This window comes from Equus quagga, chromosome 14 (assembly GCF_021613505.1).
Source record: "Equus quagga isolate Etosha38 chromosome 14, UCLA_HA_Equagga_1.0, whole genome shotgun sequence".
NCBI classification, from domain to species: Eukaryota; Metazoa; Chordata; class Mammalia; order Perissodactyla; family Equidae; genus Equus; species Equus quagga.
The window spans coordinates 90450827-90522915 of NC_060280.1; the positions used below are offsets into that span (position 1 = coordinate 90450827).

The 72089-nt window shown below is 38.4% G+C and overlaps 1 protein-coding gene and 1 pseudogene across 3 annotated transcripts; one reads left to right on the forward strand and one right to left on the reverse strand.

The window, feature by feature from the left end:
- Nucleotides 1-10473: 10473 nt before the first annotated feature.
- LOC124252590 (olfactory receptor 7D4-like) lies at nucleotides 10474-28143 on the reverse strand (annotated as a pseudogene).
- A 103-nt stretch (nucleotides 28144-28246) lies between these two features.
- LOC124252593 (zinc finger protein 266-like) lies at nucleotides 28247-44776 on the forward strand. 3 transcript variants are annotated; one of them, XM_046686262.1, is made up of 7 exons: nucleotides 28247-28337; nucleotides 28612-28711; nucleotides 38569-38656; nucleotides 39260-39386; nucleotides 39992-40075; nucleotides 40594-40679; nucleotides 41159-44776. In XM_046686262.1, exons 3-7 carry the CDS (start codon nucleotides 38624-38626, stop codon nucleotides 42509-42511), a joined length of 1683 nt encoding a protein of 560 aa, XP_046542218.1. In that variant the 5' UTR covers nucleotides 28247-28337; nucleotides 28612-28711; nucleotides 38569-38623; the 3' UTR covers nucleotides 42512-44776. The 3 variants fall into 3 exon arrangements, with proteins under 3 accessions (XP_046542218.1, XP_046542219.1, XP_046542220.1); XM_046686263.1 differs by having other exon boundaries at nucleotides 28292-28337; nucleotides 28579-28711; XM_046686264.1 differs by lacking the exons at nucleotides 28247-28337; nucleotides 28612-28711; nucleotides 38569-38656 and having other exon boundaries at nucleotides 39293-39386; nucleotides 39955-40075.
- The last annotated feature ends 27313 nt before the right edge of the window (nucleotides 44777-72089 follow it).

The window sequence follows — 72089 nt, forward strand, 5'->3', positions numbered from 1 at the left end:
AGTGGTTAGTGAATAAATGATTGGACACAGGAAATCCAACAGCAATCTACAATTTATGAGAAAGAGTAGAGAAGAGGTGGAGACTCTCCGAAAAATAACTCTTATCAGAGAAAGCCTCTAGATTCATAAAAGAGACAGAAAGAAAAATAACAAGAGCTGGGAAGGACTGGGTTAAACAGAAACTAAAGTCCTTCAAAGTACAGAGACTTCATCACAGTAAACTAAATAAATATGGGACTGTCCCAGTCTTGATACTCTAGAGGTAAAACCCAGTACAGACTTTCTCTCCTCTTTTCCTTCTTACTCCACCAGCCCTCACTGGTATACTTTGACCCTTTCTGACTGATATCACTAAAACTTTCTGTTTTCTGAGGTCTGTCACTGGGAAGCCCAATTGGTTTTGCATTTGACTGGGATCAGAGAATTATGGGTGAGGGTCAAAAGAAACATATTTAAAGTTTCCAGTCTCTAAGGGCTGAATTCTCAGAGCTTCTCATTAAATAAATTGTTGTACTGACTGTCCTCACTCCAAACAATTCAGCTCTCTTGGGGTGCAAAGATAAGAGAATGAAAACTCATCAGCCAATGTTGTATCTGTGTAAGCAACAGTGGGGGAAGAAGCAGCTATTTTTTTTCCACGGAGAAATTCCTCTTTTGGTTTGATAAAAAGTGACACGGTGTCCCCTAAGGAAAGTTTAATTTCTACAGGCATCAAACCTAGGGAAAAACTCTCTGTGATGTTCTTTTCTTGAAGAATCTTTGTTGATTTCAAGTATCACTTGGTATCCACAATGTCATGGAGGCAAAAGATCTTTCTGAAGAAAATCACAGTGGCTCATAGTTTGGGTTTTGTTGAAAGGGCTAATCAAATGAGAACTAAAAAGTATCCCTTGGCATTTGCGAGTAACATGGAAGCTTTTCTTGCTATGAGGGATAGTGCCACTTGTTACTTCTAAATAAAGAGACAGAGGCAGAAATAATCCAAGTACAGTGGGTTGAAGAGTGAATATTGAAGCAACATAGGTAGCACATATAAATCATATATAAAGTCTGTCAGGAAAAGGTAGTACAGAGGTAAAATAATGTTGAAAGGGAGTATAGAGTATGTGAGAGTTAAAAAAAAATAGTGGAAGATATGGGAAGACATTTCATTTTGAAAAGAATGATCATATTTCATGCAGACATTCGGATACACAGAAAGTGCTGACTACATAATTCACAGGATACAGTATACACTAAATCAACGCCGATAATAATGTGCTGTATCTCCAATTTAGAGAATACATGGGTCCAGAAATCAAGGGTTAGAAGTAGAGGTGGCCCCACCTAACATCACTCCCGGGGAGCCACTTGGGGAGTTTGTGCTTCAGGTCTCCACAAATCTGGCCTCTGCAGGTGTGGAGGTCTTGATTCCTAAAAGATAACACTTCCAGAGACATGGCAAAATCCCATTAAACTTCAAGCTGTACTCCTGCCTGCCACTTCAAGTCTCTCATGCCAAGAAGGGTCACCACCCTAGCAGGTATAATTGACCCAGTCATTGATGTCATTGTGTGACCAGGACAATCTGTATGCACCGGTAGTCTGCTCTGCTCCCAGTGGGAGCAGCCCAGGAGCAACCTCAGTGTAAACACAGTTGTAGATGCAGATAGCTATTGGTCACTTATGTTCCCATAGCAAGAGAGCTGAGTGGTGTGACCTTCATTGAGGCAGGTTCCTTCAGCTGAGGGCAATTCTCAAAGACAGTGAGGTCTGAGGAATGTCAGATGGCTGCACTCCCTGCACCTGGAAGAATAAACCCTTAATCTTGAAAGAGGATCTGGGCAATGCAGCACAGCATTCACTAGAGTCCATCCCTTTGGACATGTGGATCAACCTTTTTTTTTTTTTTTTTAATTTAGATATAATTGACATGTAACATTATCTTAGTCCCAGCTGTACAACATAGTGATGCAATATTTGTACATGCTGCGAAATTATTACCACAATAAATCTAGTTAACATTCATCACGTGTTGTTACATTTTTGTTGTTGTTGTTATGAGAACTTCAAGATCTACTCTCTTAGCAACTTTCAAATATACAATACAATATTATTAACTATAGTCACTATTCTGTGCATTTATTTATTTAAGTTTGTACCTTTTGGCCTCCTTCACCCATTTTCCTCCCCCGCTAGCAACCACATCTCTAAGTTGTTTTTGTCTGTTTTTTTGTTTTTAAGGCTGTCTTTACTAGTATGTTAAAGGACAATACAACATGGGTCAATAATGCTTGTCCCAGGAATTTAAATATGCTTTAATTTTAGGAAATTATTTAACTTTAGGAATTATTATTAATTACATTCATTTGTTGCATAAATATGTCAACATAAAAGCTGGCAAGTTCAATAAGAATTGAAATGTATTTGATGACTTTTAACAGCCGTTGCTGCAAATGGTGGGGTGTATGCATGTGTGTCAGGAGGGATACTGGCTCTCAAAGTAGAAAAATAAGGAAATATCTTTCGAACTATAAATACTGTGCATTTTTCAATGAGATAATGCTCTTTTCAAATGGAAGCATTACGAAGTGACAAAGATTATACAAGAATTGCTGCTATAAACCATAGGTATTTAATATTAAAGTAATAATTCAAACAAATGCATTAGATGAAAAAAGAAAGCAGAGTTAAGTATTATAATGTTGAAAACAAATATACCATTATTAGTAGATAAGATTTTGGAGGTGGAAGGCCCTCAGATGTCTGAAGATGCTGCCCTGTGTGGGAGCTTCATCACCCATTTCAACAAATCCTCTAGGGCAGTTGTTTTCAAATTTTAGACATGCATAAGATCCACCTTCATGGATTTTTAAACACTAATGGCTGGGCCTGACCCTGGAGTTTCTGATTTAGTAGAACTGAGATGAACGACAAGAGTTTCCATGTCTAACAAGCTCCCAGGGGACGCTGATGCGATCTAGGCATGCTTTGAGTGACACTTGCTTATGTCCTAGTTATGTTATGTACCGACACTTGTTTAGTACCCTGGTCTAATAAAAGTTTTCCCACCAGTGTATTCATTTCCGCTCCTCCACCTATATCATCTTTTACTAGGATACAATGGCTCTTTCAGATGGTATTATGGAAACCCCTAGTGGCTCTAGCTGTTTTTCCTAAAGAAAGTTTTCCCCAGAAATTACGGAGAGATGCTCCAGGCAGGAAATTTATAACCCATATTCCTGGGAGGCCCAAGATGGTTTACTCTGGGGGCACTGGAACCTTATTTAAAGTTTCCAGGAACTTGAAGGTTGAATTCTCTGACCTCCTCTTTTAATAAATTGTTCTATTTTCTTTCTACTCTTTAAACAATCAAGCACCTTTGCAGTAGATGGGGAATAATAGAAGCGAAATTTTCTGCCACTTCTGTTTCCCTGAAGAAAGCGCTTGAGAGAGGCAAATTTCTTTCTTCCAATTATTCCTTCTTTATCTGGTACATACAACCATTCATAGTCAACAAGATGATTCTGGATATCGAAAATAGTTTCTTTATCTTCCTTCAAAGAAGTCTCCCGGGGCTCCTTCAGATTCTGCCCTAATTCTTTCCTCCCCTTCACAGGATTTAATTTAACAGTTAGGAGTTTCTTCCTGGGGGATGTTTCAATGTTACAAGGAGCCCAGTGTACTTGGCCCTCAGAATCCCATTGTCTCAAAAATGAAATGCATGACAAAGTCTCTGTTTTCAGAAGGAGAATGAAGCCATTAATGACATTGCTACTGAAAATCAAGCATTTTGAAGAGTGGAGATATCCCTTAGAATTTATGGGGACACATGCTTACTGCAGACCTCAGGGAAAGCAAACATGATGGAGGTAGAAGGACTCCAGATGAGTTGGTTGAAGAGAGACTGAACAGAGTGGAAACAGAAGTTACAAGTATAGACCAAATTCTCCACAAGTTTGGAGCAATACCCCAAGGAGAGTATGGGTCTATGAGTGAGTTTCATTTTCATTGAAAGAAATGGGAATGTAGGACATTCCCATGACATTGGAAATTATAATATTGCATACAGACATTGGAATATACAACACAAAGAAAGGATGAGAGACAGCATAATTTCCCACAAAAGTAGGAAGGGATGGGATTCAAAAAGTTCAGGTGGAGGTTTTTAAGAGGCTGGCAGGCATTACTAAAATAATTCTACAAATAATCATTTAATTACAATGATGGCTAATGTTGTGATGCATGGTGTAGTGTCTAATGAGAGAATATATCCAGCGGGACCTTATAACCGAGAACTGAAGGATTATGGGTAGGATTCAACCCAGCACTGAATTGTCTTTCTAACTTCTGACCCTCTCAATAGAAACTTCTCCCTTTCTCTCTACAGTTAATTGATTTATGCTGCCACCTGGTGGGCCGATGATCGCCAGCCCAATACATTTGACCTCTGAGATAATAACACCAATATGGTTGTGGAAATTTATTAAAGAAACCTTAAGTAAATTGGAGTCCAGAAGGCCTTTAAGGGGAACTCTCATCACACCTCGTCAATTACACCAAACAGGAAGAAAGGGAAACTTGCATCTTGGACAGAATGTAAAACTACTTTGCTACCGAATAAAGACTTCCCTCCTCTTCCGCCAGTAACCGCCCAGATAATGAGAAACTGGCAGCTCAGCCAATGAGAAGAGTTGCCACCCTGAACTGTTACTTTACACCAATGAACTTTCATTTAGAACAGCCCCTCCCTACTCTCCCTTTTCCTCTATAAAGGCAGCTCCTCTTCTTCCTTTCCTTATTTGCCTATGTTTTGCCATACCACGCACATTCCAAATTGCAATTCTTTTGGCTATTCCTGAATAAACTCATTTTGAGACAAAATAATAGGCAAATTTACTTTTTAAGTTGACAGGGTGTTGGGTATGCCCCACATCTCAACCTTTTCAAGACGAAACTGATGTTTTATCTTCCCTAAAATGTTGCTTTTACTGTTATTCCCATGTCTTAATAAGTTAATAAGTTAACACCATCAACTCTGGCACCTATGGAAAGTGTTCTACTCAAGTGCTTCTCAATCGGTTTGATTTTGCCCCCTATGGGACAACTGGCAATGTCTGGAGACATTTCTGATTATCACAACTCAGTCCCGGCATTTAGTGGGTAGACGACAGGGATCTGTTTAAAATCTTATAATACACAGTATAACCCCTCATGACAAATAATTATACAGACCACAATGTCAGTGTTGTGGTAGGTTAGAAATCCTGGTAAACACTGTTGAGGACTAATGTTAAAATTTTTAACTAAAAAATCCCAACCATTCTCTATTATTTTATAATGATATAGAAAATATTATTTGAAAGAAATCTCACAATCTTTCTTCATTATTTTTTCCTAATTCTTCTTTTCAATGTGGTTAAATTTATATAACATAAAATGTACAATTTTAAGCATTGTTAAGCCTATAATTCTGTATACTTTGCATTAAGTATATTCACATTGTTGGGGAACCATTGCCACCATCCATCTCTAGCACTTTTTTACTTTCCCCAACTGAAATTCTGTCACCACTAAATACTAACTTCCCACTTCTTCCCTTCCTCCCTTTCTCTACCTATAAAATTGACTACTCTTGGTACCTCATATAAATGAAATTGTAGTATTTGGAATATCTCAATTTTGATATTTCAAACCTCAACTTCTGATGTCCCCTTTCATTGCCAAATTTTCTCCACCCACTGCCCTTCCTGATTCAAAGGAATTCTATTCTTTCAGTTGTTCAGGCTCCAAACCCTGGACTCATTCTTGTTTCTTCTCTTTTTCTTACACCCATATCCTGCATGGCAACAAATCCACTCGGCTCTACCTTCCAAATATAGCCTAACTGACCACTTCTCAACCATTTTGCTACTATCTCCGGTAGGTCCTAGCTACCTATATCTCACCTGGCTTGCTGCAGTCAGCTTCAAGCAGGCTTCCTCACCCCATACAATCCATTCTCAAGCCAGCATATGGAATGATTCTTTAAAATCCTAATCATATCGTGTGTCTGCTCAAAACCCAGAAATGACTCCCCTTGTCACTCTGAGTAAATTAAAACAAAAGTTCTTCAATGGCAGAGAAAGCCTCACATGATCAGACCCTGATACCCATCCACCTCTTCTACTATGCTTCCCCTTACTCTTTCTGCTGAAGCCACATTCCTCCCAGGCTACATCCCACTTCAAGGTCTTTTTACTAACCATACCCTCTGCCTGGGGCGCTCTTTCCCCAGATATGTACTCACCTAAGTCACTCACTATCTTCACAAATGTAACTTTCTCAATGTGCTTTATTAAGACCATCCTTTATAACATGACAACCAGCCTTCTCGGTGCTCCTGATCCTCTTTATCCTTGGGAGTTGGGCCTAAAATATTGACTGACGCATAATAAATACTCAGTAAAAATAGGTTTTATGAATTGAATAAACAAATGTCGTTCTGAAAGGGCTGCCAGTGACACTGTCTTCCGACAACAATTTATTTGTGATAGAAAGAGCACACAATTGTATCAATTAGAATCCTTTTCTGAGATTTTTTTTTGTTTTACACGTGAGCAGCTAAAATAAGTCTTTTTAATTGTGAAGCTATCAGTTGTGAGTTGTCAGAACTGCTGGTTTTTATGTCTCTTTCCATGTGGAGGTAACCAGTCTGAGAAAATAAAGGTGATAATCTGAAAGAAAATCCTCATAGTGTTTGAGCCCCTGTATCCAGTGTACAGCTGAGCCTCTGCTCAGCTAGGATAAGATGAATCAGGAAATTCTCTTCTATCACTTCCAGCAAAGAAGACCTGGCTGCTAGTGCAGACTTATCTTTCTGTGAGCCAGGACAATGAGATGATCATGCCCTATGAAAATCAACAAGGAGTGTCATCACAGACCCTCCACCTTCTCAGCTCAAGGCCTTATCAATCAATTGTTGGCAAATTCTATCTCACACATGTCTCTTGTGGTAGTTTGACCGTAGCCTACCAAAGATGTCCATGTACGAATCTGCAGAACCTGTGACTATATTACCATAGATGCCAAAAGCATTTTGCAGATGTGATTAAATTAAGGATCTTGAGATGGGAAGATTATCCTGAATTGTCTGGGTGTGTTGAGATAATCACAAGCATCATCAGAAGAGAAAATCAGAAGGGTTACAGGGAAATTTGGAGATGCTATACTGTTGACTTTGAAGACAGAGATAGGGGCCATGAGCCAATGAATGAAGGGGGCCTCTAGAATCTGGAAAAGGCAAAGAAACAGATTCTCCTCTAGAGCCTCCAGAAGAAAGCAGCTTTGCTTATACATTTTAGATTTCCGACCTCCAGAATTATAATATAAATTTATTTTGTTTTAGGCCACTAGAATTATGGCAATTTGGTACAGAAGAAATAGGTAACTAATACATCTTTCTTTCAAAACCTACCCATCTTGTTGCTACTGGCTTAGGTCAGGTCCTCATTATTTCTCCCCTGGACTGTTTTCACAGCCTCTTCACTATTCCCTCTTCCTCCAATTTCTCACACTGAGGACAATCATAAAATCCTCATATGATACATATGATTACGGCATGGAACTGGTGATTAATAGCTTTAAATATCTTTAGTATGTCAAATTAGATTTTCAATGGTCTGTCCTCCATCTACATATTTGACCTTATTTCTACTATCTCAGCCATAAGTTCCACATATCTTCCTGATATGCCTCATTCTTGAATGTCTCTTGAATGTCACTGAAACCTATTCTGTAGTTAAATTTTTACTGATTTTTTTTGTTATTCAACATTCAAACATAGCCTCCTATTAGAAGTTTTTCATGAATAGCAAGTGTTGGCCAAGATGTAGGAAAACTGGAACCTTCATGCTTTCATGGTGAGAATGTAAAATGGTGCAGCCACTTTGGAATATAGTTGACAGTTTCTTAAAAAGTTAACTATAGGGGCTGGCCTGGTGGCATATTGGTTAAGTTCACATGCTTCACTTGGGTGGCCTGGGGTTTGCAGTTTTGCATCCCAGGCACAGACCTAGCACTGCTCGTCAAGCCACGCTGTGGTGGCATCCCACATAAAATAGAGGATGATTGGCACAGATGTTAGCTCAGTGACAATCTTCCTCACACAAAAAAAATAAAAATGTTAAGTATAAATTTACCATATAGCCCAGTATTTGCACTCCAAGTCATCTACCCAACAGAAAAGAAAACACGTGTCGACAGAGAGGCACGTGCACAAATGTTCATAGCAGCATTATGCATAATAATCCTAAACTAGCTATATCCAAATGTCCATCAGCTGGTGGCTAGATTAAAAAAATGTGGTATATACATACAATAGCATACTATTCTGCAATTAACAAGAACAAAATATTGATACATACTTCCACATGGATGACCCTCAAAAACATTAGTAAGTAGAAGAAGCCAGATACAAAAGATGACATATTGTATGATTCAATTTATATAAAATATCTAGCAAAGGCAAAATTATAGAGACAGATAGTGATAGATGGCTTTCTAGGGCTGAGGTGGGAGTGGGAATTAACTGAAAATGGACAGAAGGGTAGTTTTGAGATGATAGACATATTGTGATAACGATTGCCTAACGATAAATTTACTAAAATCATTGAATTTACATTATCATGGGTGAATTTCATGTATGTAAATTATACCTCAACAAAAATGTTAAAAAATAAATGCCTAAAGAGCTTTTCCTGGAATTACTCAAGATAAGTTGAAAACTTTTACCTTTGTTTTCCACAGGATCAAATACACAGCAATATTATTATTCTCATCCCTCTGTATTGCAATCATTTGTATCTCTCTGGTCCCCTGCTCACTTTGTACACAGTAGACAATACACACACATTGGATTAAACTTAATAGAATCAAAGTGAATTGAAACCACATCAAATAAGTCTCTAATGAATTGCAAGTTTTGAGTAACTTTGCAGTCCTTACTGTCTCCAATAATTACTTTCTTTTTTTCTCTCAAATTTCCTAAATCCTTTCATAATTTTGTTTTGACACATCACAGTCCTTATCACCTGTGTTAGTTTCCATTCCCACAGAAGCACATGATGGGCCAAGGATTCATGTGCAAGCATTTTATTGGAAGGAGCAATAAATAGTTGGGAGACAGTAGAAGTATACACAGGGAAGAAATTACATCCAATAAAGCTGGCATTGAATCACCTACCTAAGGAAATGAGCAGAGTTTTCATCCTGTGGGAAATTCTGGAAAATGACACAAAGTCCAAACCTCAGAATTGTCCCAGCTAAAGGCTGAAGGGGAATGCATTCCCCAAATCTCTCCCTCAAGGGCCGTCTCTGATGAGGCATCATTTCCTGTCACTTCTGTTTCCACATACTGGGCAAAGTAGGTTCCGGTTCATGCTGGGCATTGGCAGTTATACAATGGAGATGCTGAGAGGATTTCAGGGAACATGGGAGGAATGTTGACAGCAATTTCTACTCCATCCTTCCCTGTAAACTCAATTCTATCAACATTCTTGTCAATAAGTAACTTAAGTTCTCAACACATTCCACATGTGTGTAACTAGGATTCCTAATGGCACTTCCAGAGTGTCCCAGAAAACAGAAAATAAATGACACAAGAAAACAACTCTGTTTCTATTCTATTCATTATTATGTGTTTTAGGATCATAGATGGTATATCTCAAAATTGCAATGATGGGAAATAAAGGGCAAATAAATGAAGGAAATAAGAAAGGAATTAATTAAATAAGGAAAGAAGGATCACAAATAGTGAAGCAACACCTCAGAGTTATTCTAAGTGGTATACTACCATTAATCATCTCAACAAACTAGCTTTCAAATTTACATTCCTACTTTGAAGCTGAAAATCACATCACTGTTCTTATGAAAAACAGGGTAGCAGTCAGTGTCAGCTGGCCAGGTTAGAGTCCAACTCAATGTCAGTCTCGTCTCTTAAAAAGTAGGGTGAATGAGAGAAAATGTCTCAAAGAAATGTTTTCAAGAAGAAATAAAATCATATGTGTGAAGTAATAAGCACTCTCCTGATGTGGTAAGCAATTGTTACTACTGTGTAATTTTAATTCCATTTTTTTTTTAGAAAAATAAGTCCACAACCAAATGAAGGTGAAGAACATCAACATATGAGAGGATAATTTGGGGGAAACCACATCAGCACCTGATATGATAAGTGCTTTAAACTGACAGTTAGAAATCTAAAGAATGACTGCAAGAAAGCTGACCACACACGGAACTTTATGGACAGCATATAAGCAAGAAAAGTCAAAAACCAATTACTGAGGACATTGTTAAAGGGAAACTAACACAAAAGCAAATAAAAGTGAAGTCAGGGGAGTTTTGGGAACTGAAGAAATCAAGCATGTCTTTTAGAGGAGAAAAAGAACCAGGAGATTTAAATTGAAACACTAGCCTTTGGGGCTCAAATGTCCCCTAAGTTCTGAGGCCAGTGACCGATCATGGACAAAAGGCTGCTTGGCAAAAGAACCTTCCCAGGGCCCCTTTCACATCCCTACTCCTTAGGCTGTAGATGAAGGGGTTCAGCATGGGGGTGACCATAGTGTACCTCACTAAGGCAATCAAGCTTCTCTGGAAAGAATGGGTCACAACAGAACTCAGGTAGACCCCCAGGTCTGTCCCATTGTACAAGGAGACTGCAGAGAGGTGAAAACCACAGCTGGGAAGTGCTTTATACTTGCTCTCAGTGGAGGCCATCCTCATTAAGGAGGAGACAATCTGAGAGTAAGAAAACAGAATCTCAGTGATAGGAAACACACCCAGTAGGGTAGTGGCTACATACAAGTAGATGTTATTGATAAGAGTGTCAGAGAGGGCCACTTTGAGAACCTGAGCCACTTTACAGAAGAAATGTGGAATTTCAGTGCCTATACAGGTCAGCTACCTCAGCAGTAGAATATGAAGCAGGGAGACCCAGGAAATGATGAAGCAAGACATCAGAGAACCAAGACGCCACAGAGGTGTGGGTTCATGATGACTGTGTAGTGCAGGGGGTAGCATATAACCGAAAACTGGCCCGAGGCCATCAGAAAATTGTCCAGCCCAAGAAAAGTCATTAAAAAATACACCTGAGTGAAGCTTCCTATGTAGGAGATGTCTTTTCTCTGTGTCTGGATGTTCACTAGCATCTTTGGGACAGTGGTGGAGATGAGGTAGAAGTCAACAAAGGACAGGTTAGAGAAGAACATGGGGGTGTGGAGCTGGGAGTCAGAGCTGCTGGCTAGGATGATGAGCAGGTTCTTGATTACACTGACCAGGTACATGGGCAGGAATAGCTCAAAGATCAGAGGCTGCAGTTCAGGATCTTCTAGGGGACCCAGGAGGAAGAATTCTGACACTTCTGTGTGGTTTCCGGCTTCCATGTAGCTGATGTGTCTTCTGGGGAAGGAGGCAAAAGCAATGTTCAATGAACATCCACCTGGCACCTCAGGTAGTTGGCACCTCTTGATTTCACCTTTAGGTGGACAAACTCCACCCTCTGTTGATTCTTTCCAATGAACCGATTCACTCAGTCAAGTGGTAGCCCATTTTCATCTTAAATGTGTGTGATCATTCAGACTTTCTCTAACTTAGCAGAAACCTCTCTCCCTCTCTTTTCATTTCCTACTCACTGATTCTAATTCTTCTATTTGAACCTATGGACATAAACCAATTTATTCTTTGATACGACTCTTCCAAAATAATTGAAGACAGTTAAGGTCTTTTCTTTGATAATTTCCATACTTCCTTCATTCTAATAATTCTATATAGTGGTTAAGACATGGGTTTTCAACTCAAACAATCTTAATTCTGTGACTTGACACTTCATATTGGTGTGACAGTTAACTCTCATGTGTCTTATTTTTTCTTTCTTTCTAAAAATGTGGCTACTGTTATTATCTTCTTTGTGAGGATTAGGAATAGCCTTGTGCACAGTAGAATCTCAATAAATGAAAGCTATTATTATTATTAATTTCTTTTGTGACAATTATTTTTGAACTATAACTCTCCCAAAGTACAGTATAGACATGTGATTTAGAAAATAGGACCTTGAGCCAGACTTCCTGGAATAAAATTTTGGTCCACTAATTTTATGTGCAATCCAGAGGAGGTTATCTAATCTCTCTTAGCTGCAGATACTTTGCCTCTACAATGGGAGTAGAAATATCCCCTACATTGTTAGATGAGTTAATTAAATGAGATGACACATGTAAGTTTTCTAGTGTGGGTCCTGTGACATACAGGACACTTCATACGCGAACTTTTCTTCTTATAATCACAATAAATCTGTTTTTCATGACTATCATTTATCATATTTCCCTTAAACTAGGGAAGTCATCAAAGATGGAATCTGATCATTATAAACAGAACAAGTCTGTTACCTCTTTTGACTGTCATGCAGCACTAATTAATGAAGATTCCTGTGGTTCCCTCTTTCAGAGACTGCCTGCCAAGTGGATTCTTCCAAGAAGAAGAGGGAAAAGCATGTGGACTACATAGGTAAGAGGAGGGAACAAAATCACAAAACCATTCAAACAAAATAAAAAGAATGTGTGCTCATGTGTACATGCACAGAAGTGGGGATACATTGTATTAAAAATCAACAAAGTTACTTTCAAAAATTATGGCTGATAGATTTAATAAAAAATATTCAAAGCTTCTATAAACAAAATCTTCCCAAAAGATGAAAGGAAAATTCAGGAGTTAAAAATAAATGTTTACATTTTCCATGATAGAAAAAAGATTCAGTGTTATTAGTGTTGGAGAATGTTAATTAATTAAAAAGAAAAAATCATTGAGGACCAACTTAGTCTAGGAGGTAGGTAGAAAAGTCTTCTATGAAATATGAATATTTGATCTGTTAGAGGCAAGATGGAAAATTGTTATCAGAGGAAATAAGGAAAGGGCAAGTATTTTGGGCTGAGAGAACAAAATTCATGGTTGCCCTGAGGGTGAGTGAGCTGGGGAATGGTAAGGATTTGTGAGGCCAGTGAGATGGAGAACAGAGGGGGAGGGTCAGGAGGACAGAGTTTGTGAGGTCCACAAGTCAAGTATCCTGTGGTATTCCTGGATATGCTTCTCATATTGGTAATTTTATGTTCACTTGTGGGTCAGAGGACGTGTTTTTGCTCACTATTGTCTTTCTAGGGACTTCCATGATGCCTGGCACATAGTAGGTGCCCAACACAGACAAATTTTAAATATATAATAAAGATTGATACCCAAAGCATCAATTATAACACAAAAAAGAAATCTTCAAGCTCACATATGCCTGAATGTGGACATAAAATTTAATAATAAAGTTAAATCAAATGCATTCATTGGCACTTTAAGAGAACAATACATCATGAAGAAGTAATATTATTCTAAGAATGGGAAGTTGGTTTAATACCGTGTTTTTTGTTAACATAATTCATCAGAAAACTAGGTGAAGGAAGAGAAATCATTACTATAATCACAGTAGAAAATGTATTTGAAAAAATGAAACAGTTGTTACTGTGGTTAGCAGCCAGGACAGAGCCTTGAGCTAAATGAGGACATTAAGGACAATTTCTTAATCTAATAAAGAATGGCTGCTTTACAACTACAGCCAACATGATATTCTAAAATATAACACTAAAATGTTTATGTTAAATTCATGAACAGACTAAGGCAGTCTACTTCAACTTCAATCACTCAATAGTCTCCTGAACATGTAAAGAGAGTTGTAAAATGAGAAAAAGAAATTGTCCTGTGTACCGGACATCAGAAATAATTGTATTATTTGTAGATGATATTGTGGACACTAAAATGAAACAGCAACAGTCAATACAGAATTACTAAGTGCTATCAGTGAGTCAAATCTGCTGCAAAAATAGTTAGAGAAAAGAAAATTCCAATCACATTACGATAAAGTAGGCAATATCTTGTGCATAATAGATCTCCAGTAAGTAGTTAGTGAATTAATGATTGGACACAGGAAATCCAACAGGAGCCTACAATTATGGGAAAGAGTAGAAAAGAGGTGGAAACTCTCTGGAAAAATAACTCTTATTGGAGAGAGGCTCTAGATTCCAAAAAGAGACAGAAGGAAACAATAAGAGCTAGAAAAAACTAAGTTCAGTAGAAACTAAAGTACCTTCAAAGTATAGTGACTTCACCTTTGTTGACTGAATAAATATAGGACAGTCTCAGTCTCATTTCTCTAAAGATAAAGCACTGCACCCACTTTCTCTCCTCTTTTCCTTCTTACACCACCAGGCCTCACTGGGACACACTGACCCTCTCTGACTGTTACCACTGAAGCTTTCCATTCCTTGAGTTCTGTCCCTGGGAAGCCCAATTGGGTTTTCACATAAGCAGGAATCAGAAAATTATAGGAAAAGGGCAACAGGGATATTTTATTATTATCTCAAGATTTGAAATCTCAGACTCCTCCTTAAATAAATCATTTTATTGACTTTCCTCTTTCCAAATAATTCAGCTTCCTTGGGTACACAGATAAGAGAGTGGAAAATTTTCAGCCAATATTCTGTCAGTGTAGGCAACAGTGGTGGAAGATGAAGGCATTTTCTCCAAGGAGAAATTCTTCTTTCTTTGGTTTGACTTAAAAGTGACAGGGCAATGAGAGGGAAAATGGTGGGGTGAGCTGACCCAGGACTCTCTCCCCTCCAAACTACAACCAAAGAATTGGAAAAACTGAATTTCAACCAATAACCCTAATACCAGACCATCAGAAAACTACAGCTACAAGATGACGAAGGATGGAGAGGCTGCAGCCAGCCTCGGAGGAGCTGGAACTGGGTAAGAGAGAACTTTGCTCCCTCCCCTAGAGACTGGGATCGCTGCCGCAGGTGAGGGAAGGAGCGGGGGACGTGCCGTGTGACTGGGGGATCATCCAGGACTCCTGCCGCTGGTGCAGTGGAAACCCACTGACAGGGGAAAGGTCCCGTGTGCAGGGACCCCATCAAGCCAGGGCCCTGGGAGACCAGAGAACGAGAGCTGATCGGAATCCAGATCGGGGCACGAGACAAAGTGCCCCTTCTCCTGCAACCCACGCTGTGCACCACCATCTTGGCTGAATGCAGAGGGCTCAGAACGTGTGGCTCTCAACCCCCATCTAGTGGCGACAGGCTGCAACAGCAACCAAATACTACCATCATGCACAAAAACTGCTCCTCTACCATTCAGCAATTTATAAAAGCTCCAGACCAAAAGGAAAACAGTAAAAACACAGAATTAAGTCCTGAGGACTTGGAAATAGGTAAACTAAGTGAAAATGAGATCAGAGTAGCTATCATCAAAAAACTCAATGAGGTAGAGGGAAAGATAGAGAAACAAGTCAACGAGTTCTGGAGTTACTTCACAAAAGAGATTGAAACTATAAAGAAGAATCAAACAGAAATACTAGAGATGAAAAATACAATGGACCAGATAAAACAGAATACGGATTCCATGAATTCCCATGTAGAAACCATAGAGGAGCAAATTAGCATAATCGAAGATAGACAGGCTGAATGGCTCCAGACAGAGGAAGAAAGAGAACTGAGGATAAAAAAAAAGGGGGAAATATCAGAGAAATAGCGGATTCAATGAGGAGAACAAATGTAAGAATCATCGGAAGTCCTGAGGGAGTGGAAAAGGAAAATGGAGCAGAAAGTGTGCTTAATGAAATTATAGAAGAGAATTCCCAAATCTAGGGATTGAGGGAGAAATGTGTGTGGAGGAAGCTTTCAGATCTCCTAGATTTGTCAATGTAAAAAGACCTACTGCAAGGCATATAGTAGTAAAAATGGCAAAAATGAAAGACAAAGAAAGAATACTCAGGGCAGCAAGACAGAAGAAAATAACCTACAAAGGAACTCCTATCAAGCTTCAGCCGATTTCTCTACAGAAACCTTACAAGCTAGGAGAGAATAGAATGACATATTCAAAACTTTAAAAGATAAAAACCTTCAGCCAAGAATACTCCATCCAGCAAAAATATCCTTCAGATATGAGGGAGAAATTAAATATTTTCCAGACAAACAAAAGTTAAGGGAATTTGTAACCAAAAGTCCTCCACTATAAGAAATCCTCAAGAAGGCTCTCATACCTGAAAAAAGAAAAGAGAAAGGGGTTACAAACCACAGAGTAGGGAGACAGATAGATAAAACCAGAATAGGATAGTAAATATTCAACTATAGCATTAGGATACAGGAAAGGAAACCACCAAAGCAAAGATGATCTTATCACTCTAACTAAAAACTCATAACACGAGTTGGAATAAGAGATGAAAATAGTAATTTAGGAGGGGAAGAGCAAAGGGACTAAATCAGTCTAGGCCAAGTAAGTAAGAGGCCACCAGAGAATAGACTATATTATACATGAGATTCTAAATACAAACTTCAGGGTAGCCACTAAACTAAAAAACAGAACAGAGCCACAAAACATAAATAAGGAAAAATCAAAGAAAGCCAGCATAAGAAATTGCAGTATCAAATGGGTAGGATAAAGCACCCAGGAAGAGAAAAGCAGGAAAGCCAGATAATGAGCAACACATTGACAGCTTTAAGTCCACATGCATCAATTATCACTCTCAATGTAAACGGATTGAACTCTCCAATAAAAAGACACAGAGTGGCAAAATGGATTAAAGAACAAGATCCAACAATTTGTTGCCTCCAGGAAACACACCTCAGCCCCAAGGACAAACACATGCTCAGAGTGAAGGGGTGGAAGACAATACTTCAAGCTAATAGCAAGCAAAAGAAAGCAGGTGTTGCAACACTTATATCAGACAAAGCAGATTTCAAAATAAGGCAAGTAAAGAGAGACACAGAGGGATAATATATAATGATCAAAGGGACACTTCATCAGGAAGAAATAACGCTTATAAATATCTATGCACCCGACACAGGAGCACCAAAGTTCATAAAGCAACTATTAACAGACCTAAAGGAAGATGTCAAAAACAACACAATAATAGTAGGGTACCTCAACACCCCACTCACATCAATGGACAGATCATCCAGACAGAAAATCAACAAGGAAATAGTGGAGCTAAATGAAAAACTAAAACAATTGGACTTAATAGACATATATAGAACACTTCATCCAAAAACAGCAGAATACACATTCTTCTCAAGTGCGCATGGAACATTCTCAAGGATAGACCATATGTTGAGAAACAAGGCAAGCCTCTACAAATTTAAAAAAAATTGAAATAATAACAAGCATCTTCTCTGATCATAATGCTAGAAGGCTAGAAGTTAATTACAAGAAAAAAGCTGAGAAAGGCACAAGGATGTGGAGAATAAACAATACGCTACTGAACAAGCAATGGATCATTGAAGAAATTAAAGAAGACATAAAAAAATACCTGGAGACAAATGAAAATGATAACATGCCATACCACCTCATATGGGATACAGTAAAAGCTGTATTAAGAGGAAAATTCATCGCAATACAGACACATCTTAACAAACAAGAAAAGTCCCAAATAAGCAATCTTAAACTACACCTAACTGAATTAGAGAAAGAAGAACAAAGCCCAAAGTCAGCAGAAGGAGAGAAATAATAAAAATCAGAGCAGAAATAAATGCTATTGAAACGAAAAGGGCGGTAGAAAGGATCAATGAAACAAACAGCTGTTTCTTTGAGAAGATAAATAAAATTGACAAACCCCTAGCCACACTTACAAAGAAAAAAAGGGAGAAAGCTCAAATAAACAAAATCAGAAATGAAAGAGGAGAAATAACAACAGACTCTGCAGAAGTATAATGGATTATAAGAGAATACTATGAAAAATTATATGCCCACAAAATGGATAACCTAGAGGAAATGGATAAATTCTTGGACTCTTACAATCTCCCAAAGCTCACTCAAGAAGAAGCAGACAATTTGAACAGACCAATCACAAGGAAAGAGATTGAAACAGCAATCAAAAACATCCCAAAGAATAAAACCCCAGGACCAGATGGCTTTCCTGGGGGATTCTACCAAACTTTCAGAGAGGATTTAATACCTACCCTTTCCAAGCTATTCCAAAAAATTAGGGAGGATGGAACACTTCCTAACACAGTTTACGAGGCCAACATCACACTGATACCAAAGCCTGACAAGGACACCACAAAAAAAGAGAATTACAGGCCAATATCGCTGATGAACATAAATGCAAAAATTCTAAACAAAATTTTGGCAACCAGAATTCAGCAATTCATCAAAAGGATCATACATCATGATCAAGGGGGATTCATACCAGGGACACAGGGATGGTTCAACATCCACAAATCAATCAACGTGATACACCATATCAACAAACTGAGGAATAAAAACCACATGATCATCTCAATAGATGCAGAGAAAGCATTCACAAGATCCAACAGCCATTTATGATAAACATTTTGAACAAAATGGGCATAGAGGGGAACTACCTCAACATAATAAAGGCCATATATGACAAACCCACAGCCAACATCATACTCAATGGGCAAAAACTGAGCGCCATCCCCCTGAAAACAGGAATGAGACAAGGATGTCCTCTATCACCACTCTTATTTAACATAGTAGTGTAGGTCCTGGCCAGAGCAATCAGGCAAGAAAAAGGAATAAAAGGAATCCAAATAGGGAGAGAAGAAGTGAAACTCTCACTGTTTGCAGACGACATGATCTTATATATAGAAAACACCAAAGAATCCATTGGAAAACTTTTAGAAGTAATCAACAACTACAGCAAAGTTGCAGGGTATAAGATCAATTTGCATAAATCAGTAGCATTTCTATATTCTAATAACAAACTAACAGAAAAAGAACTCAAGAACACAATACCATTCACAATCACCACAAAAAGCATAAAATACCTCAGGGTGAATTTAACTAAGGAAGTGAAAGACCTATACAATGAAAATTACAAGGCCTTTCTGAGAGAATTGGATGACAACATAAGCACATGGAAAACATTCCATGTACATGGATTGGAAGAACAAACATAGTTAAAATGTCCGTTCTACCTAAAACAATCTACAGATTCAACGCTATCCCAATCAGAATCCCAATGACATTCTTTACAGAATTAGAACAAAGAATCCTAAAATTCATATGGGGCAACAAAAGACCCTGAATTGCTAAAGCAATCCTGAGAAAGAAGAACAAAGCCAGAGGCATCACAATCCCTGACTTCAAAACATACTACAAAGCTACAGTAATCAAAACAGCATGGCACTGGTACAAAAACAGGTGCACAGATCAATGGAACAGAATTGAAAGCCCAAAATGAAACCACACATCTATGGACAGTTTATCTTTGACAAAGGAGCTGAGGGCATACAATGGAGAAAAGAAAGTCTTTTCAACAAATGGTGCTGGGAAAACTGGAAAGCCATATGTAAAAGAATGAAAAGTGACCATTCTTTCTCACCATTCACCAAAATAAACTCAAAATGGATCAAAGACCTAAAGGTGAGACCTTAAACCATAAGGCTTCTAGAAGAAAACGTAGGCAGTACACTCTTTGACATCAGTATTAAAAGGATCTTTTCAGACACCATGTCTTCTCAGAGAGGGGAAACAATAGAAAGAATAAACAAATGGGACTTCATCAGACTAAAGAGCTTCTTCAAGGCAAATGAAAACAAGATTGAAACAAAAAGACAACCCACGAACTGGGAAAAAAATATTTGCAAGTCATATATCTGACAAAGGCTTAATATCCATAATACATAAAGAACTCACACAACTCAACAACAAAAAAATCAAACAACTCGATCAAAAATTGGGCTGGAGACATGAAGAGACATTTCTCCAAAGAAGATATATGGATGGCCAATAGGCACATGAAAAGATGCTCATCATCGCTGATCATCAGGGAAATGCAAATCAAAACTACACTAAGATATCACCTTACACCCATTAGAATGACAAAAATATCTAAAACTAATAGTAACAAATGTTGGAGAAGTTGTGGAGAAAAAGGAACCCTTATACACTGCTGGTGGGAATGCAAACTGGTGCAGCCACTATGGAAAACAGTATGGAGATTCCTCAGAAAATTAAAAATAGAACTACCATACGATCCAGCCATTCCACTACTGGGTAGCTATCCAAAGAGCTTGAAGTCAGCAATTCCAAAGTCCTATGCACCCTAATGTTCATTGCAGCATTATTTACAATAGCCAAGACGTGGAAGCAACCTAAGTGCCCATCAACAGATGATTGGATAAAGAAGATGTCATATATATATATATACACAGTGGAATATTACTCAGCCGTAAAACAGAACAAAATCGTCCCATTTGCAACAACATGGATGGACCTTGAGAGAATTATGTTAAGTGAAATAGGCCAGTTAGAGAAGGACAATCTCTGTATGACTCCACTCATATGAGGAATTTAAAAATGTAGACAAAGAGAACAGATTAGTGGCTACCAGGGGAAAGGTGGGGTGGGAGGTGGGCACAAAGGGTGAAGGGGTGCACCTACAACACGACTGACAAACAATAATGTACAACTGAAATCGCACAAGATTGTAATCTATCAACTCAATAAAAAAAATAAAAAGAAAAAAAAACCTCAATGAGATATCACCTCACTCCAGTCAGAATGGCTATCATTAACAAGACAGGAAACAACCAGTGTTGGAGAGGATGTGGAGAGAAGGGAACCCTCGTACACTGCTGGTGGGAGTGCAGCCACTATGGAAAGCCGTATGGAGTTTCCTCAGAAAGTTAAGAATAGATCTACCATATGATCCAGCTATTCCACTGCTGGGTATTTATCCAAAGAACTTGAAAACACAAATGCACAAAGATACATGCACCGCTATGTTCATTGCAGCATTATTCACAATAGCCAACACTTGGAAGCAACCTAGGTGCCCATCAAGGGATGAATGGATAAAGAAGATGTGGTGTATATATACAATGGACTACTACTCAGCCATAAGAAATGATGAAATCAAGCCATTTGTGACAACATGGATGGACCTTGAGGGTATTATGCTGAGTGAAATAAGTCAGAGGGAGAAAGTCAAATAGCATATTATCTCACACATAAGTAGAAGATAAAAACAATGACAAACAAGCACACAGCAACAGAGATTGGATTTGTGGTTACCAGAGGGCAAGCAGGGGAGGGAAGAGGGCGAAAGGGATGATTAGGCTCACATGTGTGGGGAAGGATTGTAATGAGTCTTTGAGTGGTGAACATGATGTAATCTGCACAGAATTCGAAATATAGTTCAATGTACACCTGAAAGTAATATAATGTTATAACCCAATGTTACTGCAATAAAAAAAAAGAACTTTAACCTTTACTACAAAAAAAAAAAGTGACAGGGCGTCCCCCAAGGAATGTATCATTTCTGTAAGAACCAAACCCAGGAACCAACTTTGTGTGATGTTCTTCCCTTGAAGAATCCTTGTCAATTTCAAGCATCACTTGGTGTCCACAAAGTCATAGGACACAACATGCCCTTTCTGAAGAAAAGCAGAGTGGTTAATAGTTTTGGTTTTGTTGACAGGGCTAACCAAATGAGGACAATATCTCTTGACATTTGCTGGTGGTGTGGAAACTTTTGTTGCTCTTAGGAAGGGCTCCATTTATTACCTCTAAATAGAGGAGCAGGGACAGAAATAATCCAGGTGTAATGAGACAGAGTTGGTATTGAGGCAACATGGGTGGCAAATATAAATCACCTGTAAAATTTGTAAGAGAAAGGAGGACAGAGGTAAAACACAGCCTAGAGGGAGTATAGAGGTATGGTTAGTTTAAAAAAAAAATAATGGAAGATATGGGAACATGATTTAATTTCAAAGAGAATGATAATATTTAGTGCAGGCATTTGAATACATAGCACATTCTGGCTACATAATTCACAGGATGCAGTGTACACTCCAAATCAATGACAATCATAATTTACTGTGCCTCCAGTTTATTGAATTCATGAGTCCAGAAATCAAAAGTTGGAAGTAGAAGTGGCCCCACCTACCATCACTCCCTGTGAGCCACATGGGGAGTTTGTGTTTCAGGTCTCCATGCTGCTGGCCTCTGCATGTTTAGAGGTCTTGGCTCCTAAAGAGATAGCACTTTCAGAGACATGGAAAAATCCCATTGAACTTCTGCTGCCCAGGACCTCAGGTCCCTCATGCCAAGAAGAGGAGTCACTGTCTGCCAGGAGTAGTTGACCTGGTCATCAACGTCACTGTGTGACCATGAGAATGCACATGGACTGGTACCCTGCTGTGCTCAGTCAGTGGCTGTAAGAAGCCAAGAAGCAACCTCAGAGCAAACACAGGGGTGGATACAGATGGCTGTGGGTCAGTTATACTCCCACAGAAAGAGATCCGAGCGGTGTGACCTTGAATGGGGCAGGTTCCTTTAGCTGAGGGCAATTCTCAATGAGGGCTAAACACTGAGGGCTGTCAGATGGCTGCACTCCCTGCACTTGGAAGAATAAACCCTTAATTTAGAAGGGAGAAGTGGACAACACAGCACAGGACTCACTATAGTCTATCCTTTGGCTATTTGGATTGTGACCTGCAACAACATATACAGTGTCCCATGAGAGCTTATTTGTGATGCATGGAAGTTTGGAGTTGAGAGAGACTTTCCTTAGGAAATGAGAGCTAATCTGAGAACTGAAGGATCATGAGTAAGACTCAGCCAAGCATACTCTTGTCTTGCTGACCTGCTTCTCTGTAAATTCAATTCTCTCTCCCACTACTGCCATCAGGATAGAACACCAAAAGAGCATATGACACTGCCAAGTGGATATTATTAGTAGGGTAGTTCATAGGCACATCAAGCTGAACCTCTACAAGAACAAATTCAATGTTTTTTCCTTCATTTATTTTTTTCCTTCCTTCCTTCCTTCCCTTTCTCCCTCCCTCCCTTCCAAACATGTTATATCAGAAAGAGTAACACCAGTGACAATGTCAAAAGATCCACACAAGGAATTGTCTAAATGGTTAAGCAATAATAACATTATGTTAAAATAGGCTTAATAGCTAGTCTTTACCTTTTTTGTGTGTGAGGAAGATTCACCCTGAGTTAACATCTGTTGCCAATCCCCTTCTTTTTTTGCTTGAGGAACATTAGCCCTGAGCTAATATCCGTGCCAGTCTTCCTCTACTTTGTATGTGGGATGCCTCCACAGCAAGGCTGATGAGTGGAGTAGGTCCACACCCACAGGATCCGAACCTGTGAACCCCAGGCTGCTGAAGCAGAGTGTGTAGAACTTTAACCACTTGGCCACAGGGCTGGCCCCTAGCCTTTACTTTTTTATTAGCATTTATTACAGTCTCGATTTTTACCATTTATTTGTACATTAATGTATTCTCTTTCTCTCAATAGAATATAAGCTCTATGAAAATGGGCCTTTATTTTGCTTCAAACTTCATACCATTCCTGGAAGATAGCAGGTAATAAATATTTAGAGGCACAAATCAACCACACCAATGCTAATACTAGAATTAGAAATGCACTTGGGCATGCAGATGTTTCCAATTTGCTCTTTCTCACAGTCTTTGCCTCATAGTAAACATCATCTACACAAACTGAACATTTGTAACTGTCACAAATTTATATAGTAGATTTCCTCTTGTTTCTTCCATTAATCCATCTGTTAACTTCAAAATGTCTTGTTTTTCATATTCATTTTACTTACATGTAAAAATTTAGGTAATTTGCCTCCTTAAAGCAAAAACCCAGATCAAGTAGTGGTGTAAATAACAGAATAGGAAGAAAACAAGAACTATCGTTTAGATAGCATGTTTCCCACGTGATGAATAAAAGGGAATAGTTACAGATGGGTATATTACACACATCTTGGGAACTGTAATGGACTGAGTTGTGGGCCCCCAAAATTCATATGTTGAAACTCTAATCTCCAGTACCTCAGAATGTGATGTATTTGGAGGAAGGGTCTTTAAAGAGGTAATTAAGCTAAAATGGGGTCATTAGGGTGGGCCCTAATCTAATTCGAGTGATGTCTTTATAAGAGGAGGAGACAAGGACACACAGAGAGACTCCAGAGGCACTTGTGCACAGAGAGATGACAATGTGAAGAGACAGCAAGAGAGCAGCCATCTGCAAGCCTAGAGGAGAGGCCGCAGAGGAAACCAAACATGCTGGTACTTTGATCTTGGCCTTCCAGCCCCTAGGATGGCCAGAAAATAAATGTCTGTGGTTTAAGTCACCTAGGCTTTGGTATTTTGCTGTGGCAGCCCTAGAAAACTAAGAGAGGCACCAATTAAAAATCCTCTTGCCCCATTTTTTTACTCCAGCCATGTCTTCTTTAATTATTTCAATGGAGACTGTGAAAAGCTTCGCACAGCTGCAACTGGAAAGCACCTTGCCTCAGGCCCATGTCACATTCCTCCTACTTTCTGTCCTGAAGCTTCTCTTATACCACTATATGGAACACCTGAGGGAATCTGCTCTGTACTCATAAATTTGCAACTCAGAAATGTGGGAGATTGGGGTCAACCCCATGGCCTAGTGGTTAAGTTCGGTATGCTCTGCTTTGGGGGCCTGGGTTTAGTTCCCAGACATGGATCTATACCACTCATGGGTGGCCACACTGTGGTGGTGAGCCACATACAAAATAGAGGAAGTTTGGCACAAATGTTAGCTCAGGGTAAATCTTCCTGAAGCAAAAAGAGGAAGATTGGCAAGAGATGTTGGCTCAGGGCAAATCTTCCTCGGCAAAAGTAAAAAAAGAAATGTGGGGATGTTAATCCCTCTAGGATCATCCTTGGCCAATAGAAGACATGAGCTGATATCTTTTAACCTACCTACTGGAAAGTTCTGAGACACATTTCATAATGCACCTCGGAAGGGTTTGGTGGCATTGAGCACTAGTCACCCATAGAGGGATCAAAATGACAACGATTCCTTTTGTTGTCTTTCCTTCCTTCTCTTTTTGACTCCCATTGTTCTGTACTCCTACTCTTTGTGATCAAATTTTCTCCCAAAAAACCATCTGCACACAGCCTTTGTATTGAGGCCCTGTTTTCAAGGAAACACATTATAAGATGGGAGAAGGGCAGTAAAATAATGCTTTGGTTTATGAAATAGTAATAAAATTGTTAATTTTCATGAAATAATGCTAAATAATTTGCAGTTATATTAACATGCCTTGTCATTGTTATACCTCAATGTCCTCGTGTATGATGTTTCTGATTTTAGACTTGACTCAGACATTCCAGTGACAAGAACTTACCATACAGGTACACTCATACTCATGTAAAATTTTCTATGTACAAAGTTATTCATTGCAGCATTGTTATATAAAAATATCGGCAACACTAGAGTCACTACCTGTCAGTCACTAGAGAACAACTTAGATAAATGAAGGTGCACTTGTACAATGCAATACTATGCAGCCAAGAAAAGCAAGATGAATGGTTAATTCACACACACACACACACACACACACACACACACAAACTACTCTAGCTAATAAACAAATTCAGCAAGTTTGCAGAGTACAATTTCAACACAGATAAATCAATGTTTCTATACACAGCAATGAACAATCTGAAAAACTCCATTACAATTGCATCAAAACTAATAAAATACATAGGGAGATAGTTAACCAAGGAGGTAAAAGACTTGTATACTGAGACCTAGAAAACTTTGCTGAAAAAAGTTACAAAGGACCTAAATAAAACAATGATGAAATACAACTACACACCAATTAGAAAGAAAGTATTGTATGATTTCATTTATAGGAAAAATCTAGAAAATGAAAACACAAATCTATAGAGACAGAAAGTAGATCTGTGGCAGCTTAGACATTAAGGGAGTAGGAAAATGGGGGCATGACAGCCAAAGACACTTTTGGAGTGAGGCAAAGTTTCTAAAATTGTGATGGTTGCACCATTCTGTGAACATACTAAAAAACACTGAATACTATAATTTTAAATGGCTAAACTGTATGGCATGCAAATTATGTCTCAACATAGCTGTTGCAGAAAACAAACAAAAGAGAAAATCTTGATAATGGCTACATCATAGGAGCAAAAGAAATGTAATGACTCTGAAGCACTTGGAGCTTAAGATGCAATAAGCTTTAGGTGCCATTATATTTTTACTTCTTAATGTTAAAACTTAATATAAAACTCTTGTAATCAAGAGTATTATACGGGCATAAATAAACGTTACTGGCACAGAAGAGTATAGAAATTGATACGAGCATATATCAGAATTTATTGTTTAATAAAGGTGGAATTTCGAATCAGTAGGTCAAGGATAGTTTATGAATAAATGACACTATGACTAGTGGCTCTCTTTCTGGAGGGAAAAAAAATGGATCCACTACCCCACACCACATGTCAAAACACATTCTTTGAAGATTAAAGACTAAAATGTCATTAAAAGAATTTTTAGAAAACACTAGGAAAACTGAATGTAATCTAGAGTTTGAAGAGAATTTTTTAGGTCAGGCAGGAAACCTAGAAATTATTTTTTTAAAAAGATTCTTTTGGCTACATAAAAATTATTTTGTACAGAAAAATTAACATAGCAAACTGGATATCAATTCAATAGATCAATAAAATACATTTAATAATACACATGAACAATTCTTGTAAAATGTGCTAGTAAATCAGGATTTTTAAAAGATCTTTATTAACTCCGCAAAGGCCACCCACTAAAAACCACAGCAAACTGGATCACCAGAGAAACTTTAGAACCATTCCTGAATAAGTGAGGAATGCCTGCTATCAGTGCTATTTCACAAGCTAGTATGGGAGGCCCTGGACCATATGGTAAGATTGGAAAAATAAAAACAGAAATACATACTTGAAGAAGATGTAAATTTACAGAAAAATGTCATTAAATTCGAAATGCAAGGGAATCAATGATCAGACTTTAGCATGGTTTTCTGGACAGAGTTTTGGGACCCCTTTCCCTGGTTAACAGGCAAATCTAGCAAGCAAACCGCATAGGCTTTAAGTCAGTACTACAAAATCCAGGCTGTACTGTGGCGCAGCTGTGCAGGCCATCTTCAGCCTGTGTCAAATTACCTTGCAACTCCACATGTCATGACAGAAGATCCCAGCTGGACAGACTCACAACAGGAAGAGAGAAAGGGGTACCTCACTCTTATATTTCTCAGCTGCATTTCTTAGAGGCTGAGGGACAACTAAGGATCCTGGTCCTTGCTGCCTTCCACTCATAGATAACATCAGCATCTCTGAATTTGTTTGATGTATAACCAAGAAATCTTAATTATGTTATCTTCTACGTATAATCTAGAGAAAAGCCCATGTGTACTCTATCCTTTTTTAAAAACATATATGAACTCTATTTGTAAGGCTTTTTCTTCTTTTCCTCTTCCCAGCACACACACAGTTTTGTGAAAGAGATACAGGAAACTCACACACCTTGGAGCAGTTCCATCAGAGCACTCTGTTGAACTGTTTTCCTGGGGTTCGAACTCCTCACACCGATTGTTGAATAAACTCCTTAACTAGTATCATGTGGACTCTTCCAGTCCACATCTAGCAAAAATCACATCTAGCAAAAAAATTTAATAGATAGGTAAAACACATTTAATAACGCACACGAACTCTTGATAAAATGCGTTATTAAATCAGGGTTTAAAAATCTGTATTAGCTCTACAAAGGACATCCACCGAAAACAATAGCACACATGATTACCGGGGAAATTTTAGCTCTATTCCTGAATAAGCTAACAATGCCCAGTACCAGTTCTATTTCAAAATAAATAAATAAATAAAAAGAGAAACACATACTAGAAGAGGTAAAAAATAAAAGATTTGCAGAAAATGTCACTACACTGAAAACCCAAAGGAATCAATTTTAGAGTTTAGCATGGTGTCTTTCAAATAAAGGCCTAAAGACGGAATTGACTGGATTGACAGGATTATCAATACGGGAGAATCACTGTAAGGGCTCTAGGAACGAGGGGAGAAGAGGGAGAAAAACCTTTTAATGCTTCGCCCTTCAGGCTTGACTATGCAGCGTCCACACGCGCGCTGGGTCTCCTCCCACCTCCAGCCCCGCCCTCAGGGATCGGCCGCGCCCTCCGCCCGTAGTTCCGCCCACAGGTCTGGTTCCATCCTCAACCTTGTCCCTGGGCTTGATTCGGGCCCCATCCCCCACGCCGAGCCTAGCCGGGGCCCATCCGCACCCACGCGGGAGGAAAGCAGAAATCCCCGCTCCGAGGTTGCCGAGCGGAGCCGACTGCTCCAGCGCCGGAGCCCCGCCCCTTCCCAACCCCGCCCCCGACAGGAAGCGGAATGACGTCACAATTCGTCGCGGTTCCGGCGGCTGCTGCCGCGGTGCATCTTGAAGTTGTTCCTGTTGGTTGTGGTCCAGCGCAGCTCGGGTTCGGCGAGGTGGGCGCGAAGGAGGGGGAAGCGGGCGGAAGAGGGAGTCACGGGACGGGCTTGGGCGGCCGCCCGGGGCCTGCTGAGAGGGGCCTGGCGCGCGCCGCTCGCTTCCGCCGGGGCTGCGGGGCCTCCCGGCAGGGCCAGGTCTTAGACGCTGCTCGGCCGTCGTGCCCCGGGAGGAGCCGGATCTGCAGTGGGGTGAGGGCGCTTCTGTGGGGTCGCGTCATCCTCTGTGCTCCCCTTTCAGAGGCTCCACAGCAGCCTTGTGACTTTCCTGCAGGAGGAAGAGGATTTCCGCCTTTCTGGCGGGTTGACTGCGGTCCGTATCCGCGTCTCCCCGGACGTGGTGCTTCCGGCGTCTCTGGTGTGCGCCGGGGAAGGTAGGTTCCAGAGGCCTGTTTCCTTTCATATGCGGAAGAATGTTTCATCTGAGAATTTGGCTTTGACTTTGCACGGTCTTTATTTATCTTTGACACATATTCGGGTAGGAATATGATGTGCTTTCTTAGATGTCCATGATGTGCGTATTTCTGTATAGAAATGTTAGCATATTTAGACCATAGTCTATCTGCTAAAGAGGAACAAGAATACTCATCTCTCTCTTCATCTGAATTTCCTAAGCCTGTTTCTCCCTACAAAACTTCCAAACATGAGCCAGTCAGAAAAAACAGATGGAGGCTTTTTTTTTTTTTGCCTATTTCTAGAATAAACTTCCTGTAAACAGAATGTTTGCACTAATTATAATTTTTCCCTCTTCTTTTGTTTGAAAAATCTTAAACCTAAATAAAGTGTGAATATCCAGTGCAATGAATGTCCATTGAAGTAGATTCACTCATTTTTAGCGTTTTGCATGTTTGCTCTCTAAATAAATATCGATTTTTTGATAAACTATTTGAGACAGTAAGTTGAAAATAAATTTCAGGCATGATACTTGACTTTTAAATACTTGGTAATGCATCTCCCAAAGATAAAGACATTGTGCTAATAAAACCATAATAGAATTATTCCCCCCCCTGAAGAATTTATAATAATAATGTCATCTACTGTCTACTTTATGTAAAAACTAAAATCCTCCACATTGTTCCAAAATATGCTTTTGGGTGTTTTTGGATCTAGGATGCAATCAAGGTTTATATATGGCATTTTTTTATGTCTTTTAATCTCTTTTAAAATAGAGCATTGGCTGTTGCTGCTTTGTTATATTGACTTTTTGAAGAGTCATACATTCTTTTAGAAAGTCACACTTTTTGACGTTTCTTTGATTTTTTAATTCAGATGTAATTGACATACAACTCTATATTAGTTTCAGGTGTACAGCATAATGATTCAATATTTGTATATAGTCTGAAATGATCACCACAATAAGTCTAGTTAACATCCATCACCACACATAGTTACAATTTTTTTCCCTTGTGGTGGGAACGCCTAAGATCTATTTTCTTAGCAACTTTCAGATATACAATACAGTATTGACTATAGTCGCTATGCTGTACATTATATGTACCCAGGACTTATTTATGTTATAACTTGAAGCTTGTACCTTTCAATCACCTTTATCCATTTCTCCCACCCCCAACTTCTGACATTCACTCATCTGTTCACTATATCCAAGAGTTTGAGTTTTTTGTTTGAGTTCCACATATAAGTGAGATCCTGTGGTATTTCTCTTTGTCTGTCTGATTTATTTCACTTAGCATAATGCCCTCAAGGTCCATCCATATTATTGCAGATGGCAGGATTTTCTTCTTTTTCATGGCCAAATAATATACCATTGTGTATATATACTACATTTTCTTTATCCATTCATCCATTAGGTGTGAGGTGATACCTCATTGTGGTTTTGATTTGCATTTCCTTTATGATTAGTAATGTTGAGCATCTTTTCATGTACCTGTGGGCCATCTGTATGTCTTTGGAAAAATGTCTGTTTAGATGCTCTTCTCATTTTTGAGTTAAATTGTTTATTTTTTTACTGTTGAGATGTCTGAGTTCTTTATGTATTTTGAATATTAACCCCTTTGGCAGATATGTGACTTGCAGAAATTTTCTTTCATTTTGTAGATTTCCTTTTCATTTTGTTGATGGTTTCCTTTGCTATACAGAAGTTTTTTAGTTTGGTGTAGTCCCACTTCTAAAAAATCATCTCCAAGACCAGTGTCAACGAGCTTACTGCCTATGTTTTCTTCTAGGATATTTATGGTTTCAGGTCTTATAGTCAAGTCTTTAATCCATTTTGAGTTAATTTTTGTTTATGATGTAAGTTAGTGGTCTAGTTTTATTCTTTTGCATGTGGTTGTCCGGTTTTCCCAACACCATTTATTGAAGACACATCCCACTGTGTATATTCCTGGCTCCTTTGTCATAAATTAACCATACATGTGTGGGTTTATTTCTGAGCTCTCTGTTCAATTGGTCTATACATCTGTTTTTGTGCTGATACCATCCTGTTTTGAATGCTGTAGCTTTGTAATATGGTTTAAATCAGGCAGCGTGATAGCTCCAGCTTTCTTCTGGTCTAGAGACTTCAAAAGATCACTTACAAAATATTTTGTGGATAATATTGTGTACCTCAAGTTACATTTCATTAGAAAGACATAGATTTATATTGTCCTTCTGTTAGTGATGCTACATTTGATTGCTTAAGGTAGTAATCACCAGAGCCCTTCTTTTTAAAAATAGAGTTCTTCTTTTGAATAAGAAAGTCATAAATGGGGTGATATTTTGGCGCATTCAGAATCTTACTCCACAACAACCTTTCTGTCAATTGTTTTAGCATCTCTGAGTAACCAGCAGTGATCTTCTGTATATGTTGTTTCAGATTTGTAGAAGTACACTTTCAGGGCAGGATTTTAAGGTTGGATTTCTAGGTCAAAGGACAAGTACATACTTAATTTTGCTGGATATATAGACCCCTTCCATAAATCCTGTGCCATTTGGTAGGTTCTTTTTTTTGTTTTTGAAGATTGGTACCTGAGCTACCATCTGTTGCCAATCTTGTTCTTTTCTTCTTCTTCCCAAAGCCCCCCAGTACATAGTTGTATATCCTAATTTTAGATCCTTATGGTTGTGCTATGTGGGATGCCACCTCAGCATGACCTGATGAGCAGTGCCATGTCTATGCCCAGGAACTGAACCGGAGAAATCCTGGGCCACCGAAGTGGAGTGCATGAACTTAACCACTCGGCCCCAGAGCTGGCCCCCATTTGGTAGTTTCTAAATCAACTTAAAAACGTGTTTAAAAATCATCCTGGGGGCCAGTCCCATGGCCAAGTGGTTAAAGTTCCATGTGCTCTGCTTCGGCAGCCTGGGTTCACGGGTTTGGATCCCTGGCATGGACATACTCTGCTCATCAGCCATGTTATGGAGGCATCCCATGTACAAAAAATAGGGGAGAATTGGCACAGATGTTAGCTCAGAGCTACTCTTCCTCAAGCAAAAAAAGAGGAGGATTGGCAACAGATGTTAGCTCAGGGCTTGTCTTCCTCACCAAAAAATAAAAATAAATTTTAAAAAAGTCATTCTGGAGAAACAGAACAAATTTTAGTTTTAACTGCAAGGCACTTGTGTTCAAAAAGGTATCTAATCCACTTTCTTCCTGAGTAAAAATACTCAAATAGATTTTCAGAATTACAGTGTTTGGGCTTATTTCTAGTGTTCACACACATTTTGTATACTTCCTGTTTAATTATTGTGTTGTTTTTCTATTTTTTTGTGACTTCAATTCGTGCATATCTCCCACTGTAACATTTTCGTGGTAAACGGCAATTCTCTGACAATCCACAGATGATCATTATGTTACTCTAATGAGCTACACTGTGTGCCAGGGACAGGGAAACAATGGCCACCAAAACAGAGATAGTACTGCCACCATGAGGCTTACAGTCTATTTAGGAAGACAGATTTTAGATGAATTCTGGCAAGTTTATTATCTAGACATAATAACAGCTTCATGTGAAAAGAGAAGATACATTGGGAGGGGTTGATATTTCAATCGAGAATGAAAACATGGATATGATTTAGCTAATCAAGTCATTGAGCTAGGGTGAGGAGGTGTAGAGTGAATGAAAACATTGCAGATGAAGGGAACTTCATGAGCAAAATACTAGAGCAGTTGAGAGCTCAGTGTATTTCTTAAGCTGAGGAAAGAAGATTGGCTGAAGCAGAGCAGAACCAGAGAATGGTGGGAGATAAATTGGAGTGTGGGAACAAGACCAGAGGAATTACATACTCTGAACTACATTCTAAGGCCATGGGAAACTTATGAAATATTTTAAGAGAGAGAGTAATTTGAGTCTACTTACAACTTAAAAAGAATGCACAAACTCCTAGTTTGAGAATGGTCTTCAAGAAATGTGAGGTTGAAGGCACAATGAATAAGTTTTAAAACACAATGGTGGTTACCTACAACTGGGTTATTATTATGAAACAGAAAATAAATGAGAGTTTTATAGAAGGTAAAATTGAGAGAATGTTAATTACTAGATGAAGTTAATCCTTCATCTGTTGACTTACTAGAAGAAAATTTGCACTTAGTCCTTAAAATAGTTAAGACATAGTGAAAAAATTGAATTCCTCAAATTTTGTCACAGTCTCACTGAATATTCTCTTTTCCAAAGACTAAATTGTAATGTTAACTGCTAATAACTTGTATATAAAATAAAAATGGAAAGGATATGGAAGTGAATGGTTAGTTTAATTGGTCTCTTGATTGTGGTTGATATCCACGGGTTACTTTTCCAACATCTGGTTCCACAGTTCGCTTGCCCTCCGTGAGAACCTTAGCTGATCTGGCTTGTGCATCTGATGGAGCAACCTAAATCTTTATTCCCAGAGAGTCCAAAGCCTTCATTGTCCTGCCTTTTTTTCAGTTGTAATTTTCTATTAACTTTTTCTGTGGAGTATGCAACTGCTAGGAGGTTCTAGGCTCATCCTCCTTGCCCCAGTTGTACTGCAGTAACCCACTTTCCCTTTGGTTATAGAGAACAATTACTCCAGGCAGTAGATGAAGCCCCAAATGGCCAGGTGGCAATCTCATCTTCTGTTTTGGTGGAACCATAATTATGCCCCCTCTGGGAAGCATTCTGCATTAGAGATTAAGCTCTCCAAACCTTCAGTGCTCTAAGTTGCTAGGATTGGAAGCAAAAATTCTGTCAAGGAGCTGTTCCCACATTTGCCCATCAATTCCTGGACCTGTGTATTCTGGCTGTGGGGAGACAGTACCATGTAAGGCTATCTGATTCAAAGCATATACTGTGTCCTGTAAGACAGAATGTTATTGTTTCAAAGGGTTGTTTCACAGTTGGTGCTTGAAATGGGATTTTCACTAAGCAATTCCACCTTTCATTTATATCAGCTCCTTTTGAGTGTTGAGCATATGTGGTAAGACCAGACCAGTTGATTCCATGAACATGCTCCCACTGTTGCACTTTGTAATGAAATGTGTTTCTTAATTAGAAACAATGATGTGTGAATACCATCACTATAGGTAAAGCATTTTGTGAGTCCGTGGATGGTGGTATAAGCAGAAACAGTACTAGCAGAAAAGCAAATCCATATCCAGAACATGAATCTATTCAAGTGAGGATGGATCTTTCCCACCTCCGTAGTCGAGGAGATCCAGTATAATCACCCTGCCCCCAGGTGGGTGACTCGTCCACTCCAGGGAATGGTGTCATATTGAACAGTCAGTGTTCATTTCTGCTTTTAGCACATTAGCCACACATTAAGCAATAGTGTTAACTGGGTCATCCTTGAAAAGGGGAAGTCCATGCTGTTGAACCCGTATGTAAGGTTTATCCCTACTACCATGCCATTTTGTTCATGGGCCCATTGAGCAAGCACTGGGGTGGCTTGGGAAAGTAATGGACACCTGCAGACTGTGTCGTTTTGCCCACCTGATTATTAGTAATCTCATTTACAGTGGGTTGCCTTTGGTGGACGTTCACATGGGGCACAAATAACTTCACAGTCTGTCAGTGCAGAGATGTCCATTCATACACCTTTTCCCACAGTTCCTTGTCCTCAACCTTCCAATCTTTTTCCATCCACATCTTTGATTATCTAGCCAAAGGATTGCCAACCATTCATGAATCAGTATCCAAACATAGGGTCAGTTCTCACTGCAGACCCAATGGACAGCCAAATATACTTGTTGAAGTTCTGCCACTGGGAAAATTTTTAATCACTACTATCTTTCAGAGTCATTCTTTCAGTAAGGATATAGAGCTTCAACTATACCACCAGATGATTCAGGCTTAGTATGCAGACTCATCTGTAAACCAGACTTTTGTCTCAGTCAGCAGGATGTAAGGACCACCATGGAAAACTATACACATGGCCTGAGGAAGAGTGGGTAGTGCAATCACAGTTGTTGAAAGAGCCTTTGCAACTTACCGTACAATTCACTTGTACTCACTGTAGTTGCCTGAGCTTGATCTCTTAGGAGCGTACATACTCCCCTGTTTTCTTCTGGTACATATTTGCAGAGTTGGATTTATTTTGGATGTAAGCTGTTATCTCCTGCCTTATATCTTATACCAGTTCCCTTGGATTTTGTACTAGCTGTGCGTCTAGGTGATTATAGTGGGTCTTGAGAGTGAACATTCCTTATAAGGCATCTGCTCCAAGTGAGATTATCACAGAGTTGTCAAGCAGGGTAAGGCTAGTCGTTTCAAAAACCAAAGGGCAAGCTACTTACTTCATGGTAAGGGAGGGTCAGAGTGTCTTGGATGTTGAAGATTGTGAGTTTCATCTGGGTCCACTAGATGTCCCCATTTCAGGTTTCCTCTCATTCTTCCCAGATCAGTGCCCTCAATTTCACATTAACTACTGCATGAGACTGAATTTAAGTATGGTTGAACAATTACATTTTGCATTTGATTTTCAGCAATATCTTGCCCCTGTGACCACAAAACATGAGTTTTTAAGAGCTGTCATGGAATCTCTCTGGTCCCAGACTTTGACTTGAACTCCAGGTTAGCAGATCTGAGTTTGCCGTTCTCTGGGCAACTGCACTCAAAAGAATCCATCCCTCATCACAACCATTATAATCATCATTATTGCTGTAATCATTAAGTATAGCATTCACTTAGTCTCCCAAGGCAGGTGCTTCAGTTGGCGCTGTATTACAATTAACTAGGTACTAGCTTGACTGTTGTGGCTTTATGAATGTCTTTCCCATTGGCAAGGAGCTCAGTTCTTTGCTGAAGTTCAAAGGCTTGACTAAACCTATCCCCAGATCTCATCTTTACTCCTTGTCTCGAGGGATCACTGTCCTTCTTGATTCTGTTTAAGTCTGCATGAAATCAAGAGACAGAAATTATACTTTGATTTAAACAGGAGAAGTGTAATATAAAGATGTAAAGAGAATTCTAACAGATGTCTTAGAGTTGATGGAGAGTACCTAAGGAAGGCCAAACTTGTAGGGTGGCCCTCTCCCCAACACTTAACTTGAGACCTTGTTGGAGAAGGTGTCATGGCAGGCCATTGGATGGTGCGGTAGTTCACTGGGTTGCCAGGGCCAGAGCTAGTCAGCAGTCAGAGGGCAAGCAGAAAGCAAACCTCTGGAATGCAGACAAGCCATGACTGGTGGGTAGATGTGAAGTGAATTGGGGTGGCATTACATGTGCACGACCTAGAGCACTAAGTATCCATATAAGGAGGCCGTGGGAATCAACTGACTGATGCACAGATTAGCCAAGGCTGGTGGATGAGTGCTCAGAAGAAGACAATGTTGTTTTTCCCATCCTTACTTTCTTAAGATAAATACATTGCTGAAAACTGAGATGTGTATTGTGCCAAGAACAGTTATTTAGCTATAGTCTGGGTATACTTGAAGAGTGGTGTGATGAATCTCCACTGTCTATCACTAATCACTGGGTGCCTTCAGTGAGCCAAGCTCTATTCCACACCTTGTATTGCAAGCATTGGCATCCAGAACAGACATAGGCTACCCGTGATATGCAAAAAAAAAACTCCTCTCCAAAAGAAAGCTGATCCTAATACCAGACAACATTGTCAAAAAGCCTTACTACAGCTACAGAGGTCATTATAATAAAAGATTCTGTTTCTCCAAAAATATAAAAATTCAAATGTGTATCCACTCAGTAATACTGTTGAAAATATATAAAGCATTGCTTGAAGTAAAAGAAATAGACAAGTCCACAATTCTAGTGGGAGATTTTAATATATTTCACCTATATTGTTTCACTAAACAATAGAGGAAAATCAATTAGGATATACAATTAAAAATGATATGTAAACTGCCTAATATATAGAATAGTGTATATAGTAACTGATTGAACTCAGTGCTTGTCTAGTGAGTGAGTAAGGAATGTACTGGAAGGGGCAAGGAGGCTTTCTAAGGAGATAAATGTGTTCTGTATTCTGTGACTGATGATCACACAAGTATATGCAATTGTCAAAACTAATCCAGTAAATGCTTAAGATCTCTGAATTTTTCCATTAATTATATCTCAATTATGAAATAAACACAAATCATTCTATGCAGACACCATCTGGGAAAACACATTTGTGGGCCTATTCAGCCCAATGAGTTTGAAACCCCCCAGTTTAAGACCCCTGATAGTAAGTACAGTTATATTGTGAGTCTAGACACACAGCTTTTGTGACCATATGTGTTTCTGGGTTTTAGTCTTCTGAACTGTAGAATAAGGACTGGGGTTGTGAGGGTGATAGTGGTTAATAGATAATGAACTGTGGAACTTTCATTGTTTGTCATTATTCAAATACCACTTTGTAGGTCAGCATTTGGCTTGTTAGTCTGTGTTGGATTTATGGAAAGTTATTGACTTTTTAATAAAAGAAAGTTAACTGTTAAATATAGAATGTTGAAAGAGAAACATGGAAGAAGTCTATGGAAGATACAAATAAACAGAAGCAGATTTGGTGGAAACGTAACTGATGAATAATATGAAAAGGTGGTTGTCTGAAAAGACTGAAAGAATAAAGAGATAAGCCAGTGATAAGAACTTAAAAGGAGGCCTAGAGCTTCAAGCTTCTCCAAACATCCATCAAGGGAAGCTCAAGGATGTTGACTGAATAAAATGTTTTGTTTTTCTTCCCCTCATATGCCTAGCAGCAGTCTACACCAGTGCTGTTCAATACAAACATGATTGGTAAATCATGTATGTAATAAAAATATTTTAAGTACCCACAATAAACAAAAATGGAAAAAGTAAGATTATTTCTAAGAATGTATTTTATTTTAATATATTATTTAAAATATTAGTTAAGCATGTAATAAATATTTAAAAATTAAGATATTTTACATTATTTTCTTCATTCAGAGTATTCAAATTCACTGGACACTGGGGTTTTTTTTAATCCATATACTTGATTTATATTTATATCATACAAAATTTACAGTTGAAATATTCAAGTTGTCCAAAGCATAAAAGTGAGCTACAAGCTTCTAGTGAGACATCTGGTAAAGAATGGTCCTCAGTAAATGGCAGTTGATGTTACTGATACTCATTATAAAGCATACTCTTTTAGTAGCTTTCAGCTATGTCATTGGGTAGAACGAGCTAATTTATTGTGTTGGATGACTGATAATTAAAATTTGTTGATTAATAATTGATATGAAACAGGACTCCAGATAACCCAATCTCCAGACGGATGGAGATGGCCCTATCCACTTATATCCATAAGCTGCCATAAAATAATCTTGGTTCAAGGAAAGGAGTGTTCAGGCAAATTTCACTAATCAGTCTTGCAGGATGGTGACCTCTGATTTGTCCCATGGTAATTCCTTGGTAATGCACTTTTTCAGAGGCTGCTTTAAGTTCTCCCTGTATGATATAGAGTCCTTTGGTCTGGGCCTGGGCACTCATGCTGCTGGTTCATCTAGGAGGAGCTGAAGTAGGCTAGAGAATGCTGTGCTCTAAGTCAGCTTCCTTGTGTAGGTGCATTAGGTAGAGTTGCTGCATAATCTCATTCATGAATTTTATTGGTTTGACAAATGAAGAGTCACATTACTTAGGGCATGGGTTTCCTTACCTGTGAAATGAAACTATTGTTCCTTTCCTGATGGGCAGCATGGCTCACAATCCCCTTTTCTGGCTCCAGGTGAGACAGGACTTCTCTTGTCATTTGATGGCAGTAGAGTGGATTTTCTTGAGTGTACAAGGATATTTGGGAATTTAAAGCTAGAAAGGAATAATTTCTAGGCAGGTGAATTTGGGAATTATGGTCATCTCTTCTTCTCTTCCCCTAGGTCTTCTTTCTAAGGATCCGTTCTGCCTTCCTGAGGAAAACTGGAAGCAGAAAGAATGGTGACTGACTGTTTGACACATCGTTCCCAGGTGCGAAGAAAGTGTATTCTACAAAATTACATACTGTATCCGCCAGACAGACACATTTCCTTCTAGGTAGACCTGTCTCCAGAGCTTCTTAAAGAAATGAAGCCAATAAGGATGGAGTTCCTGTTGAATTTCCTCACAAAGTGGTGCATCATATTGGTGTTGGATTACCCTGAGTAATCTGAGTATTTCAGTTATTGCTACCAGCTGTTGACTGATGAGGGTGGCTGCATAATTTTTATATTGTTTGGTATGCTGACAGATGGTAAGGAAGATGAGGGTGTGCATTTCTCCAAAGAATTTATTCATCAGCATTTACAAGTAACTGCAATTTTCTTAGGAGTGTCCTGTAAGAGGGAAATAAGACAAGAACTTTTAGTCTAGTTGGGGTGAGATAAGTTCATGTATTACAGGTTCCATTAAAGGTATAACTGAAGGATATCAATCATAAGTATAGATAGAAGAGTGCTTAGGACCATGCACCCTGTGAAAGTTGGTGAGAGACCTTGGAACCCTCTGTTGCCATTAGGTCTCCCATCTTCATTGCCCAGTGAACATTGATGGAGATGTTACTTTACTGAAGCCAGCTTGTATGTAATGGTTTAGGATTCCATGACCTTTGATGATGTGGCTGTGGACTTCACCCAGGAGGAGTGGGCTTTACTGGACCTAACTCAGAGAAACCTATACAGAGATGTGATGCTGGAGAACTACAAGAACCTGACGACAGTAGGTAAGGCTGCCATCATTGCTGTAGCATCTTATGGAACAGGTAAATATTATGTACTTAATATGTTCCTGGATGGGTGGTGTCAAATCTGAGTACAATGGGAAATAAGATACACATGGTCTCTGCATTAATGGGTTTTTATTCAGCGTAGTTGCTGTAAAGCTGTGGTTCTAGGACTAACAGCATCACCATCACTCTGTTAGAAATGTGCGTTCTCAGATTCCACTTTGACATACGGAATGAAACTCTGGCATTGGGGCCTAAGCATCTGTGTTTTAAAAGACACTGGACACAATTCTGATGGACACCAGAGTTTGACAACCAGTGGTGTAGTAGTTTCTCCATGAGAATGAAAATCTCTTTTTGCACTTTTATTTTCTCTTGCAGTGAAAGTCTTATTGCTTTGTAAATGTGTATGTGTACATCTGAATGTGGTTTCAGGAGCCAGAGATAAACAATCTACTTGGGACACAGGAAAGGGATTTTTGCATTTTTATCTCATTTGAATGATTTTACAATATTCATTAGAAATATAGGACCGGTTCATTGAAGTGTTTATTGTCTTTTACAGGAGCCTTGTCCATTAATATGTCTTTCCCTGTGGACAGGTTATCAGTTGTTCAAACCCAATCTGATTTCTTGGTTGGAACACAAAGAAGATTTGAGGACAGTGGAGAGAGGAGTCTGCCAAGGTAAGCGTGAAGAACAACTATGGCCAGTGAAAATTTCACTATGTTCGGAATTATAATGAGGAGACTTTTTAAGATGTGCTTTCTCTCAGAAGGCTGAGGTCATTGGTCTCTGATGCTTTGGGATGTCTTCATGTTCACATATATTCTTACTTTACAATTACTCAAAGTTTCCTGTGATCTCACCAAAGACCTGTTCTGGGTTTTTTTTTTTTTTTTTAAGTTTATTTTAGTGTATGCTCTTTGTCCAGATCTTGCTTGCTTTCCTTCTCTGATAACATTCTGTCTCTTTTCCTATCATATTTAATTTTCATTGGATCATTTTTTAATCAACTACTCAATTTTGACTCCATATCCTTATCATTGTTAAATTTGTGACCTAGCCAAACTACTCGTCATACTTTTTCTCTTTTTACCATGTTTAATTTGTAAATAATAACCAATGAGCCTATTATTTTTATTTCGTTTAACCTACCATTTCTTTTTGCAAATTTTACATGTGTTATTCTGTTTTACTTTAGAATGGGAAATGCAGCTTAAAGCCAAAGACTCAACAATTCCTCCACAGGATATTTTAGGGGCAAAAACATCCAATGGGATAAAAACGGTAAGATCAGTAAGTTTGAAAAGAGATATTTCTCATTTTCCATATTCAATATAGACTGGGAGTTTCATTTTCTAGAAGATCAGCATAAGTGATAGATATTTGAGATAAGTGGCGTTCACCCAAGAGAGAGTCAGTTCTCTGGTGAGATATTATGAATATGATGAATTTGGTTGAAAACCTAGCTTCAGATTTATTGCTTCATAATTCACAAAGGTACTCATTTCCACCTATGTAACTAGACACTGGGTTTTTAAAACAATTCCCTGAAACTGTGCAGTGATCTCTTAAGATCAGAGTAGATCACACATCATCTGGGCAGGAGGATTTCATCATTCAACTTGAGCGAAATCAGCAGGATAGGAAGTTGTCTGAATGTAATGGAAATGGTAAAAATCAGACTGGCATCATAATGATGTTTCTGTTTTGAGATGGGTAAGATCAGTTAATCTGAGAAATCTTTTATCCTTCTTCATCAACAGGAAAGAAGCCACAGTGGATGGGAACTCTGTGAATGTAAGGAACATGGAAAAGAGTTCAGTGAACAATCATGCCTTAAGACACAGAGAACTCCAAATGGAGGAATCATTTATGAGGATGATCAGTATGGAAAAAGCTTCCTTACTCTGCACAAGAGATCCTCTACTAGAGAGAAACTTTCTGTGTTTAATGAGTGGGGAAAGACTGTCAGCTTGACTCCAAATATTGTGTCTTGGAAAACTAGCATGGAAGAGAAAGCCTTCAAATGCAGTGGCAGTGGGAAAGCTTTTGTTAATCAGTCTTACTTTCAGGCAGAAATGATAAGTCACAATAGAGAAAAACTCTATGAACGGAAGGAATGTGGAACAGCTTTTATTCACTCCACAAGCTTTGGTGTACAGGTGCAAGTTCAAACTGGTAAGAAACGTTACGAATGTAAGGAATGTGGGAAAAGTTTTCAGTATTTTGTGTGCTTTAAAATTCACATGGGAATCTACCCTGGAGAGAAACGCTATAAATGTAAGGAAATTAGGAAAGCCTTAATTAGCTCTTCTAACCTTGCTAAACATGTAAAATCTCATACTGGAGAGAGGTCCTTTGTATGTAAGAAGTGTGGAAAATCCTTTAGAAGTTCTTCATACCTTAATATTCACATTCAAATTCATGCTGGAATACACCCCTATAAATGTAAGGAGTGTGGTAAAGTCTACTCTGCATATTCAAGCCTAACTAAGCATGTAAAAACACATACTGGAAAGAAGCCTTTTGAATGTACTGTGTGTGGGAAAGCATTTGCTGATTCTTCGTGCTTTGTCATTCACTTTCGTACCCACACTGGAGAGAGACCCTATGAATGTGAGGAATGCGGGAAATCTTTCACTGTTTCCTCAGGCTTAACTAGACATGTAAGAATCCACACTGGAGAGAAATCCTATGAATGTAAGAAATGCGGGAAAGCTTTCATTTGTAGCTCAAATCTAAGTCAACATGTAAGAATTCATACTGGAGAGAAACCCTATAAATGCAGCGAATGTGGGAAAGCCTTCATCAGGCATTCAGATTTAACTAGACATAAACGAATTCACAATAGAGAGAAAGCCTATGATTGCAATGAATGTGGGAAAACCTTCAGAAGGCATGCATACTTAACTAAACATAAACAGATTCATACTGGAGAGAAATCCTATGAATGTATGGAATGTGGGAAAGCCTTCACTGATTCCTCAAGCCTAACTGGGCATTCAAGAATTCACACTGCAGAAAAACCCCATAAATGTAAGCAGTGTGGGAAGGCCTACGCTTTTTCGACAAGCCTAAGGAGACATGAACGTATTCACATTGGAGAGAAACTTTGAATGTGGTAAATGTGGGAAATTCTTTACTACTTCCACATGTCTAAGTACACATTTGAGAATTCACAGTAGAGAGAAGCCGTTTGAGTGTAAGATATGTGGAAAAGCATATTGACGTTTGCCTTGACATTTTGCATCCATGTGAAAACTCACACTGGAGAGAAACCCTATGAATATAAGCACTGCAGGAAAGCCTTCACTATTTCCTCAAGACTAATTGAACATCTAAGAATTCACACTGGAGAGAAACCCTATCAATGAAAAGAATGAGAGGACGACTTCACTTGGTCCTTGGTCAGTAAACACATACAAACTCAGTGGAGGAAAGCCCTATGAATGTGAGGAATGTGGAAAACCTACAGGTGTCCATGTTTGCTTCAAATACGTGAAAGAACTAATACTAATTAGATGTCCCAGGAATTTAAGCCATATGGGAAACCAAGCAGAATCTACTACAACCCCACGTGTAAGGATTCACACTGAAGCCACTAAATGTACTATGTAGAGCTCCAGTTTATAGGGTGGTTCTGTACATGTAGTTTGAACATGTGCCATTCTGCCTTTATCATTTTTCGGAATGGTATGGCTTTCATTCTCATGATAGAAGTATTAAGCTGGTGTAGTTTCTACACCTTCCAGGTTGCAGCTTGGCCGAAGATGGTACTACCAGATTTAGAGTTAGCTCAGTTGTCTTATTATTGCTGACTTCACGTAAGATTGTGAAGATAGTGACTACTTGAATCAGTTCACTACTCACAATCTACAGTGCCTCATGCCAGTCAAGGTGGGGGATATAATGTGTCTATAAATTATCTAAAGATGCTTTTGTATCTCACACCTGATCCTTTTGCATAAAAGGTGAGGGTGCAAGCAAGAGAAAAGTTTAGAAAAAGTGAGGTTTTACCTATTGGGACACACCATGATTTCATGACTTGTGTGGGAGGACAACCACCTTAGCACCTGGGAGGACCTTCAAACTTAGGCTGTGCAAGATGAGGATGAGAACAATGACTGTTCTGTTTCACCCCTGTGTCCAGCACCACAGCCTGGCACAACAATCATACTGTGTTTCCGGCTCAAGCAACAGCTGCTGCTGGTGATCTCACTTGCTGCTTTGTTTGTCAATCCAACTATGTGCTGTGAAAATGGAGAAACTCATGTAAACTTGGCTGGTCCTGATAATCTGCTGTGCTTGCTGCCATCACTGGCAGTTCCTGGATGTGAACCTTGGTTGCAGACTCAAACCAGGGCAACTTCATTGTAGCATCAGTGATACAAATTCATATAGTTCTGGTGCTTGAGCAGCCTTGGTTACATTATGGTTGGCCATCAATGCTGCAGTTGCTTGCTGACACTTTTTTGAGGCGTAATCAACAATTCTAATGATAGTGCAAATCAAGCTTAACAAATCCTGAGCAGGAAATACCTGTGCACCTTCATCTCTCTTGCTCCTCATCTTATTGAGTATGTGAAGAATGCAAGACTGACTACTCTTCCCTGGGCCATTTCTTACAAGTGTGTTTGCAGTGAGGAACCATGAGAGATGAGATCATCTCTCCCATTGAGATGAAGAGCAGACTTGCTTACTACTTAACATAAACTAGGCTCCAAGTTTCAGCATTATTCTTCTTTAACAAAACAACGTGCAGACAAATATGAGGGCCCTTGCCATCACCTCCGAGAGACTTGGGGACAAAAGTAACCAGTACAAGCTTGGTGATGCTCATGATGCTGCCTATACGGTGAGTTAATTAAATATTTTGTCTCTGGCTTCAGTGTCTCAGCTTCTCTGCAAACATTCATGAAATAGTGACAAGACAATACTTGGAAGAAAGGGATAATCAAACTACAGGTCCAGCAGTTTTGTTTATGAGAATCGTATGTTGATAAGACATGGCTTTCTGGAAGAGGAGGAACAATGGCGGCCAGGCTAGATGTGGAAACAGAAGGGTATCTGCAACCTGGTCATGAAATCTTTTTCACCACAGATTTCCTCATGATGTGTGTTAGAGGGGAGGGATAAGGATCTCTGCTGTCCTGCTTACTAATGAATCTTATCATTAAGTGCATCAATAATTATATCAGCCTGGTTTTCCTTAATTTCTTAATCTTACTGGACCCTTAATTTTTAAATCTCATTTTATACATAATTAGTTTGGAGTTAAAAATTTTTTATGTAAATGAAATATGGTTTTTAAAATTAATTTATTTTTAAATTGAAACTTTTAGTCCATAATATAGTTACTAATAAATTTGGTTTTATATCTAGCATCTTGTGTGTTTCACTGCTTAACCCATTTTTCTTTCCTCTCTCATCTTTTGTTTTTTCCAGGTAAATGATTTTACTGTTGAAGATTGAAATTTATATGTATTAATTATATTTTACTTGCCCCAAGATCCTTTAACTTTTTTCTTCTTTTTTAAACTTTTTTAATTGCAGTAACATTGAATTATAACATAATATAGCTTTTGGATATACATGATAATATATTTCGAATTCTGTGTAGATTACATCATGTTCACAACCCAAAAATTAATTATAGTCCATCCCCTCACATGTGAGCCTAATCACCCCTTTTGCCCTCCCCCCCTTTCCCTGTGGTAATCACCAATCCAATCTCCATTGCTATGTGTTAGTTCTTCATTGTTTTTGTCATCTACTTATGATTGAGATCATATGCTGTTTGACTTTCTCCCTCTAATTTCACTCAGGGTAATACCCTCAAGGACCAGCCACGTTGTCACAAATGGCCAGATTTCATCATTTCTTATGACTGAATAGTATTCCATTTGTATAGATACCACATCTTCTTTATCCGTTCGTCCCTTGATGGGCACCTGGGTTACTTCCAAGTCTTGGCTGTTGTGAATAATGCTGCAATGAACATAGGGGTGCATGTATCTTTATGCTGTTACATTTTCAAGTTCTTTGGATAAATACCCAGCAGTGGAATAGCTGGATCGTATGGTAGATCTATTCTTAATTTTCTGAGGCTACTCCATATTGCTTTCCATAGTGGCTGCACCAGTTTGCACTCCTACCAGCAGTGTACAAGGGTTCCTTTCTTTCCACATCCTCTTGAACACTTATTTCCTGTCTTGTTAATTATAGCCATACTGACTGGAGGTGATAGCTCATTGTATTTTTGATTTGCATTTCCCTGATAGCTAATGATGTTGAGCATCTTTTCATATGCCTGTTGGCCATTTGTATATCTTCTAGGGATAAATCTCTGTTCAGATCTTTTGCCCATTTTTTAACTGGATTGTTGGGTTTTTTGTTGAGCTGTATGAGTTCTTTGTATATTTTGGATATTAACCCTTTATCTGATAGATGGTTTAGAAATATCGTCTCCCAATCATTAGGTTGTCTTTTCGTTTTGTTGCTGGTTTCCTTTGCTGTGCAGAAGCTTTTTAGTTTGATTTAGTCCCATTTGTTCATTGTTTCTTTTATTTCCCTTGCGTGGTCAGACGTGGTACTTGAAAATGTGCTAAGACTGATGTCAAAGAGTGTACTGCCTATGTTTTCTTCTAGAAGTTTCATGGTTTCGGGTTTTACCTTCAAGTCTTTAATCCATTTTGAGTTGATTTTTGTGCATGGTGTAAGCAAATGGTCTGCTTTCATTCTTTTGCATGTGGCTGTCCAGTTTTCCCAAACCATTTATTGAAGAGACTCTCCTTTCTCCATCGTATGCTCTTGGCTCCCTTGTCGAATATTAGCTGTCCATAGATGTGTGGGTTTGTTTCTGGGCTCTTGATTCTGTTACATTGACCTGTGTGTCTGTTTTTGTGCCAGTACCATGCTGTTTTGGTTACTATGGCTTTGTAGTACATTTTGAAATCAGGGAGAGTGATACCTCCAGCTTTGTTAGTTTTTCTCAGGAGTCCTCTGGCTATTCAGGTCTTTTTGTTGTTCCATATAAATTTTGGGATTCTTTGTTCCATTTCTGTGAAAAAATTTGTTGGGACTTTGATAGGGATTGAGTTGAATCTATAGATTGCTTTAGGAAGTACAGACATTTTAACGATGTTATTTTTTCTAATCCAAGAGCATGGAATGTCTTTCCACTTCTTTGTGTCTTCTTTGATTTCTTTCAACAATGTTTTGTAGTTTTCGGTGTACAGATCTTTCATCTCTTTGGTTAAGTTTATTCCTAGGTATTTTATTCTTTTTGTTGCAATTGTAAATGGCATTGCATTCTTAATTTCTCTTTCTGCTACTTCGTTGTTAGTCTATAGAAATACAACCGATTTTTGTACATGGATTTTGTATCCCGCACCTTGATTGTATTCCTTTATTGTTTCTGAAAGTTTTTTAGTGGATTCTTTAGGGTTTTCTAGATATAAAATCATGTCATCTGCAAAGAGTGACAGTTTCACTTCTTTTCCAATGTGGATCCCTTTTATTTCTTTTTCTTGCCAGATTGCTGTGGCTAGGACTTCCAATAATATGTTAAATAAGAGTGGTGACAGTGGACATCCTTGTCTGGTTCCTGTTCTTAGAGGGAGAGCTTTCAGTTTTTCTCTGTTGAGAATATTTGCTGTGGGTTTATCATATATGGCCTTTACTATGTTGAAGTGTTTTCCTTCTATACCCATTTTATTTAGAGTCTTTATCATAAATGGATGTTGTGTCTTGTCAAATTCTTTCTCTGCATCTATTGAGCTGATCATGTGATTTTTATTCTTCATTTTGTTAATGTGGTGTATCACGTTGATAGATTTGTGGATGTTGAACCATCCCTGCATCCCTGGTGTGAAACCCACTTGATCATGATGTATGATCTTTTTAATGTATTGTATTCAATTTGCTAGTATTTTGTTGAGGATTTTTGTGTCAATGTTCATCAGTGATATTGGCCTGTAATTTTCTTTTTTTGTGTTGTCCTTGTCTGGTTTTGGTATCAGGATATCTTTGGCTTTGTAGAAGGAGTTAGGAAGCCTCCCCTCCTCTTCAATTTTTTGGAAGAGTTTGAGAAGGATAGGTGTTAAATCTTCTTTGAATGTTTGGTAGAATTCACCAGGAAAGCCATCAGGTCTTGAACTTTTATTTTCTGTGAGGTTTTTGATTGCTGTTTCGATCTCCTTACTGGTGATTGGTCTATTCAAATTCTCTACTTCTTCTTGGTCCGGTTTTGGAAGGTTGTATGTTTCTAAGAATTTATCCATTTCTTCTAGATTATCCACTTTGTTGGCATATAGCTTTTCATAGTATTCTCTTACTATCTTTTGTATTTCTGAGGTGTCTGTTGTAATCTCTCCTCTTTCATTTCTGATTTTATTTATTTGAGCTTTCTCTCTTTTTTTCTTAAGTGAGTCTGGCTAAGGGTTTGTCAATTTTTATCTTTTCTAAGAACCAGCTCTTCGTTTCATTGTTTTTCTATTTTTTTAATCTCTCATTTATTTCTGCTCTGATTTTTATTATTTCCTTCCTTCGTGATTTTGGGCTTTGTTGTTCTTTTTCCAGTACATTTCCATGCACTTTTAGATTGTTCCTTGTCGAATATTAGCAGAGAGTCCTAGAATTAAGTCAAAAGTCAGGGGAGCCACTTATAGGTCCAGGTGGCAAGATGAACAGGTCCCCTGAGAAGTGGGACATCCTCTCCTTGAAAGAGGATATGTGTGACAGGGACATAGGTACCCCTGTGGAGAAGTGCTTGGTATCATCAACAACTGTACTGAAAGCACTATCTTGTGATAAAAGTTGATCACCTCCTTAAGGGGACACACCAGTGGAGGTTGCATGATGGCCCTGCTGTGGACAAAACTTACTAATGATGATGTGGACAGGTGTGATGATTCTCCAGCTTTGCCTGGATCTTACAGGCTTCACATTAGCCTTTTCTATCCCATAAGACTTTGGTCCTGACAGTCTCCCTCAGCCCCCAGTGGTGTCTTCCATGGAGTTCCCCATTGGCATTTTCCCTGGCCTTTTGGGGACCACTGCAGTCACTGCAGCTCTGGCCTTTTCTTCACTCATAGCCCAGATTTGCCTTCCAACTATTCTCCCTCCTCGACTCTTCTGCCACTTCTCAAATAAACGGTGTCCTGTGGGTCCTTGAGGAGAGGGATATTACAAAAGGAATTATTGCCCCTGAGAAGTGTGTCTTTCCACAGGTTACGGAAAGGCTATTAACCTCCCTGTGTGCAGGGAACCTACAAGTGACACAACACGTGGGCATTTAAAAGTACTGTTTTGCGTTAGGTGTAGTATTCTATGAAATGCTGGCAGAGCACTCTGGTTTTTTAATCTCAGTTTTTAACACACTACGTTCCTCGATTCAGGATCTGAATAGTAGTAATTTTAAAATTTACTCTTAAAATCTTTTTATTTGCAAGTTATAATGATTTTGAAATAATCAGATGTATAAATTTAATATTACTGATTAAGTCTTTAAGGTTCTTCTGTTTATGGGTGCGTATTTTATTGAACTGCATCTGGGTGAGAGGCACTGCCAGCCAAGCCAATTTTGAATTTCTTTTCCCCTGGACCTGTGGTTTGGGGAGGCTCCATTAAGTAATACTACTATTTCACAATTTTTTATTATGATAAACTATATATCACATAAAATTTACTCATTTAACCTTTTTAAGTTCACAGCTCAGTGGTGTTAAATACTCTCACGTTGTTGTTTTACCATCACCACCATCCATCTCTAGAACTTTTTCATCATCCCAAATTCATACTTGGTACTTATTAAACACTAACTCACCATAGCCTCTTCCTCCAGTCCCCAGCAACACCCATTCTAATTTCTGGCTCTGTGTTTATGGAGTAGACTCCTCTAGTTACCTTACGTAAGTGGAGTCATACACTGTATGGTGTTTTGTGTCAGGCTTATTTCACATAGCAGAATGTCTTCAAAGTCCATCCATGTTTTTAGCGTGTGACAGAATTTTATTCTTTTTAAGGCTGAATAATATTCCATTGTTTGTATACACATTTTGTGTATCCATTTGTCCATTGATAGACACTTGGGTGGCTTCCACCTTTTGGCTACTGTGAATAATGCAGCTTATGAAAATGGGTGTGCATATATCTATTTGATGTTCCTGCATTTCTTTTGGGTGAAACTCAAAGGGGAAATTGTTGGATATTATGATAATCCTGTTTACCCCATTCACTTTCAAGTTTTACTGTATCTGGATAGGTGTGTTATTCATAGGGACTTTGAGAAGATGTGGAAAATGGGGTGATTTTGATATATAGGAAGTCCCTAGTTTGGGTATCAAGATGTAGCAGTAGCAGCTATTCAGCAGAACATTATATGTTTTTTTCTTTTGCCTCTAGATATTTAATTATACCTCCTAGAAGATTGTGTATTGCATCGAGCAAGCTAAGATCCAGTTATTTTGCTTTAACTAGGTATCCATTAACAATATTGAGAAGGATCTCACTTGTCTGTTAGTCAAGAATCACTAGGTGCCAGTGATCAAGGGTCAATGTCAGATACTAAGGGAACATTGGTAACCAAAAGACATAATGCTGCCCATGATATACAAAAACTCCCCTAAAGAAAGCAAATCGTACTGCCAAACAAGATAGACTTTAAGTCACAAAGCGTTTCTTGAGACAGAGTTGATTCAGATAAAAGACTCAGATTCTCCAACATATAAAATGTTGAAATGTGAATCCACCTAATAATATTGTTACAAAATACATAAAGCAATGCTTGACAGAAATAGACTCTAAGTCCACAATTCAAGTGGGAGATTTAAACATCTTTCTCCCGTATTGCCTCTCTAAACAATGGAGAAAAATCAGCTAAAGTGTAGATTGGAAAATGATGAGCAAACTGTCTAATATGTGTACACATGTATCTTTTGCCTGTTGAAATCAAAGTGCTTGTCTGCAGAAGCGGTAAAGGGAATAGACTAGGAGAGGCAAGAGGGCTTTTGGGAGAGATGACTGTGTTCCGTATCTTGTTTAGGCTGGTGATTACACAAGGATGTGCAATTTTAAAATCATTTACAGAATACTTAAGGTCTGTTTATTTGATTGTATATTAATGGTATTACAATGAAAAAATTCTATGCAATTTCCACCAAACTAAACGCATTTGTGTGCCTCATCAGCACAAAGTCCCCCAGGTTGATAACTGTAGTATTAAAATCTCAACTTGGAGATAGACAGCTGGGTCTTCTTTTTTCCTGTGACTGTATGTGACTTCATGGTAACAAGAGGACACTGGTAACAAAAGACACATAATGCTGCACATGACATGCAAAAACTCTAATAGAAAGCAGATCCTAGTGTCAGACAACATAGAATCATGTATAGAGTTTCAGCCTTCTCAGTCATGGAGTTGTTGTGAAGGTGGATTTAGTTTGCAGATAATGAACTGTGAAACTTTCTGTTTGTCATTATAATACCATTGTGTAGATTACCACTCAGGCTGCTCTTCTGTTTTTGGTTTATTAAAGAGTGCAGTTTATTTAAAAGAAAAACAATTGACCTTGAATTCACATAAGTTTAAAAGATCTGAAATGAACATGAAGGAAATCTGAGGAATAAAAGAATACAAATCAAAGCAAAACAAAAAAAACTGATAAATAATATGCAAAAGTGGTTCTCTGAGAAGACGCACATCTGAGGAGATCTGTAAAATGCACAGATGTTGGAGAAAGTCTGATTTGGCATTTCCCCTCTGCAAAGGTGGGAGGGAGAGAGCAGACCTGTTTGATTTGAGTATTCTCAACCAAGACTCTTTTGAAGTTGCCCGCTACTTGAAAAGTATTCTGAGGGGGATTTTGGTTTTTTTTGTAAAAATCTTGACGTTGTTTCTCTAATCTTTTTGCATTCAAGTTGGTATAGTTAGTTTCCCTTTTCTGCCATTATCTGCCCCAGAATATTTGTGCCTCTGTGTGTGTATGTAGAAGACTCATTTTACTACCTGCCTGATTTCTCTCATCTTAAATATGCTTTTAGACTGATACGTCAATCATTGGCTTATTATCTACCTACTTTCATAGGAAGATTGGATCTTCAAGGCATCGGGTGATTTCTGTATTCACTACTTATCCCTTCTCACTTTCTAGCACAGGGACAGAATTTTATTATTTGCTGAAAGAATGGAAAAAGCCAGAGGTAAGAACTTTAAAGCAGTTACAGGACTCCAAACTTCTTCAAGGGAATGTCCACTGTATCAGCTGAATACAATATTTCACTTTTTATCTCTTTGTAATGCCCAGCAGCAGTTTGAAAGCATAATGTGACATGTAGAGTTTACATTTTTTCAGTAGCCATAATGAACCAAAAAAGAACTGAGATCAATTTTAATAATAAATTTTATTTAATTCAACGTATTTAAAATATTTCAACATTGTAAGCAGTATAAAGATTGAGATGTCTAAATCCTTTATACTAAGTCTTCAAATTTCACTGGATACTATATTGTCATCGGACGTCATTGATTTGTGTTTAGATCTCATACAATTGCAGTTGAAGAGGTAGATTCCAATATCCAAATATTTCCAGTAACTGTCTACCTAAGGCGAGAGCCTTGTAACTCCAGGAGCCCTGGGTGAAGATTTTGCTGCTGTTCTGCATGGCATGAGGAGTTGTCACATGGCCCTCCAGAACTGCCCTGCAACCCAGTGTACCAAGAGTCACCATGGGATGAACACAGTACATCAATGAAGAGTGTGGGTGTCTAAATATGTTTACTCACCAATAACTCTGGACTTTCTTCTAGAGACAAGATGTGATATGTTGAGACAGAGTTAAAGCCCTCACCAGACACTTTCACTTTGCCCTTATGTCTGTACAAGGTACAGGTGATTCATGGACTGCTGTACAATCCTCAAGGCACTCAAGTCTAGAGGAAATGCCCCATTGGCACCATTGGGGAAGTGGAAGGAAGAGTGCCACTGATAAAAATAGGAAAGAATGACAAAATGGACTCCATGATGTACTCGTTTCCATTTCTCATTCCATGATGTACTCATGGGAGAAAAGGGTGAGAAGTTAAGGAGATATATTTCAATGGGTCAGAAGTCAAATGGTTTACAAGCTCAGAGTGAAACATCTCACCTTCTCCTTTTGCATACAAATACAAGCTGACCCTGCTCTGCACCTCATTTCTAAGAACATTTGGCCTCAACTCAAAGCTCACAGCAAAGTTGTTGCCTTTCAGAGGTTATTTCCTGTGGAAAGACACATTTCCTAGGTGCTAAAATTTCCTCTAATATTTCCCCCACCCTCAGGCTACCCTTTCTATGAGAAGTGCAAGAGGTGTCAGGGAGGAACAAAAGGTGGGAGAAAGGCTGCTGAGAGGATGATGTGGGATAAGAGTGAAGAAAGGGCCAGAACAGCAGGTAATGAGGTGGTCCCAACAATGCCAGGTGACAATAGGACACCCAATAAATGGCACTTCTGGGGACTGAGACAGCCCTGAATAAGGACATCTGGGAGAAGAGGTCAATGCAAAAGCTATATACCCCAGGTAAAGCTTGGGAATAGTCAGGAATGCAATAGTTTGCAATAGTTTGGAATAATGTCCCAATTACCGTTTGTTTCACTGTTGATAATACCCAGCATTTGCACAAAGAAGTACCCAAGTCCCTGTCAGATATATCCTCTCCCAAGGAGGGGGAGACACTCCCACCACACAGGGGGCCAGCTCTAGCTTAAGTGGAAGTCAGGCAAAATCCAGTGCTCTAGCCAATTAAAGGATTAAGTGGAGAAGAAATGATAGTCTCATCCATTACCATTCAATACTCTGGGCTTTGGGAAATCTGGGTGGTATTGGAGTCACTATTTTAGAGTGAGGGAACGCCACTTCAGGGCTTCCACACACCCTTTCTACCACAGTCTCCTAGCAGGGTCAAGGGACAATAGAGGAACCTCAGACTGACTGGAAGACTCTAATAGCGGTTTTCGAGATCACCGAAATAACTGCTGGCAAGGTCAGGGAAGTCTAACCTCTGGTAACCCACCTGTATCTCATCTTATCTATAACTGTTTCCCTGAGACCCCAGTACTACTGAATGTCCTGAAGACCTAAAGTAGAGGATGATGAGCTCAAATCTTGATTTTCTCATCTGATGTCATAAGGGAGATGCTCAGTCTTTCACCCACTGACAAAACCCCTCCCTGTTAACAACATGAACCCTGCTTCTAGAGACTCCCCCAACTTGTCACTGAGGTGCTACAGTTTATAGGCTTGTGTGCCACAGATATGTGTATCAGGTAGCCTTTACTGTGTAACAAACCCAAAACATAGCAGAAAACAGTAATAATTTCATACCAGAAGCTTCTTGAAAACAAACTTGTACAGCTCAGTTCTGCTTGTTTCTGTTGGTCAAAGCAAGTCACAAGGCCAGCTCAGACAAAAGTATAAAAGAAAAAACACCTATTAAGAGAAGCATTACTTTTTTACGTTTGGTCTACCTATGTTACAGGGAAAATTAGAAAGTGACTGCACATACACAGAGAAAGGTTCAGGAAAGACCTGAGAAGACCTTAAGTTTACACCAAGTGCTGATCTGCAGCCTAGAGATAGCCTACAACAAAGAAGCAACAACAACAACAAAAAGGCAAAATCTGATGAAGGGGGAGAATTTGGTTTCCAGAGATACCACAGGATTAGGTTCAAATATACAGCATTTCACAAAAAGGTTCCAATATCCAGTGTTTTACAAAAAAAATCACAAGGCATACCAAGAAAGAGGAAAGTACGACCCATTCAAAGGAAAAGATAAATCAACAGAAACTGTCTCCAAAAATGACCTCATGACATATCTACTAGACAAACACTTTAAAACAATTGTCTTAAAGGTTCTCAAAGTACTAAAGAGGATATCGAGAAAGACAAGGAAACAATGTATGAACAAAATGGAGATATCAATAAAGAGATAGAAAACCTTTTAAAAAAGAAACCAGGAGGAGATTCTGGAGTTGAAAAGTGTGGTAAGTGAAATGAAAAATTCACTAGAGGGATTCAAACACACATTTGTACAATTCAGTAAAAAAAATTAGTGAACTCCAAGATAGGAGAATGGAAATAAGAAACAGAAGGAAAAAAGACTCAAGAATAGTGGACATAGCCAAAAATATCTTTGGGATAGCCTCAAAGAGACCAACATTCTCACTGTGGAAGTCCTAGAAGGAGAAGAGTCAGAGAAAGAATTAGAAGAAATCATTGCTGAATTCTTCCCAATTTGATATATGGGTTGAATACAGACATCAAAGAAGCTGAACAAACTCCAAGTAGATGAGTTCCAATTGACCAGATGAAGACATACCAAAATCAAACTTTCAAAAGACAGAGAAACTTGAAAGTAGCAAGAGAGAAGCAAGTGGTCACACATCAGGGTCCTCAATAGAAAGCTAAGCAGATTTCCCATCAGAATCTTTGGAAGCCAGAAGATTGTGAGCTGATATAGTCAAAGTACTAAAATTAAAAAGAAAATTCTACCAAGATTCCTATATCTAGCAAAACCATCTTTCAAAAATGAGGAATATGGGCCTGCCCAGTGGCACAGCAGTTAAGTGCACACGTTCCACTTCAGTGGCCTGGGGTTCACTGGTTTGGATCCCGGGTGCAGACATGGCACTGCTTGGCAAGCCATGCTGTGCTAGGTGTCCCATGTATAAAGTAGAGGAAGATGGGCATGGATGTTAGCTCAGGGCCAGTCTTCCTCAGCAAAAAGAGGAGGACTGGCAGCAGTTAGCTCAGGGCTAATCTTCCTGAAAAAAAAAAAGTGAGGAATATGGGGCTGGCCTGGTGGTGCAGTGGTTAAATTCACACATTCCACTTCTCAGAGGCCCAGGATTTGCAGGTTCAGATCTCGGGTGCGGACATGGCACTGCTTGGCAAAAGCCATGCTGTGGCAGGCGTCCCACATAGAAACTAGAGGAGGATGGGCATGGATGTTGGCTCAGGGCTAGTCTTCCTCAGCAAAAAGGGAAGGATTGGCAGTAGTTAGCTCAGGGCTAATCTTCCTCAGGAAAAAAAAAAAAAACAATGACTAAAATCCCTCTTCATCAGTATTTTAAATGTAAATGGATTAAAGTCTTAAAGAGATTGGCAGAATGCATAAAAATACATGATCCAACCATATGCTGTCTACCAGAGATTCACTATAGATCCAAAGACAGAAACAGGTTGAAAATTAAAGTATGGAAAAAGATATCCCATGCAAATGGTAGCCAAATGGCAGCAGGGGTAGCTACACAAATATCAGACAAAATAGATTTTAAGTCTAAAGATTTTATTCTAAAGAGACACAGAAAAACATTAAATATTAATAAAAGTTTCAATACAACAAGAAGGTATAACAATTATAAATATGCACCTAATGACAGACCATGAAAATATAAGAAGTAAAAACTTACAGATTTGAAGAAAGAAATAGTTTTACAATAATATTTGAAGACTTCAATATCCCACTCACAATAATGGACACAATAGCCAGACAGAAGGTAAGTATGGAAATAAAAGACTTAAACAACACAATAATCCAACTGGATCTAACAGACATGTACGGAACACTACCCAACAACAGAACACACATTCTTCTCAAGTACAAATGAAATATTTGCAAGAATAGACCACAAATTAATTCTGTATGGATTTAATAGCATACAAAGTACCTTCTCTAATCAAAACAGGATGAAGCTAGAAATCAGTAAAAACAAACTGGAAAATCAATAAAATTGTGGAAATGAAACAACACTCTTTAAAACAACCAATATATCAAAAAGAAATTACAAGGGAAATTAGAACATAGACAAAAATGAAAACAAAACACGGCATGGTAAAACTTATGGGAAGCAGTGCTAAGGGGAAAATTTATGGTGATAAAGGATTACATTAAAAAAGCAAAATCTCAAATCAATTTGAGTAACTAGAAGAGGAATAAACTAAACTCAAAGCTAACAGGAGGAAGGAAGTAATAAATATTAGAACAGAGGCAAATGACATAGATAACACAAAAAAATAGAAAATATCAATGAAACCAAAAGTTGGTTCTTTGAAAAAAATCAACCTAATTGACAAACATTCAGCTAGATGTGCTAAGATAGAAGACACAAATTTCTAAAACCAAAAATGAAAATAAGAGCATTACTAAGACTCTACAGAAATAAAAAACATTATAAGAGAACAATTTTGTGCATCAAAAGGCACTGTTAGAGTAGACAGGCAACCCACAAAATGGAAGAAAATATTTGCAAATCATGTATCTGATAATAGATTAATATCTAGGATATACAGAGAGCTCCTCAAGATAGACAACAAACAACCCAATTCATCAATGGACAAAGGACTTGAGTAGACATTTCTCCAAAGAATATATATGAATGGCAAATAAGCAAGCAGAAAAATACTCAACATCATTAACCATTTGGGAAACGTGCACCAAAACTACGTTGAGATACCACTACACACCCTTCAAATGGCTACTATCAAAGAACAGAAAATGAGTGTTGGTGAGGATAAGGAAAAGTTGACACCCTTGTGCACTTTTGGTGGGAACATAAAATGGTAGAGCTACTGTAGAAAATAGTATGACAGCTTCTCAAAAAGTAAAAAGTAGAATTACCATATAATCCAGCAACTCAACTTCTGGATATGCACCTAAGAAAACTGAATGCAAGTTCTTGAAGAGATATTTCTTTACTCTTATTCATAACAAACTTATTCACAATAATTAGAATGTAGAAATAAATCAAGTGCCCATCAATGGATGAATGGCTAAGAAAAATGTGGTATATACACAAAAGAGTATATTAGCCTTAAAAAGGAAGAAAATCCTGCAAAGTACTACAACATGAATGAACCTTGAGGACATTATGCTAACTGAAACATGCAAGTCACAAAAGCCCAGAAATACTGTAGGATTCCACTTAGATGAAGTACTCAGAGTAGTTCAAAATTGTAGAGATAGAAAATAGTGTGGTGGTTGAGAGGAGTTGGGCAGGGGGATAACGGAGAGTTAATGTTTAATGAGTATAGAATTTCAGCTTAAAACGACAAGAAAGTTATGGAGATGAGTGGTGGTGGTGCTTGCACAACAATGAGCATGTATTTAATGCCACTAAAATGTCCACCTAAAAGTGGCTAAGATGGTAAACTTTATGAATATTTTACTAAAATAAAAAGGAAAGTACAGAAAGAATAAGAAAGCAAAAGCACAGTGATAGGGGCTGGCCCAGTGGCTCAGCGGTTAAGTGTGCACGTTCCACTTCTCAGCAGCCCAGGGTTCACAGGTTCAGATCCTAGGTGCAGACATGGCACCGCTTGGCAAAAGCCATGCTGTGGTAGGTGTCCCACGTGTAAAGTAGAGGAAGGTGGGCATGGATGTTAGCTCAGGGCCAGTCTTCCTCAGCAAAAAGAGGAGTATTGGTAGTAGTTAGCTCAGGGCTAATCTTCCTCAAAAAAAAAAAAGAAGCACAGTGATATAGGTATATAAATACATAACAGAAATTAAATAAAAACAAAACATGGCAGATATGGTGTAGCTTACTCAAGGGAGTCTGAAATAAATAATAAGAACAGACTACTTTCTACCACAATGATTGCCAGGAAAAAGGAGAATGCACAAAGAAATTGTATTTGGAACGCAAATAAGTCCCAAACAGAATGTAGTTACATAAGGAGCAAACATTAAAAATGTAACCAAATACATTCATATTATATATTTTAAAATGGACAAAATGCCTAGAAACATATACAAAACCTGCTGAGTAAGAAATTGGAAGGCTTAGCTGTCCTATAACGGTAAGAAGAGTTTAATCAATACTTAATATCGTTAGAGAAGAAAAGTACCAAAACCAACTATCTTAACAGTTACCATATATCCAGATAATTTTACTAGTTCAGTGCACCCTGCATTAGAGAAATACATATTTCTTACCTTATGGAAACCGTTTAAGAATTAATAAAAGGTGGAAATACTTTCCGTTGCCATATAGGAGGCTGTCATAATCAGCATCTAAATACCATTCAGGAACAAAATAAGAGAAAAAGAATTACGTGTCAGTGTTACTCAAGCATATCATTAAAAGGCTTGTATAAAATATTAGTAAACAGAACCCAACGAAGTATATATACATATGTAAGAAAAAGGTGATTCTCTATGTCCTAGTTGAGTTTATTCAGGAATCCAAGGTCGACTTCACAATAGAAAACCAATAATTATAATGACCACATTAATTTTTTAAAATAGTCTTTTTATTTATGGATTCACTCAAATATTATTAGGTACTTATCATGGGCCAAGTGCAGTTCTAGGTGCTTGAATTTTATTAGTGAACAAATATGATTATTTCAGATGCTACAGGGGAATCATTTAATAAATTCATAGGCATTCAGTCTCCAAAATATGAAATATTAGGAAATTTTATAAACTTTTATAAGATGGCTACAAAAAAAAAAAAGACAGGAAACAATCTTTTCCTTTTAATTTAAAAACCTATTGTGCATATAACATTGTGTACATTTAAAGCATACAACAGGTTAATTTGATACATTATATATTGTAATATGACTGCTATATTAGTGATAAAGAGCAACCTCATCACATTACATAATTATCCTTTATTTTGAGTTGTTGGAATAATTAAGTCTAATCTCATCAGATTTGATGATTGTAATACAATATTGTTGTAAACGATCTTGGATGATAAAGTAGGAAGCATATCCTTTTAGAATTGGGAAGAATACAAGGTTACTGCCTGTATTGCTTCTGGTCCATATTGTATTGGAGGTCTCGTTCAGGCCCAAAACCAGACAATATATATATATATATATATGACCTAGGGTTAAAGTAGAAAAGTAAAACTGTCATTATTTACATAGTTTCCTATGGTGAGAAAACTAAATATACTGTTATTAGAATAGATAAAAATATGTAAGAAGACTGCTAGTTACAGATTCAACTGCAGTCTTACATCAACAACCATCAGAAGAAATCTAAGATTAAAAATAGTTATAATTGCAAAATGATTATAAAATGCTGAAGAGGGGGACCAGCCCAGTGGCACAGCGGTTAAGTTCCAACCTTCCACTTTGGTGGTCCCGGATTCACCAAGCCAGATCCTGGGTGTGGACCTATGCACTGCTTGTCAAGCCATGCTGTGGCAGGCATCCTACATATAAAGTAGAGGAAGCTGAGCGTAGATGTTCACTTAGGGCCAGTCTTCCACAGCAAAATGAGGAGGATTGACAGCAGATGTTAGCTCAGGTCTAATGTTCCTCAAAAAAATATAAATAAATAAATTTTTAAAGTGCTGAAGAGTAAATGTAACAAAAGTACACAAAATTTTTTGAAGATTAGAAAATATTGAATGTCTTTGAAGAAAAACACACTGAAAGATAAACCTTCCTTATGGATTAAAATTCCAATGTATAAAACCTTCTAATTCTCCCTTCCTCAAAATGATTTAGAGATTCACAAATGAAGTGTACGCGCTTAGAAAAAAATAAATAGGCCATTTTAATTAGAAAATTCAGGCAATAGAATAAGATATTACACACCAATGTTACCAAAAACAACTGCAAAAAAACTTCTCCAAGTTATCAGTAATGGAATAATTCAGGCATTTTAAAAAAGATAATTCAGGAGCCAGCCTTATGGCCTAGTGGTTGACTTCAGTGCTCTCCACTTCAGTGGCTTGGGTTTGCATTGGATCCTGTGTGCAGACCTAAACCACTAATCAGTCCTGCTGTGGCAATGTCCCACATACAAAATAGAGGAAGATTGGCCCAGATGTTAGATCAGGGCTAATCTTTCTCAACCAAAAAATGGGAACATTGGAAGTTGGAAGATGTTAGCTCATGGCAAATCTTCTTCAGCAAAAAAAAAAAAAAAAAAGTATTATGTCCTAAGTTAGATTTCCAGAATTACAAGGTTGATTCAACATTAGAAAATCAATGCACCATATTTAAAAACACACAGACATGTATATGCAAATCTGACCAGTGACAGAAAAGGCACTGTAGACAAAAAAATAAAAAATGATCTTTCAATAAATGATCCTGGAAAGTTTTTTATCCATGTGAAAGAAATGATTAGAGATATAGTGACACCCTATTTAAAAGTGTATTCCAGCTGGATTAAGCACATAAATATAAAATTAAAAACAAGGTAACAGAATATATGTAAACAACAATGTAGAAGAAAATTTCTGAAGACATCAGTGAAGTTGAATAAATCTGACTTTCAAAAAATTAAGAATTCTTTTTTCTTAAGACAGCATGACAAATAAAAAGACATTACCTTGACTTCTGGAAATTTTTCTCATAAATATATCACACTGTCATCCACTAACCAACAGAAGTTGGGAGCAAATCTGTTTGATTTCTCTCATACAGTATTTAGTAATGCTATTGCTAGGAGTCCAAGCAGCAGGATGAAGCCAACCTGCAGGATTTACCTCTCCTATGTCTCCTAAGGACTTGGAGTAAGTCAACTGTGAATAAGACTCAGTAGAACTTGTAGGTTTTATTGCAGATAATAAATCATGTCATCTAAACCCAGTCTGTTATACATTGCAGTCCACACGAAGGAGTTAAGACTAACCCCATACCCAAAAGAATCACTTCATAACCCAATTTTCTCCAAATACAAATATAACATAAGTATACCCAGTTCACATCTGATCAGGATTGAACACTATAGTTGATTTTGAGTGTAATACAAATCACTATTTTGAGTAAGTTTGAGTAAGCCCTATGGGAAGTGACACTAAGCAGCAACAACCTCCATGGCCATACATGACATAATCGAAGGCTGCTCAAGTGTGAGATGTGATTTTTTAATCTTTAAATTGAAACAAGTGAGAGATCTCCTCAAGATGGCAGCATAGATGGGCTCTGAACTCACCTTCTCCACCAAACACACCCAGGTTACAACTATTCTTGGAAAAACGACCATGGAGAGAGAACTGAACTCTGGATAAAAAGAACCCCCATAACAAGGGAGAGTCCTGACTGAGGCAGAAGAGGCAGAAATTCCTTCTGGAGAGAAAAAAAACAACCTTCCTGAGCTGTAGAGCTTCACAGCTGAGCAGGAGCCACCCTAAGGTGCACAGCCTTCCCTGGAGAAGCGGAGACCATAGTGGGGGCATGTTACCACTATAAGCATCCTGCAGACTCAGCATAACTGAGATGAGTGTCATAATATCTGGCTTCACTGGCTATTGGCTGCAACAGGGAATACCCCCAGAAAAGCTGTTGGACGTAAGCCAAAAAAAAAACCGAGATCTTAAAGGGCCCATGCACAAATTCACTCATCTCAGAGAGCAACCTAAAATCACCAGAAAGAAAGGTGAACAGTCCTTTGTGAAGAGACTCACCTCGTAGGCTCTGGGTGCATCTCAGTGAGAGGTGAGACCTCTCTGGAGACTGAGACATTGGCAGCAGCCATTTTTGTGACTGAGTACAGGCATGCTGACACAGATGCTGGCAGATGCCATAAGAGCTTTTCCCCTTGCCTGTTAGCCCAGGGGTCTGCCAAACCCACTAGAGCACAGATTTAATCAAGTTGAGCCAGGGCAGGCAACCCACCCTAGGGACAGGCCCCACCCAACAGCAAGCCTTCAGGCTACTTGTCGACCTGCATAGACTGGGTGCCTCAATCCTCTACAGGCAGGCAAGTGCCTCTGCCTTTGTGTGGCAGGGGCTATGTGAGGAGCAGGTGAACTATGAGGGGCATTGGTGGAAGTGTGGAGGCCTCTGCAGTGGGGCGACTGAGTATATCCCACGGGATGGGGAAGTGTTCACAGGCCAGGACAGTGTTGACAGTTGTGTGTGGGCATGTGGACGGTGAAGCTTATCAGTGGGAGAACATCTGTGCTTCAGAAAAGCCATAAACAGGATTGTCTCCCCTTCCAAAACCTGATTTAATTGGGTGCTCCCATGACTGGGGCCAGCCCCGCTCAGATGCAATCCTAAGAGAGCTGACAACAGCCTTGCAGGCCTGAGGCCTACAGCAATTGTAAACCCCTGAACCTAGCAACCAGCTACACTGGCTGCCTACTCACTTAACCAAAACACTGCAACAGGAGTGTGCTATTAGACCTTGCAGCCAATGGTGCTGGGGCTCCCCAAACCTGATATACAAACAGCCAGCCAGGGAGGAAAGCCTAGACTCCCTTGCTACCAGCAGCGAGAGCAGCCCTGCCACAGCAGAAGAGTACACATGGCCCACACAGGGGTCACTCTTGGAACATTTGGACTGGTGACTAGAGGAAAGCACACTTCTGGGCCTCAAAAGGCATTACTTACATAAGGCCACTTCTCCAAAGTCAGAAGACATAGCTGACTCATCTAATACACAGTTATAAGCACAGAGAAAGAGGCATAATGAGAAAGCAAAGGAATATAGTCCAAGCAAGGGAACAGGACAAAACTCCAGAAGAAAAAATAAGCAATGTACCTGACAAAAAGTCCAAACAAAAACTCACAAGTATGCTCACTGATCCTGGGAAAACACTGAGCGAATACAGTGAGAATGTCAACAAAGAATTGTAAAATATAAAAAAGAACCAACCAGAAATAAAGAATACAATACTGGAAATGAAAAATTCACTAGAGGGACTCAATAGCAGAGTAGAGGATACAGTAGAATGGATCAGTGAGCTGATGACAGAATAGAGGAAATCACCCAAGCTGAACAGATAAAAGAATTAAAAAGAAGGAGAATAGTCTAAGGGAACTCTGGGACAATATCAAGCAAACTAACATTCATATTATAGGTGTCTCCATATAGAAGGAGAAGAGAGAGATAAAGGGACAGAAAATGTATTTGAAGAAATAATAGCTGAAAATTTTCCTAACCTGTGGAAGGAAACAGACATCCAAGTACAGGAAACACAGAGAGCACCAAACAAGATAAACCCAAACAGGCCCACACCAAGACACATTATAATTGAAATGTCCAAAATTAAAGATAAAGAGAGAATCCTAAAAGCTGCTAGAGAAAGGCAACAAGTGACATACAAAGGAAAGCTCATAAGGCTATCAGTGGACTTCTCAGTAAAAACCCTACAGGCTAGAAGACAGTGGCATGACGTATTTAAAGTGCTGAAAGGAAAAACCCTACAGCCAAGAATACTCTATCCTGCAAGGTTATCATTCAGAATGGAAGGAGAGATAAAGAAATTCCCAGACAAGCAAAAATTAAAGTTCATCACCAAGAAACAAATTCTACAAGAAATGCTGAAAGGACTTATTTAAATGGGAAAGAGAAGACCACAAATAAGCATAATAAAATTATCAAAAAAAAAAAAGACAACAAAATCACTGGTAAAGGAAAAAATACAGTAAAGGTAGCTGGTCAACCACCTAGGAATATAATATGAAAGTTAAAGACAAAAGTATTAAAAATAACTATTTCAATCATAAGAGAGTAATGGATAGACACAGAATAAGAGATTAGATATGATTTCAAAACATAAAATATAGGAGGAGGGGAGTAAAAGAGTAGAGCTTTTAGAAAAAGGTCAAAATAGATTATCAACTCAATATAGATGGCTATATACATAGAATATTATAAATGAACCTCACGGTAATCAGAAACCAGAAACCTATAACAAATAAACAAACAAGTAAGAGAAAGGAAATCAAACATATTACCAAAGAATGCCATCAAACCAGAAGGGAAGAGATGAAGAAGGGAAACGAGAAGAACTACTAAAACACCCAGAAGAAAAGTAACAAAATGGCAATAAATACATATCTATCAATGGTACTTTAAAAGGAAAAGGGTGGCTGATTGGATAAAAAAAACAGGACCCATATATGTGCTTCACACAAAAGACACACTTCAGATCTAAAGACATTCACAAGCTGAAAGTGAAAGGATGGGAAAATACATTCCATGCAAATGGCAAGGAAAAGAAAGCAGGGGTAGGAATACTTAGATCAGACAAAATAGACTATAAAACAAAAAATCTACTGAGAATGGCACTAAATAATGGTAAAGGGAACAATCCAACAAGAGGATATAACACTTAATAGCTATGTACCAAACATAGAAGCACCTACATATATAAAGCAATTATTAACAGACATAAAAATAAATAGACAGTAATACAATAATAGTAGGACATCTTAACATTTCATTTACACCAATGGATAGATCATCCAGACAGAAGATCAGTAAGGAAACAATGGCCTTAAGTGACACATTAGACCAGTAGGACTTAGTAGATATATAGAGAGCATTCCATTCAAAAACTGCAGAATACACATTGTTTTCAAATACACATGGAACATTCTTCAGGATTGATCACATATTAGGCCACAAAATAAGTCTCAATAAATTTAAGAAGATCGAAATATTAGCAAGCATCATTTCTGACCACAAAGGTATGAAACTAGAAATCAACTACAGGAAGAAACCCAGAAAAGCCACAAAAATCTGAAGATTAAACAAAATGCAACTGAAAAATCATTGGGTTAATGAAGAAATCAAAGAAGAAATAAAAAATTACCTGGAGACAAATGAAAATACAACATGCCAAAATCTATGGGATACAGCAAAAGCAGTATTAAGAAGGAAATTTGTAGCAATTTAGGCTTACCTCAACAGACAAGAAAAATCCTAAATGAACAATAAAACAGTGTACCTAAAGTATCTGGGAAAAGAAAAGACAAAGCCCAAAATCAGCAGAAGGAAATAACAACAATCAGAGCAGAAATAAATGAAACAGAGACTAAAAAGCAATAGAAAAAAAATCAATGAAACCAAGAGCTGGCTCTTTGAAAAGATGAAAAAAAAAAATAAAAAAGGACAAACCTTTGGCTAAACTCACCAAGAAAAAAAGAAAGTTCAAATAAATAAATACAAAAGTTTATAAGAGAATACTATGAAAAGCTGCACGCCAATAAATTGAATAACCTGGAAGAAATAGATAACTTCTTAGAATTACAGAACCTTCCAAAATGGAATCAAGAAGAAGTAAAGAATTTGAATCACCAGTAAGAAGATTGAAATAGTAATCAAATCCTCCCAAAAAATAAAAGTCCAGGACCAGACAGCTTCTCTGGTGAATTCTACCAAACATTCAAAGAAGACTTTTTACTTATCCTTCTCAAAATCTACCAAAAGACTGAAGAGGAGGGGAAGTTTCCTAACTCATTCTACAAAGCCAACATTACCTTGATAACAAAACTAGAGAAGGAAAATGCAAAAAAAGAAAATTATAGGCCAATTTCACTGATGAACATTGATGCAAAAATCCTCAACAAAATGCTAGCAAATCGAATGCAACAATACATTAAAAAGATCACAAACCATGATCAAGTAGGATTTATTCTAGAGATGCAGGGATGGTTTAGCATCCACAAATAAATCAACGTGATACACTACATTAACAAAATGAAGAATAAAATTCATGTGATCATCTTAATAGATGCAGAGAAAGCATTTGACAAGATACAACATCTATTTATGATAAAAAGTCTAAATAAAATGGGTGTAGAAGGAAAATACCTCAACATAATAAAGGCCATATATGACAAACACACAGCTAATATTGTTAACAATGGAGAAAAACTGAAAGCTACCCCTCTAAGGACAGGAACCAGACAATGAAGTCCACTGGCACTATTCTTATTTAACGTAGTATTGGAAGTCCTAGCCACAGCAATCAGGCAAGAAAAAGAAATAAAAGGGATCCAAATTGGAAAAGAAGTGAAACTGTCACTATTTTCAGGCAACATAATTTTATATATAGGAAATCCTAAAGGATCCACTAAAAACTTTTAGAAATAATAAATGAATATAGGCAAGTTGCAGAATACAACATCAACATACAAAAATCAGTTGTGTTTCTATACACTAAAAACGATGTAGCAGAAAGAGAAATTAAGAATACAATCCCATTTACAATTGCAACAAAAAGAATAAAATACCTAGGAATAAATTTAACCAAAGAGGTGAAAGATCTGTACATTGAAAACTATAAAACATTGCCAAAAGAAATTGAAGAAGACACAAAGAAATGGAAAGATATTCTATGCTCTTGGATTGGACGAATTAACATAGTTAAAATGCCCATACTTCCTAAAGCAATCTATAGATTCAGTGCAATCCCTATCAAAGTTCCAACAACAATTTTCACAGAAATAGAAGAAAGAATCCTAAAATTTATATGGAACAATGAAAGACTCCAAATACCCAAAAGAATCCTGAGAAAAAAGAAAAAAACAGGAGGTGTCACACTCCTTGATTTCAAAATGTACCACAAAGTTATAGTAACCAAACATATTTACCATAACATATAGTACCAAAACAGCATGGTACTGGCACAAAAACAGACACACAGATCAATGGAACAGAATTGAGAGCCCAGAAATAAACCCACACATATATGGACAGCTAATATTTGACAAGGGGGCCAAGAACTTACAATGGAGAAGGGAAATTCTCTCCAATAAATGGTGTTGGTAAACTGGACAGCCACATGCAAAAGAATGAAAGCAGACCATTTGCTTACACCATGCACAAAAATCAACTCAAAATGGATTTAAGATTGAATGTAAGACCTGAAACCATGAATCTTCTAGAAGAAAACATAGGCAGTCTGCTCTTTGACGTGAGTTTTAGCAGCATATTTTCAAGTACCAAGTCTTACCGGGCAAGGGAAACAAAAGAAAAAATGAACAAATGGGACTACATCAAACTCAAAAGCTTCTGCACAGCAAAGGAAACTATCAACAAAACAAAAAGACAACCTAGCAGTTGGGAGAAGATACTTGGACTGAGGTCAGCAGGCCTATTACCTGAGGCATGAATGGACATGACTCCTCCCAGGGTCTTGGTGAGTGCCAGCAGCAATAGCAATGCCAAATGCAGCTGCAGCCAAGTCCACATGGGGACATGGCTGTTTCCAAGTCTGTAGTTGGCATCATGGTCAGTGAGCCTGCCATGTGAGAATAGGTCTGTCTTCTCAAAATGGCTCTTCTTGTTCATGGGCTCTCCTGGAGTTTTGCAACCTTCTATCTGTATCCCAAAACTTCCACATAGCCACTTTTGTCCATAGATGGCTGCCAAATTATTGTTGCTGTGGGAGGATATGAGTGGGGAGCCTTGGACTCTGCCATCTTGCTGACATCCCAGGAATTTAACTGGGCTTCAACTTTAGGAAATCTTTTTACATTAATTTATCAAATTAATTGGCATAAATATATTAAAGCAAAAGAGGGCAAGTCTAATAGAATATATATGTATTTGATGATTTTTAAAGCTATTGCTGCAAATGATGGTGTACGTGTGTGGTGGGAGAGGGGTGGGATGCAGACCCTCAAATGAGAAAAATAAGTACATATCTTTAAAATCATAAATAATGTTGATTTTTTAAAAGATAAGTGATAACATTCAATTGGTCAGGGAAGCATTAAGAAATGACAATAAACATGCCAAAAATCTCTGTTATGAACCATAAGTTTTTAACATTATTGTGATAACTCAAACATGCATAAGATGGAAAAATAAAGAAAATATAACCATTGTAAGGTCAAAAACACAATTAATTGTAGATAAGACTTGGGAGGTGGAGAGCCCTGAGATCTCTGAATATGAAACCCTGTGTGGAGCCTTCATTGTACATTTCAACAAGGCCCCTAGGACAGTTGGTTTCAAATTTTAGCCATGCATAAGATCTACTAGGATGGCTTATAAAACACAAATGGCTGGGCCAGACCCTGGAGTTTCTGATTCAGAAGAACTGGGATGAAGGACAATAATTCCCATGTCAAACAAGCTCCCAGGTTACGTTGATGCTGCTCCTCTGGGGCACTTTCAGAGACAATTGTTCGTGTCCCTAGTACTCTGGTCTAATAAAAGTTTTCCCTCCACTATTTCCATCTCTTCTCTCCCACCCTGCCCTCAGCCTTTAGTAGGTTACATTGGTTCCTTCAGATGTTCAGATAGCATGATAGAGACCCCTGGTGACCCTGTCTCTTTCTCTTACAGTGAAATTTCCCCAGAAAGTTCAGAGAGATGCTTCAGGCAGAGAATTCAAAACCCACATCTCTGAGAGGCCCAAGATGGTTTGCCTTGGGGCATTGGAAACTTATTTAAAGTTTCCAGGACCTTGGGGGCTGAATTCTCAGGCATCTTCATTAAATAAATTGTTCTTTTGTCATTCTACTGTTTAAACAATTAAGCTTCCTTGGAGTGGAAGGAGAATAATAGAAACAAAACTCTCTGCCACTTCTGTTTCCCTGAAGATAGTAGGGAAGATATCTGTATCTCTCTCTCAAGAGTCAAATTTCTTTCTTCCAGTTATTCCTACTTTATCTGGTACATGCAACATTTGCAGTCAACAAGATCATTCTGGAGATGAAAAGTTTCTTTATCTTCCTTCAAAGGAGTCTCCCAGGGCTCCTTGGGATACTGCCCTAATTGTTGCCTCCTCTTCACATGATTTAATTTCAAAATTAGGTGTTTCTCCCTGAGGGATGTGTTAGAATTACAAGGAGCCCAACAGACTTGACCTTTAGAATTGTCAGAAAAATGAAATGCATGAGAAAGGTCCCTATTTCCAGAAGGAGATTGCAGCCATTAGTGATGTTACTACAGAAAAATCAAGAATTTTTAAAAATGAAAATAACCCTGAGAATTTATTGGGCATATGACAGTCTCGGCAGACCACAGGGAGAACAATTGTGATGGAGGTAGAAAGACTCCAGATGAGCTGGTTGAAGAGAGAATGAGCAAAGTAGAAACGGAAGTGGTAAGTATAGACCAAATTCTCCAAAACTTTGGAACAATACCCGAAGGGGAGTATTTTTCCAGGAGAGAGTTTCATTTTTGTTGGAAGAAATGGGAATGTGGAACATTCCCATGACATTGGAAATTACAACCATACATGCATAAAATGGAATATACAGAATAAAGAAAGTATAAATTATAGCATAAGTTCCCCCCAGCATTAGGAAGGGATAGAATTCAAAGTTCAGACAGAGGTTTTGAAGAGGTAGTCATTAATAAAATAATTATACGAATAATTATTTAGTTACAATGGTGGCTAATGTTGTAATGGATTATATAGTGTCTAATTCTTACTGAGTCAAAGTGGGTTCAGCTGCTGGTGAGTTAAAATAATGCTTTCCACCAGACATAGTTGTCACACTAAGTATATATGCAGCAAATAGGAGGCTATGTGAAATCATTTCCAAAGTCTTGTCTGTCAGCCAGCACAGGACAGCAGGGGTTTTGTCATTTTGGGTGAGGAACGCATATTCAAAAGGGAGTTGTGGGTATTCACTTGCTTGCACAAGCTCAGTTGGAAAAAATGCTTCCACATACAGTGAAGGTTATGATAATAAGGCCTAAGCTTCTCCCTAAGAGGAGATATTAGTGTTAAAATTGAGGTAGAAGACCCAGGCATTGCTCTTGTGGTGGGGCTTGGTCTGGTTCAGGGTGGTTGGTGATTGCATCTCCTAACATAAGAAAAAGAAAAAACAATTTGGAGAAACCATTAAGTGGTCTGAAAACTTCCTTGTGTTCCTTAGGGCAATTAGTCACTGACACAATGACAGCATATATCTGGTGATTCTTTATAACTGAGAACTGAAAGATCACATACAACACTCAGCCCAGCATGAACTTTCTAACTCCTGATTCGCTCAACAAGAACTTCTCCCTCTTTCTGTACAGCTACTTTATTTGTGCTGCCGCCTGCACAGACTGATGGTTGCCAGACCAACATGTTAGACCTCTGAGATCATAGCACCAATGGGGTGTTCTAGTCACTCCTCACCTCAACCTTTACAAGATTCAACAGATGTTTTATCCTCCCTAAAATGTTACTCTTTCTGTTATTCTCACATTGTGAAAGTGAACATAATCAACACTGACACCCATGGAATTGTTCTACTACAGTGGGACTCAATCCCACTCATTTTTACCCTTACAGGACAACTGGCAATGTCTGGAGACAATTCTGGTTATTACAACACAGTGTTGGCATCTAGAGGGTAGATGACAGGAATCTGTCAAAAATCTTACCACACACATAATGACTCCTCAAGACAAATAATTTTATAGACCAAAATGTTAATATTGTGATGGGTTAGAAATCTTGGTAAAGAATGTTGAAGACAAACGTTAAAATTTTACCTAAAAAAACCAAATGATTCTCTATTACTTTATAAGGATATAGACAATATTAGAAAGATCTCAAAATCTTTCTCCATTGTTTTGTTCTACACCATCTTTGTTATGGTGGTTAAATTTATGTAACATATAATGTACTGTTTTAGCCATTTTTAAGTGTGCAATTTTGTACACTTGTCATTAAGTACATACACATTATTGAGCAACTATCTCCACCCTTGGTCTCCAGAACTTTTTCATTTCGTCAAACTGAACCTCTGTCCCCAGTAAATGCTGTCTCCCTATTTCCTCCATTTCCCATCCCCAGGCACCCACAATTGTACTTCATGTATCTATAAATTGACTACTATTGGTACTTCATATAAGTGGAATGATATAATATTTATCCATTTGGAATATCTCAATTTTGACATTTTAAAACCTGAACTTCTGATATCCCCCTTCCTTGCCAAATTTGCTCCACCCACAGCTCTCCTTGTCTCAATGGATGCAATTCCATTCTTTTAGTTCTCTAGGCTCCAAACCATGGACTCATCCTCTTTCTCTCACATCAGTATCCTCACTGGCAACAAATCTTCTTGACTCTACTTCAAAATTATAGACCAACTGACCACTTCCCAACCCTTACACTACTGTCTCCGCTCAGGCCCCAGCTACCTGTATCTCAGCTGGCTTGCTGCATTCAGTGCCAAGCAGGCTTCCTCACACCTTCAAATCCATTCACAACCCAGCAGCAAGAATGATCTTTTAAAATCCTCATTATGTCACGTGTCTGCTTAAAACTGAGCAATGACTCCCCTTGTCACTCAGAGTAAATGAAAGCAAAAGCCCTTCAATGGTGGAGAAAGTCTCACATGATCAGTCCCTGTTACCTGTCGATCCTTCTATTGTGCTTCCCCTCTCTCTCTCCGCTGCAGCTACATTCCCCACAGTTATCCTACTGCCCCAGGCTTTTTGTATTAACTTTCCCCTCTGCCTGGGGCACTCAATCCCCAGACATGCACTCACCTAAGTCATTCACTGCCTTTACAAATGTAGCTTTCTCAATGAAGTTTATGAAGACCATCCTTTATAACATGACAAGCAACACTTCTGACACTCCTGACTCTATCCTCTGGAGTTGAGCCTAAAATACTGACTGACACATAGTAAATACTCAGTATAAGTAGATTTGGTTAATTGAATAAACAAGTGTGGTTCAGAAGGGGCTGCCAGTGTCATTGTCTCCTGAGCACAGTTAATCGGTCCAAGGTGGGAAGAGGACATGACTGTGTCAATTTAAATAGTTTTCTGAGGTATTCCTTTACATACGAGGAGATAAAATAAATGTTTATTAGTGAAGCTATGAGGCGTGAGCTGTGAAAGCTGCTGGTTTCTGTGTCTCTTTCCATGTGGGGGTATCTAGTCTGAGAAAAGAAACTTGATAATCTGACCAGAAATCTTCAAAATGTTTGAGCCCCTCTGTCCAGTGTCCAGCTGAGCTTCTGATGAGCCATGTTCAGAT

What these genes read in the sequence shown, in the direction of transcription:
- LOC124252593 (XM_046686262.1), top strand. Translation starts at nt 38,624, where the DNA reads ATGGTGACTGACTGTTTGACACATCGTTCCCAG. An exon ending in CAAGAACCTGACGACAGTAG is followed by an intron (nt 39,387 to 39,991) that starts GTAAGGCTGCCA and finishes CCCTGTGGACAG; the next exon opens with GTTATCAGTTGTTCAAACCC. An exon ending in CATCCAATGGGATAAAAACG is followed by an intron (nt 40,680 to 41,158) that starts GTAAGATCAGTA and finishes CTTCATCAACAG; the next exon opens with GAAAGAAGCCACAGTGGATG.